The sequence below is a fragment of the Gossypium arboreum genome, chromosome 5 (genome assembly GCF_025698485.1).
Source record: "Gossypium arboreum isolate Shixiya-1 chromosome 5, ASM2569848v2, whole genome shotgun sequence".
NCBI classification, from domain to species: domain Eukaryota; kingdom Viridiplantae; phylum Streptophyta; class Magnoliopsida; order Malvales; family Malvaceae; genus Gossypium; species Gossypium arboreum.
In genome coordinates, this window is record NC_069074.1 from 57,651,023 (window position 1) to 57,723,111 (window position 72,089).

General features: G+C 39.4%; 1 long non-coding RNA gene across 1 annotated transcript; it reads right to left on the reverse strand.

Annotated features, from left to right (window-relative positions):
* Positions 1-15,709: 15,709 nt before the first annotated feature.
* Positions 15,710-28,515, reverse strand: LOC128292918 (uncharacterized). Its single transcript, XR_008282908.1, has 3 exons — positions 28,387-28,515; positions 27,429-27,470; positions 15,710-15,858 (listed from the first exon to the last, which is right to left on the reverse strand). It is a non-coding gene; the product is annotated as an uncharacterized LOC128292918 (long non-coding RNA).
* Positions 28,516-72,089: the final 43,574 nt, after the last annotated feature.

Consider the following 72,089-nt stretch of genomic DNA (forward strand, 5'->3'; position numbering starts at 1 on the left):
AGGAGAGTTTTTTCAAGAGTACATAAAGCATTTTCATGCAGCAACCTTGAATACAAAAAAAAACCTAGAAGATCAGTGGGCCATTGATGCTTTTATCATGGGAGTGATGAATTGTCACATTCTAAAAACTGAGTTAGTAGAATTGGGTATTAGATTGTGGGCTCGAGAGAAAATTTGGGTTTAATATCATAGAAATTAAAATAGGATAAAATGATTAATTAAATAATAATGGTAATAATAAAATATTAAAATAATAATTGGGTCTAAAATTGGGTGGTGAAAATTTAGATTAGGTGGTCGATTATTAAATAACTTAAAACAAATTTTAAGAATAAAATCAAGTTTGAAAATAATTGAGAAAAATGTATTTTAACTAAACTAAGGACTAATTTGAAAAAAAAGAAGAAGGGAAAATTGGGAGTTTTTAAAAGGCAATTTCCCTTTATTTAAAAAAAAATTGTTCATCTTCTTCCTTTTTAAAAACCCCAACGTCTCATTCCCTCCCATTTAGTTTCACATTCAAAAAAATTTCCAAATTCAAATATGATATTTTCTCTTTAAATTAACTTATCCTTGGTGATTTCCTAACTATCCAAACACCTCAACACCTTCAATTTAAAAGAAAAATCATTAAATTCTCATCAAATTCATCATTATTCTTCGCATGTTCAACTTCGAATTAGATCAATAACATGTTTGCTTTAAATTGAGGTAATTTCTTGACTTATTATGATTAGATTAAGTTTGATGTTTTTCTAATTTGGAATTTAACCGAGTGTGTTGAGAGTTTTTAAGATTTAAAGCTTTTTAATCAAATTTCGGTTTAGCAATTGTGAAATAAAAAATAACAAGTATACTTACTATTTTTGATTGGTTTTTAATCTTATTTTAACTAAATAGAAGGTATTTGAACTCAATTTGATAGATTGGTATCCAATTTTAATCAATTTTGAATTTCCCCTTTTTGTGTGTTCATACAAGCTCGATTTTTTTTGGAAATTTTAAATTTGTGAGATTAGGTAGAATTAAAGGTTTAAAAGTGAAGTTAGTTGATAATTAGAACTATTAGAATCAAATTTCAAGCTTAGAAATGAGATTTGAGTGGTTAAACACCTATTTCGACAAAACGAGTTAAATTTTCAATATGAGAAAAGTGAGCCAAATGTGCATGTAGTTATAAGAATAAAATAGGTAGGCCATAGCTATAAACCATGTAGTTGATGTGATAAGTATGTGTGAATTGTGCATCTAATTATTGCGCTTGTGTGTGAGCTAAATATTAAAGGTGAGTTGAAGTATTAAAGATATGTGTATATATATAATTATATATATACACGCATAGAGTTTTGTTATTTATATATATAATATATATGGGTTTTGGTGTTATATATAATATATATGAGTGAGATTTTAATATATATGTGTGCATGGGTGTTATCTCATATAATATATATGTGTGCGTTTTGTGATATATAATATATATGCTTATAGGTTTTGTATTATCTAATATATAAATGTATATGGGACTTTCAATGTATGCTAAAATTTGATGAGACAAAGGCCACTAAATAGGTATGTATATATATGTAATATATATTCAGTATATGGTTTTGTAATGCTTACGAACAAATATAAAAATAATAAAAAATAATATAATGTGGACTTCTATAATAATGCGAATTTTATTGATAATGTACATTTATGCATGCATGAACCCGTAAGTGAATTATGAGTTTTACGATATTGCGAGTTTTGATTAGTGCAAAATTATATAGTCGTGCAATGCTAAGTGTGAGATCAACTATAGTGCGAGCCAATTATATTTGTGTATTGTGTAATATTAAGAACCATGTTAACTTGGTGAATTATATTATTATGGTGAACTGTGTTAACTTGGAGATCGGTATTAATATGGCGAACTGTATTAATTTTTCAAACTATGTATTGTGAGATTTTGAATTGTATTGTATGTAAGCTAAGCTATTATGTGCCCTGTGCTAAATAAAATATGCGAACAATGATTTATGTGAGCTATGTCATGAATTATATGTGAACTATGTTATGTGTGCAATATATGTTGCATGAAAGTTATATTATTTGCGAACCATGTTCTATTGTGAATTTTGAATTGCGAACTGTGTTATAATGTGTGAGCTTTGCTTAATTACGAGACCTATTATACTGAATATTGTGAACGTGTTAAAAAGATATGTTGGCATTGTGACCTTATGGAACTATTGGATATAGTTGGCATACCATAAGATTGTGAGTACTCACCCTCATTATTGCGATGGGCATTGTGCCTGGAGATAGTGTTAGAGAGATAAGAGAATGTTAAGCATAGATAGTACAGGGCTATATGATTTGAGAGTGTTGGAAAGTGTGAGAATTTGTGCTACACTTATATTAGAGACAGTATAGGGCTCTTTGAGTCCAAAAGTGAGGCATTATAAGGAGATCCATTTATCCAATGTGTGGTGATAGAGTCCACTTATAAGTGGTGATAGAGTCCCCTAAATGTTTCATGATAGAGTCCCCTAAATGTGTCATAATCACAAAAATATCAATTTATCATTATTTGAGATATATGAGTTAAGATGTGGTATGAATGGATTATTATATTGAATGAACTCTTATTATGCATGAACTGTTATTTACGCGAATTGTCTATTCTATGCGAATTGTCTATTCTATGTGAACCGTTTAATTTGTGTGAAATGTTATCTTATGTGAGTTGCGATAAAAAGTGAATCACTTATGTATGTCTATTTCACCTAACTTGATTGATGTGTTTATTTATAGTATGTTTGAGCAATCACTGAGCTTTCTAAGCTCACCCACTCTTTTATAATATCACAGTGACTTAGCTTGTGAAGAGGTGTGAGAGTGAGTCATCCAATTGATCCAAATCTAGGTTATACCTGGGTATGTCATTGTGTTCCTTGTAACACCCCAAACCTGGCCTAGATGTTATGGCCATATCCGGCAATGTCACATGAGAGTGTTTTGGCAAACCTTTCAACACATAAAAATCATTCCAAATATTATCTGCTACTCAGTTCGAAAGAAACCGTAGGTTTATTAATTGGCTTGAAAACATTTCTTAAGTCGCAAAAGCTTTAAAATCCAAATACTACTTGTTACCATATTGCTTACGAAAACCTTAGTTAAGTTTAAAAACATGATTTGGCGTAGCAATTCATATTCCAAAATCACAGTTCAAAAGCCCAGATCAAAACCAAAAGTCTAAGTCCAAAATTACATCAAAATTTCCAAAAATAATGAATGAGTAATAGTAGAAAGTTCATAAACCAAAACATATGCTGTCGTGGTCACCGTCGAGTCTTCCGCTACATCGATCCACCTACTGCTGGGGATTACCTGAATAGATGACAAATAAAGGGTGAGTTTTGGCAAACTCAGTGTGTACATCCCCACAAATCAGCATGCATAATCAAACAGCAGAATACAATCATAATTCGGTCTTGTGCCCTTTACAGAATCGGTGGGGCCCTTGGCCCACTCAGATACAGTCTTAGGGCTTCAGCCCATCTCAGATGCAACATGCATATCGGATCAGAATATCAAAACATGCCCACCAACTCCGTCCAACCTAACACACCATGTGGGGATAAAATCGACCGACCCATCCCTACACACCAAATATGGGGATAAAATCAAACCATCCAACCCTACACACCATAGAGTACTGTAATACGACACATATCATAAATACACAGCTTAGCTGCCAAATAACGGGCTTATGAAGCCCTTTAGTTCTTCCTTCACTTCATCAATCCCACCCCAATGCTATGCATCATACGAGAATGACATGCTATAATACAGATTAACAGAAATGTACTCATAATAAGATCAGAACATGAATATATACATACATCACTATATCATAACACAGAACATGGGTCTAAGTATTTCTTACCGACCCTATAACAGGTCACAGTCATCTTGGGTGACCTGTGCAACCTTTCATAATATTTTAGAAAAAATGGGCTCACACGCCTCTGTGGCCTGCCCGTGTGGGCTCACACACGTGTATGGCCCACACGGCCCAAATTTTCCTTGGCCGTGTGGATCACACAGCCTAGCCCAAATCCCCACTCGCCCGTCTAGCTCACACGACCCAACTGACCGAGCTCGTGTCTCACGCCTATGTCGTGTGCGCACGGCCTGGTTTGTCGACCACATGCCCATGTTCCACCACACGGCTTACCACATGGGTGACCACACGCCCGTGTGGCGTCGACAGAATGCTTTTCGGTTCTTCGTTGAATCTCGTTTTCACTGTGTTCAGAGTACACACTGGTTTTCGATTGCTGCAAAAACACTTTCGAGCCTCTTAAGACCTAAAATCAGAATACCTCATTCCTTTAAAACTAAAACAAGTCTAAATTGATTAATTCCCAAAACATAGAATCGACTTACCGCTACCTAAAATGAATGCAACACCGAATTAAATCCACAACGAGTGATTCCCAACCTTTCAACTTCCTCCTGAACGCCATTAGATACAGAAAAAAACAAGTTACCAATCGTTTGCTAGAATACCATGACAAAAAGAAGAGAGGCACTTACCATCCCGTACACGTGCACATAATGTTGTGAAACAATAGGAAAACTAAATCAAAAATGAAACAATGGGGGAAATATCAATGGATTTTCGGCAGAAGAGTAAAAGAAAAGAAAGGGGAAAACAATGGAGGGAAGATGAACAGATTTCTCTGTAGAGGGAGTTTGGGAAACTGATCACCCAAATCCCACTACCCACTCTATCTCAACCACCCACCACCCAGATTTCCAGTGAAACTTAAAATCTTAGCCACCTCACTGAGCAAAAATTATATTCCTACGCTCATGCAGATATTTGAACCCATGGCCTTTAGCAATCCAACACTCAACTTAACCACTGACCAGCAGGCTCATTCTGATAAGCTTTTACAAATTAATTCTTATAAGCCTATCAACCAAAGGTAAGGTTTTACTCACCAAAATTTTTCACAAGCAAAGGCTTGAACTTAGGACCTCTCACACTCGCCCAGACCACTTAACCCCTCAAGAAGACAGATATTTGTGTCAAATAATTATGGAAACAAATTTATAAAATTCGGGGCGTTATATTCCCAAACCCAATGAGAAAGACAATGTGAGACCAAATTATGGGATTTAGAATTAGACTTAGTTATAATTATCGGGTTGTAATTAGACATTTTGGACTCTTTAATTGGTTTAATTTGGAATTTTTACTAATGCTTTAGATAGATGATTTAATGGTAGATTATGATTGCTTGATGAATGCTTTGATTAATTGACCGGCTAACTTGTAAGTGCAGGTGGAAGAGTCATTGGACATTAAGGTAAGACTTATATGTTAAAGGTGTGTTTTAGAAAACAATTGAATGTTTAGTATGCATGAATGTAAAATTGGACTAATTACGTAAATTGTTGGTGAAAATTTTATGAAATTGTGTGTAATGTTTTAACTAATCTTCTGAAATAATACTTATATGTATAAATCTACAATATCATTTTCAAGCCTTATGAAATTGAGTTTTTTCGATATTTTATTTTATTACGATTTAAATCTAATTATATGTTTTTAAACAAAATGGTTTTTCAAGTCCCTACAATATAGCCCTTTTAAAAATACCCTATGGCATGCATGTATGTTTAACTAAAGTTTTTAAGGTAATTGTCTAGGGAAGCTTACCGACCCTACAGTAGGTCCACAGTCGACTCGGGTGACCCGAGCAACCTTAGCAATCTAACAGTGAAAATGGGCCCACAAGCCCATATTTTTAGCCCGCGTGGGCCTACATGCCTATGTGGCTCACATGGCCCAAAATGGCCTTGGTCGTGTGGATCACACGGTCTAGCCCTAATACTCCACACACCCATGTGGGCCCACATGCCTGTAGGGCCCACACGACCCAAATTGGTCGGTCCATGAATCACATATGACCAGCCTTGTCGATCACAAGCCCGTGTCCGGTCACACGGCCTACCACACGGGTAGACGTACTCCAGTGTGGCATCGAAAATCATGATTTTCGACTTTTTTCCGATTCTCAATTTCAGAGTCATGTTTACACACCTGGTTTCTATTTGCTGAGAAAACTGCCCCAAGTCTTTGAAACCTACACTTGATCGAACAATCACCAATTATTCACTTAAACATTTACTTAATCGAATACACACAAGTTGATCAAGCGTTAAACTCACAACATTACCTTCGATTGAGTAAAGAGGGAGGTTTCGCCTACTTAAGACGTCAATCAGAGACCTCCAGCCCTTTGGTCAACTCCTAATCAACCAAAAAAAAATCCCTTTAAACCACTTAACCAAACAAAAGTTAATCAAGAAGTAGAAACATAACTTATCATACCACGAAAACGTACGCATACTCATGGAACAAATGAACACAATGAAGCAAATAGGAAAAGAAAATAGGTGAGAGGGGAAAGAACTTTGGGTAGCAATTTTGGCAGCAATTTGGCAGCAAAAAGAATAAATTCAAAACGTCAAAAGATTAGGAGCAACCACGATTTGGGAAAAGAAATAGTTATCATTTGGGTTGGAAAGAAAAAGAAAAAGAAGAGCACGAAAATCAAAAAATTTCAGCAGTAGGTGGAGGTTGGGAAGAATCAAACGGCAGTAAATGTAAAAGAAATAAGAAAAAGAACAAAAGATGAAAGCATAGAGAAAAACCAAAAGCAATAATAGCTAAAACTATCAGAAAATTGGGGAACGAGAGAGGGTAGCCGAAATTGCCACTACTAGTTTCGGTTCTATCCAAACTCTTCCATCCAAATCTCCCCAAAACACTCCCCTCAATCCCCAAATCCCTTAACAACTGAAATTCCCTCAACATCCTCCTAAAAAATGGGCAAACATCCCCATACTTCTCAAATACTCAGAATTTTACCATATATCAAACTCCTTTATGGCACAAGTACAAAAAAAAATCCCTCTTGCACGTATAGGGATTCAAACTCAAGACCCCTAGCAGTCCAACACACCACTTAACCATCAAACTAGCAAGCCCATTTTGACATATTTTTCCAATATTTAATTTTAAGCCTATTGGCTAGAGATAGGGGTTTATTCAATTAAAAACAAAAATTTTGCTCAAGTCAAGGCTTGAACCCAAGACCTCTCAAACACTCCTAGAACACTTAACTACTGAAACAGATACACATTTATGTCACAAACATACAAAAATAATATATAAAGGATTTTTAGGGCGCTACAAGCGCAATGGAAGCATGATATTATGTTTTTATTAAATATTTCATGATTAGTTGTATGGTGTGATTGGTAGGTTGGTGTGCTTTATGGTGGTTTAAACGGAGAGTCACTTCAGTAGCTAATGTGACGTTCAAATTTTAGGTCAGACTGTCCCGGTCGAGTTTGGGATGCCACATTTATCATGGGCCATTGATGCTTTTATCGTAGGAGTGTTGAATAAGCATGTTCAGTATTCATTCACAAATAACAAGCCACAAAACCTGGCAGGTCTCTATGAAAAGGCTCAAGAGTTCACAAAAGTGGAAGAAGTAAAAAGGTCAACTTGTAGTTCTTTTCACCAGGGGGATAGGCAAGTTAGGTAAGCAACAAGAATATAATATAAAACAGGAATAAATGTGGATGAACCTAATCGTTAGAACTCTACAGGGAGGGAGTAGAGAAATGAGAAAAAAGGAGTTAGCCAAAGCACATCACAAAATAGCCAGGTATTTTGCAAATTCATTATGTGATATTCAGTCTATCTTTATCTTATTTTCAATTAGTGAAGTTTCCTAAATTCATTTCCTTTAGATACATCCTCGCACTTGGAATGCTCATCATCTAAAGAAATAATATGTGTAAGCACAATAAATTAATTGAATGAAACAGACTTGTTTTCATCATTTATTATAGTTTCAAGTTAGCTAATAAGCACTAGCATCCTGTGGTTGTTTATTTACCATCACAACCTCCCACTTAAAAGATTTTCAGAGTCTTACAGTTCGTCGATTTAGAATCGCGACCTCTTACTAACAAATTTTCAGAATATTTTGGTTCATCGATTTAAGATTGTGACCTCTTACAAGATTTTTAGAATCTTGCGATTTGTCGATTTACGATCGCAACCCATACTTACAAGGTTTTCAGAATCTTATGGCTCACCAATTTAAGATCGCAACTGTAACACCCCAAACCCAGCCCAGACGTTATGACCGGATCTGACATGCCACATCGAAGCGTTCAAAACATTTTATATTGTTGATCCAGAAAAACTTACTTAGTGTTTTAAAAGATAATTTCATTATAGGTTAAAGTGAATGGAAGTCATGCACCGGTAGGTTCTAGGAAAAGAGGTGGTGCGTCCATCGATTTGCTTAAGTACCAAGCTCCTTCGGATCCAATCCTAGACATGCATACCGCCATTGCCACACCTTAACGTCATGGATATTTCTAGGAAACCGATTTGATTATGTCATTTTTAGGAAAAGTGATTAATTTTGGAAAATACTTTCATTGCGGAAGCTTTGCTTGTTGTCGTGTTATTTTGAAATCAATTATTGTTTTTGAAAACGCAACCTAAAGCTATCCAATTTCAACAGTTAAAATAAGTAATACCTATCTTAGTAATACATATTAAAACTATCAAAAATAATTAAGCGGCCTTATTACATTTAAAAACCCAAAACTTCAAACGTAAGTAAAAGGATGTCCAGTTCACCAGAAGAAAGTCAAACTTTCAGAACGGGTGGCCACTTCGAATTCCCTCACAGCTCCAAGCCTACTATGGTTGGGGATTACCTGCATGGATGAAAATAAAAGGGGTGAGTTTGGGGAAACTCAGTGTGTAAAATAACCCAACCATAGTCTAAATCAGCTCAACCTACAGAAACAGAATAAGTTGGCCTTAGCCCAGAACAAAAATTCAGAATAAAGCCCATAAGCCCATAACAGAACAGAACAGATATTACATGTTTATGCAGAAACCCAACCCAGATTCATCCATAACACCCCCGTACCAGCCTTACACCATGTGGGGAGACTACTCGACCCACCCAACCACTACACACCACAGAATTCGCAGCGAGGCTACCTGATATTGTGACGAAGTCTCCAGATACAGATATTGTGGTAGAGCCACCAGAACAGATATATGTGGCAGAGCCACTAGATCAGATATTTGTGGCATAGCCACCAGGACGCTTCCTCCATTATATAACCCATGTCCCCATGCAACAGAAATAATATGTCATGGCACACGTATACAGAAACAGAACATTATGCTTTTCAAAAAAAATAACCCTAGGGGTATAATGGTAATTTTGCATACATAGGGGTGTTCAAGTAATTTCACTATTCTTAAGGTTTTCATACATAACATAGCCATTTACGTACGATCAGAAACACTTACCGCGTTTTCTTACTAACTTGGGCCCGTTGGCCCATTATCCTGTTTTTGGCCCATTAAGCCCAAAAACATCGAAATGCACGGAATCGCGCACTCTGCAGTCTTATCACTTTAATTTACCATATACATCAAACTATTAATCTCATGAGCATTAGCACACTCGTAAAATCTCAAAATACTGGCTTTTCGGCTTTTGCCGATCTAGTCTATAAGAGGGTGTTAGTTACACACCTGTTTGCGACGATATGCTGACGAGATCCACACACGAACCACCTACAATTGGATTACTAACACGTTAATCTAACTATTCAAATACAAAATACGTATTAACCCCTTACAATATTCAACCAACCACACCTACAGATCATAGTAAGCTTATAAGAAAACAATAAGCAACTCATAAACAAATTTTTGTCAATGTTTACCACATAATCATAATTTCACTGCAAGGTGTCTTCCTGAGCAACAATCACTAAATCATTTATAACTGGAGCTACGAAACTCCAAATCAAGTGCCGTTAATTTTCATTGAAAATAAACTCATATATCTTCTATCCATAAAATTTTCAGAATTTTTGGTTCAGCCAATCAATACCAGATATTTCTCAAAGTTTCCCATGTTTCACTGTTTGACTAATCTGACCACTCTTCATTACGAATCAAATTTCTCATTGTACAGAATTAAAAATGTGTTCTCGTTTATTCCATTTGAAACTAGACTCATTAAGATTTAATTACATAACTTATGCAGCTTCTAACTCATCTCCCACAATTTATGGTGATTTTCCAAAGTCACGTTACTGCTGCTGTCCCAAGCAGATTTATTACCAAATCACTCTTTCACACCTAATTTGCATGCTTGTTATTTAAACATGTATATCACCAATCAATCATCACATATCTATGATTTTACTTAAGTATAATCTCCATTTCATCTTTTTAAAGCACAACATGTTAGCTGATTTTTCCCCTTAGCATCTAAGGCACATGCATGCTCATTTGTTTGGCTCAACTTCACCTATCTTCCATTTTTCATCAAAAGAACATGAAACAACAACCATTTCCTTCATTTTAATTCATGACTAAATGCTCACAACACAACTAAAAACCAAAATATGCTTCAAGAGTTAAGGTAGAATCAAGAAGAACTCATGAACCTCAAAATAGAAGCAAGGTACCAAGGACTTACCTTCAATTTTCCTCCTCCTAGTGACTGAATACTCAAGAGCTTTCTCCTCTCCTTTCTCTTCTCTAACTTTCGGCTATGATGAACAAAGATGGACAAAACTTTGTTCTTTTCACCCCTTTTTCTTTTAATAAAATTTCATATTTCATCTATTTAATTCTTTAATACAAAAGACATGAAATGCCCATCATAGAACTTTACCTAAACCATTATCATGGAACATTTACCTAACCCATTATCATGGAATATTTACCTAATCCATTATCATGGAACATTTACCTAACCCATTATCAATTTGTACCATGAATTATGGATATTAAGTGCTCATATTGTCTACAACAACATGGTGGCTGGCCACTTCATGTAAAATGGGAGGTTTGTCATGCAAATCCTCCTATTTTGCACTCCTATTTATTTGGCCACTTCAATTTAGCCTATAGCATTTTCAAATATTTTCACATAGATTTTATTTCATAATTTCACCCCCTTTTTCTTATGGAACAAAAATTAACTAAAATTGCTGGGTTCTATCTTAAGCTTGGGCCTTCTAGAGGCCCACTAACATAATTAAACCTATGCCAACATTCACAGAATTCTGAAAAATTGGGGCGTTACAACTCTACCCTCCTTAAAGAAATTTTGCCCTCAAAATTTACCTAATCCAACTAGTTGAGGGTATTGTTGAGGCATAGTCTCTTCTGATTCCCAAGTAGATTCTTCCCTTCCATGATTACGCCAAAGTACTTTCACTAACGGGACAAATTTCCTTCTGAGAACCTTAACATATCGAGCCAATATTTGTACAGGCTCCTCCTCAAAGGTCAAATCAGTTAGAACTTCAATTTCTGCAACTGGCAGGACATGAGCAGGGTCAGAACGATAACGCCTTTACATGGAGACGTGAAAAACATCGTGAATCCTGTCTAACTCTAGAGGCAATTCCAATTGATAAGCCACTGGGCCTACTTGCTTCAAAACCCGATAAGGCCCAATAAACCACGGACTCAACTTGCCCTTCTTACCGAACCTTAATATCTTCTTCCAAGGAGAAACCTTTAAGAAGACCATATCACCTACTGAGTGCTCAATCTCCTTACGCTTCAAATCTGCATACGACTTTTGCCTATCAGATGCTTCTTTTAACCGGTCCCTAATTATTCTGACCTTATCCTTAGTATCAGCTACCAACTCTGGTCCAAGAACTTGTCGCTCTCTTAGTTCGGTCCAACAACTAGGTGTACGACACCTTCGTCCATACAGTGCTTCACACGCTGCCATTCGAATACTTGCCTGGTAATTGTTATTGTACGTAAATTCTGCCAATGGCAAGTAATCCTCCCAACTACCTCGAAAGTCAATCACGCATCCCCTCAACATGTCCTCCAGAATCTGAATAACCTTTTCTGATTGACCATCAATCTGGGGATGGAAAGCCGTACTAAAATTCAATCGCGTCCCCAACGCCTCATGCAACCTTTGCCAAAACCGAGATGTAAATCGGGATCCCGATCGAAATAATTGGCGGGACTCCATGAAGTCGCACAATCTACGCCACATACAACTTGGCTAACTTTAGAAGTGAAAAGTCAGTACGAACAGGTATGAAATGGGCCGATTTGGTCAACCTATCCATAATCACCCACACCGAGTCTTTCTTTGATGGTGTCAAAGATAGCCCGCTCACAAAGTCCATGGTTACCCTCTCCCACTTCCAAAGTGGTATCTTCACTGATTGTAACAGTCCAGAGGGTAATTGATGCTCAGCTTTCACTTGCTAGCATGTCAGACATTTCCCTACAAACTCCGTTACTTCTCATTTAAGTCCAGGCCACCAGTACAATTCTCGTAAGTCGTGATACAACTTGTTCCCTCCAGGGTGCATGGCACAAAGTCCTCCATGAGCTTCCTTCAATATTGTCTGCCTTAAATCAGAGTCCTTCGGAACACAAATTCTTCCTCGGAAACACAGAACTCCTTCGCCATTTAACCCAAACTCAGAAGTTTCTCCTTCCTTAACTTGTTGAAAACGAGCGACCAAAGACTCATCGTTCAACTGCTTTTCCTTAATCTGATCCACCCAGGTTGGCCTCACTTGCAACTTAGGAAACAGACTTCTATCATCATACAGACTCAGACGAGCAAACATTGTTCTCAGATCAGATACAGTTCTACGACTTAGAGCATCGGCTACCATATTAGCCTTGCCTAGTGATACTCGATCGAATAGTCATAATCCTTAAGCAACTTAATCCATCTCCTTTGCCTAAGGTTTAGCTCATTCTGAGTCAACAAATACTGAAGACCCTTGTGGTCTGTGTATATAATACACCTCTCCCCGTACAAGTAATGTCTCCAAATCTTAAGTGCAAATATCACTGCCGCCAACTCCAAATCATGAGTAAGATAGTTCCCTTCGTGAGGTTTAAGCTGTCGTGATGCATATGCAACCACCTTACCCTCCTACATTAACACGCAGCCCAAAACCACGTGTGATGCGTCACTGTACACAGTAAAATCCTTCCCAGACTCCGGTTGAATCAACACAGGTGCTTCAGTCAGAACTTTCTTCAACTTCTCAAAAGCTTCATGCTGCTTCTCAGTCCATACAAAGGGTTCTCCTTTCCTTATGAGTTTTGTCAGGGGTGCTACCATAACAGAAAAACCTTCCACAAACCTTCTGTAGTATCCTGCCAACCCTAGGAAACTTCGAATTTCTGACATCGTCCTAGGTGGCTTCCACTCCAAAATTGCTTCAATCTTTCGAGGGTCCACCTTAATCCCTTCGGTAGAGACCACATGTCCTAAGAAGGTTACCTCCCTCAACCAAAATTCACACTTGCTGAATTTCGCAAAGAGTTCTTTCTTCCTTAACACTTGCAGCATTATATGGAGATGTTCATCATGTTTCGCTTCATTTTCAGAATATACCAGGATATCGTCAATAAAGACGACTACGAATCGATCCAAGAATGGTTGGAACACCCGATTCATCAGATCCATAAATGCTACAGGAGCGTTTGTCAGTCCAAATGGCATAACCAAAAACTCGTAATGTCCATACCGAGTCCTGAATACCGTATTATGGATATCCGCCTCCTTGACCCTTAACTGATGATATCCAGATCGGAGGTCGATCTTAGAAAATACAGATGCCCCTCTAAGCTGGTCAAACAGATCGTCAATCCTTGGCAGTGGATACTTATTTTTAATCGTCAGTTTGTTCAACTGGCGATAATCAATGTACATCCGCATCGTACCATCCTTCTTTTTCACGAATAGCACTGGTGCTCCTCATGGAGACACGCTTGGCCTAATGAAGCCCCTATCCAACAACTCTTGAATTTGAGCCTTTAACTCCACTAACTCCTTCGGTGCCATCCTATACGGTGCGATGGACACAGGCACCGTTCCAGGCAACAAATCTATTCCAAACTCAACTTCTCGGTTCGGAGGCAATCCTGGAAGCTCCTCTAGAAAAACATCTTAGAACTCCTTTACGATCCTAACCTTATCCACTGTCAGTCCTTCCTCTTCCGACTGACTTACAAATGCCAAATAGGCCTCACAACCTTTCCAAATCCACTTCTCGGCTCTTAATGCCGACACCACATTGGACAAATAATCCCTTCGCTCACCTATCACCATAACCTCCTCATCCTTTGTGGTCCTTAACACCATTCGTTTAGCAGCACAATCTAGGGTCGCCTTATGCTTAACAAGCCAGTCCATTCCCAAAATGAGATCAAACTCTCCGAATGGTAACTCCATCAGATCTCCAGGGAAAATCCTACCTTGAGTTTCTAAGGGTACACCCCTATACAGTTTGTCTACCCTAACCGAGTGACCCAAAGGACTTAGTACAGATACCCCACTCACAATCACCTCAGAGCAGTCCAAGTTGTCCATAATCCGTTCTGTGGCCTCCAACCAATATTTCGCCACATTCGGGGCCTAAAGATCTCCGCTCCGTTAGCCCGAAGTCATTCAGAAATAGATCCTCGAACTCTATTGCCCGTACTTGCCCCGGCAACCCTTTGCAGAACACGAAGCATTGCCTGTGACAGGGCATCATCCTCGGCACCACAGTCATGAGACTCTACCTCTGTTGCTGGTGGTACCGGTGCATCCACCGCCGGCATATGTCCCAAAGACGAAGATCTCGCTCGAGCACGTCCTCGACCCCGTCCACGGCCTCTTCCACCAACGGCTCTTGTACTCATATCGTATTATCTTGATTATGAATTTTTATGCATTGATTCAATATTCCAGTGTTTATTATAGATGTTTTATGAATCAGATAGTAATTCAGAGTTTGTTTTCGCAGAATCAAAGTCTAGCTACAGTTTCAGTCTCCTATCAAATTTTTCTATGGTTTCAGTATCATCCTATCTAGAGTATCCTAGCAGGATTTTAGTACAGACAGATAATTCAGAAAAATATTCAAAGAAGTTCAGAGTAATACTTACAGACTTGAGCCGGAGATTCGGAATGCCACCTTCTAAAGATCAAATTTTTGAAAATCGAGTTTTTTGCATTCTTTATAAAATTTTCATTTTCGAAAATCTTTGTTTTTGTAAACCCATTCCACAGCCGAGTTGTTGCAACCTAGGCTCTGATACCATTAAATGTAACACCCCAAACCCGGCCCAGGTGTTATGACCGGATCCGACATGCCACATCGAAGCGTTCAAAACATTTTATATTGTTGATCCACAAAAACTTACTTAGTGTTTTAAAAGATAATTTCATTATAGGTTAAAGTGAATGGAAGCTGTGCACCAGGTAGGAAACCGGAAAAGAGGTGGTGAGTCCATCTGACTGCTTAAGTACCAAGCTCCCTTCGGATCCAATCCTAGACATGCATACCGCTATTGCCACACCTTAACGTCATGGATATTTCTAGGAAACCGATTTGATTATGTTATTTTTAGGAAAAGTGATTAATTTTGGAAAATACTTTCATTGCGGAAGCTTTGCTTGTTGTCGTCTTATTTTGAAATTAATTGTTGTTTTTAAAACGCGCCCTAAAGCTATCCAATTTCAAAGTTAAAATAAGTAATACCTATCTTAGGAATACATATTAAAAACATCAAAAATAATTAAGCGGCCTTATTACATTTAAAAACCCAAAACTTCAAACGTAAATAAAAGGATGTCCAATTCACCAGAAGAAAATCAAACTTTCAGAACAGGTGGCCACTCCGAATTCCCTCACAGCTCCAAGCCCACTATGGTTGGGGATTACCTGCGTGGATGAAAATAAAAGGGGTAAGTTTGGGGAAACTCAGTGTGTAAAAAAACCCAACCATAGTCTAAATCAGCTCAACCTACAGAAACAGAATAAGTTGGCCTTAGCCCATAACAGAAATTCAGAATAAAGCCCATAGGCCCATAGGCCCATAACAGAACAGAACAGATATTACATGTTTATGCAGAAACCCAACCCAGATTCATCCATAACACCCCTGTACCAGCCTTACACCATGTGGGGAGACTACTCGACCCACCCAACCGCTACACACCACGAATTGCAATGAGGTCGCCGGATATTGTGACGAAGTCACCAGATACAGATATTGTGGTAGAGCCACCAGAACAGATATATGTGGCAGAGCCACTAGATCAGATATTTGTGGCATAGCCACCAGGACGCTTCCTCCATTATATAACCCATGTCCCCATGCAACAGAAATAATATGTCATGGCACACGTATACAGAAACAGAACATCATGCTTTTAAAAAAAAAATAACCCTAGGGGTATAATGGTAATTTTGCATGCATAGGGGTGTTCAAGTAATTTCACTATTCTTAAGGTTTTCATACATAACATAGCCATTTACGTACGATCAGAAACACTTACCGCGTTTTCTTACCAACTTGGGCCCGTTGGCCCATTATCCCGTTTTTGGCCCATTAAGCCCAAAAACATCGAAATGCACGGAATCACGCACTCTGCAGTCTTATTGTGACATCCCTAAAGTGACCCTAGTCAAAAAGTGGTTTCGGGACCGCTAAACCGAGTCACTAAATTATTTGAGTATGATAGTTACTGTCTAAATATGGGAAAATGCATGTGTGAATTTTTTTAATTCTTTGATTTAGTTAATTTGAAGGTGAATTGAAAGAAAAAGGACTCATGTGAAAGGATTTAATTATATGTGGCTAATTTTAAGAGGTTAATAAAGGAATGAAGTAAAATAAATGGAGTTGCATGTCAAATAACCCATTTGACAAGGTTAGTGGCCGACCATGACAAAATTATGGGCAAGGAACATGTTTCCAACATGTTATACTAGTGGTGTATGTAGGAAGCCATAAAATAATAGCTAGCATTAAAGAAATGAACAAAAAATGAGCATGGATGCCCCCCATTGTGCCAGTAACTAGAGAGAAAAAAAAAAAAAAAAAGAAGGAAAATGCTCATTCTATTCTCCATTGTCGTGGCTTGAAGGAGGAAGAAGAAGGAATTCTTTTGTGCATGATTTGGCTTGGTTGATGCTTAGGAAGAGGTAAGCACTTTGAAACCCTTGGAAATTTAGATGTAAATGAGGTGATTAGTTCAAGTTCTATTCATTCCATGGATTAAATTTGGTTGTTTGGAGGTTTGGTATTTGGCCAAGTAGTTGAAGCTCTTGGTACATATATTTTTCATGAAAGTTGAAATTGGTTTGTTCATAAGGGAGGGTGCTGAATGTGGCCAATGAAAGGCCTTGATGAACTATATATGTGGCTTGGGTTTATGATATTCGGTTAAGGGATATTGTGCTAGCAAGGTTGGTTTTATATATACATGTAAGTTACTTTGTATATGATGTTTAGAAAAAAAATAGTGAAGGGCAAAGTTAATGATGTTGGATAAATTTTTAGTAGAGTTGTGCTTAGGCATTCGGTCATTGATGAGCATTGTGGTAACCTAGTTGTAGTTGCAACTCCTAATTTTGAGATGGAATTTGTACACATCGTTAAGTAAATGGTTAGGGCGAATGGGGACTATGTGTTTGAAAGAATAAAATCGATACTATAATTGATAGTATAAGTATTGACCATTCAATCAAGGGTATAGGTGATGTTAGATCAATTTTAGCACATTCACTATTTAGGTATACCCAATCATGATATTGCCTTTGATTGTATAAAATCAACTAAAATGGGTGGTTAGTGAGGGTGGCTATTTAATATACGAATATGTATATGTGTATGTGTGATTGGATTATTGATAGAATAGTAAATTGCATAAGGCTATTGGTAGAATAGCCAAGAACATAAGGTAGCAAGATAAAAATTTTACCATGTCGTTCGTATGTTATATGATCATTAGAATGTGGATACCAACATATGTACCAAAGCGATTGAATGAGTTAATTTGTTTGTTTAAGCTCAAGATCCTAAAGGAGAGGCGTCCAACAAGGGGAAATCGAAGGTCAACGAGTAGCCGACTTAGAATTATTTACCCAACACAAGGTAAGTCATTAAGCACGTATTTGATATTGCTTAAATGATTGTAAAATTTATGCAATTGTGTTTAATGGGATGATATATATATTTACAAATGAAAATGTATGTGTATGGAATGATGACATTTGTTGAATGTAAAAGAAATAGTGAAATGTGTAGAAAGTTGCTTTCGGCACTAAGTGTGCGGGCAATATCTGAGTGTACGGTGACGAGATTGGCACTAAGTGTGCATGCTGGAAAAATATGGCCTTGAGTGTGCATGCTGGAAATATATGGCACTAAGTGTGCATGCTGGAAATATATGGCACTAAGTGTGCGAGCTCGAAGGGTATGGCTTTGTGTGTGCGGGCTTAGATCGCATGGCACTAAGTGTGCGAAATCGAGTATTAAGCCTGTGTTTATGTACTCTACATATATATAAATATCTCCGATCGAACAATTATATGGAGGGTGTGTCTCCATCGAGTTGAGTATGGACAGCGGATCGGGTAAGTACCTTGAGCTCATGACGAATAGGTAATATGTTCATGCTCGGGGTTGAGCTTGGTAAGCTTTAAATCTATGTGATGATTGCAATTGTATGATTGTGGTGAAAATGAGTTGGTGTGTAAAATGCCTCAAATATCTTATTGTATAGAATATGAAATGTGGATGTATGACTTGGTATGAGATTGAACCGAAGGTCCAAGGAACTATGATATAGTTCGATATGGATGGAGTACTTAGCCTCGTTCATTATTTCATGTTGTAATAATTTTGTTAATGGATGGTTGTGGAATGCTTATGGCTTCTTGAGTTATAAACTCACTCGGTGTTTTCTTGTCACCCATTTTAGGTCTCTTGGACTCGTCTCTTGTGTACTCGGAACCGTCGTCAAGTAATCACACCGCTAACAATCTTTTGGTATTGTCTCCTTAGTCGATCTAGGAGAACATTTGGCATGTATAGGCTATTTTGTTTTGTTGAATTTTGGGTTGTAAACTTTAAGCCATGCGAAAATGGCCTATGTGGTCGGTTGAGTGTGATTCTAAAACCTATAGTCACAAGTCTTAGAAACCTTAATTTTGTTAAGGTGGCCATAGCTTGTATTATGTATGATGAATTATAGTTGGCCATGGAAGAATTATGAAATAGTCATTGTTTGCTTTAGTAACAGATGCTGCCAGCAGCAGTGAGGTGAGATTGAAAAATCACTAAAAATAGTAGAAGTATAATTAAACAGTGAATAAATTATGAAATTGAACCTTGATGAATCTACTTTCATATGGAAGAAACGAAACAGTCATATGAATCAGATTTTAAGAGATATTCAGGTTTTCGTGAAACAGGGCCAGAACAGTTTCTGGATCCCCTGCTCCGACTTTGAAAATTTACCATAAATTATCCAGAAACAATTAGAAGTCATGCCTTATATGCATAGATTCCCCTTTGAGTATAGTTTCATTAGAAATAAACGGTATGAGCATTGGATCTCTGTACGAGATGATATCCAGGTCGTAATGTGCAAAGGTCAGTGTAGTCGAACCCTGAAAAAGGGGTGACTTTAACTAATAAACTGTACCAATTGGACCGACAAAAAAATTCTAGAAAAAAATATACAGATGGAATTATGAGTCTAGTTTCAGGGAAAATTTACGAAACTGGTTTTCGAGTTTGGGAACTCGAGATATGATTTTTAAGGTAACAGTGATGCAGTTAGCTAGCTTTGCTCGAATGTAAATTCATAATTTCAAGAGAGAAATAAGGAAGTAAGCCGGTATCACCTCGTGGTCAAATCCGGTGGCAGTCACGGGTTTGGGGTGTTACATTTTATTGGTATCGAGCCAGGTTTAGTCGGTTCTAGGACTACCATAGCGTGTAAGTTTAGCTATACATGCCAAATTGTTAGTGCTAAAAAATGTGATGACTTCGACGGTTGAAATTTTTGTTTTGATTAGCAAATGGAACCCGGTAGAGAGACCCTTCGGATGACGTTGAAAGTGTAGCGGCTGCTCTGCGCAAGGGACACCGCTGTTGAGCCTCGGTCATCCACGAATAATCAAAATGGAGGGGCGAAACAAGCCTTCTTCACCATGATGAATGAGTGGGTCGCATAATATGCCCGAACCAATCCGGCTGTCCAACCATTCCCGAATTTAAATACTCCGCCCAAGAGCCCCATAATGCCTCCGATTCTTGATCCTGTGAGGCTAAGCAAACCACCAGAGACTGATTAGGAAGCGGGCTGAGGAGTTCAAGGCCATAGTTCTTGATGATACCGAAAAGGCCGAGTTACGCTTGATAACACCATTAGAGTGTTTGATGAACTGTCATGCACACCGATGAATTTCTTAAGTGTGCTATATCCTTGTTAAGAGACTCACCTACTATTGGTGGAGGACCTTAATTTCCATAGTCCCAAAGGAACAAGTTACTTGGGATTTCTTCCAAACGAATTTCGGAAGAAATATATTAGTCAACGGTTCATCGATCAAAAGCGTAAGGAATTCTTGGAGCTCAAGCAAGGCCGTATGACAAGATCTCGAATCTGAACATGAGTTCGTAAGACTTAGTCGGTATGCTCGGGAGTGTGTGGCTGATGAGGTTGCTATGTGCAAAAGATTTGAAGAAGGATTGAATGAAGATTTAAAGCTACTAGTGGGTATTTTGGAGATAAGGGAGTTCGTAACACTAGTCGAACGAGGCCGCAAGGCGGAAGAACTTGGAAAGGAGAAGAAGAAGGCTGAATTTGAAGCAAGAGATTATCGTAAAAGATCGTGAGTAAAGCTCCGTTCTCGGCTGTAAAGAAGTTCAGGGAGGACACTAATAAGTCGAGGGCGACTGCGGGAATTTCCATCAGAGCCCGACCATTAACGGACTCCCAAGCTACTTCGGTAGCTAGTGTGGGCAATAATCGTCAAGAGAAACCTGAATACCTCCAATGTGGAAGGCGACACCTAGGTGAATGTTGGGGTAAGTCTCATTAATAGGGCTGTTATGAATGCGGTTGAAGGACCACTTCATTAGAGATTGCACGAGCTAGATGAGAAGAATAAGATGCAAGGTGCAAGACCTAGTGGAACGACGGCTAGAGGTAGGCCCCTGAGAATTTCTGGAGGTAGGGGTGGTAATTAGAGAGGAGCCTCTAATATGGCTGTTCGATCCGAGACCCGTGCTCCTGCTAGAGCATATGCCATCCGCGACGAGAGGAGGCATCCTCCCTGACGTTATCAACGGTACATTTACTCTCTTTGATACTAGTGTGATTGCATTGATTGACCGGTTCTACTCATTCAAATGTATGTGAAACCTTAGCATCCGAGAAGACTCTACTGTTGAGTCTCTGAGTTCGTAATTCAGTGTCAAACCCTTTGGGTCAATACGTGCATTCGTTGATAAAGTGTGCAAGAGATGCCCCTAATAATTCGAGAATCTTGTTTTCGGCCGATCGATGCTTCTACCATTTGATGAATTCAATGTTATTCTTGGTATGGATTGGTGACCGTACATGATGCAATGGTGGACGCAAAGGAAAACTATTGATTTGAGGAGTGCAAATAACGAGGTAGTCCGAGTCGAGTCTCTTGATTTAAAAGGAGTGCCGCGATAATATCTTCTATGACCGCTCGGAGATATGTGAAAAGGGTGTGAAACATACCTTGCGTGTGTGCTTGAAAGTAAAGAGACGGAAAGGAGTAGTTGAGGCTAGTGTTGCAAATCTTACGAGATAGCGGTTATACACAAAGTTCGATAAATGTGAATTTTGGTTGAGAGAGGTTAGCTTTTTGGGGCACGTGGTGTCGCGCCGGTGTCGTCGGTGGACCCGAACAAAATTTCGGCCATAGTCGATTGGAAACCTCCAAGGAATGTTACCGAAGTTAGGAGCTTTTTGGGGCTTGCCGGATACTATCGACAATTTGTGAAAGGTTTTTCGATGATAGCTGCACCGATGACGAAACTACTCCAAAAAGATGTTAAGTTCGAGTGGTCGAACATTTGTCAAGAAAGTTTCGATCAACAAAAAAACCTATTTAACCGAGGCCCCAGTGCTAGTACAGCCGGAGTCCAGCAAAGAGTTTGTCATTTATAGTGACGCATCCTTGCTTGGGTTAGGTTGTGTGTTGATGCAAGAAGGTCGAGTTGTGGCTTATGCGTCGAGACAACTAAAGCCGTATGAGAGAAACTATCCGACCCATGACCTTGAACTAGCAGCCATAGTGTTCGCCTTGAAGATATGGCGGCATTACTTGTTTGGAGAAAGGTGTCATATTTATTCGGACCACAAGAGTCTAAAATATTTCATGACTCGAGAGATTTAAACTGCGACAAAGACGTTGGCTTGAGTTGTTGAAAGACTATGAACTCATCATTGACTATCACCGGAAAGGCCAAGCGTGGTGGCCGATGCTTTAAGTCGTAAAGCACTTTGTTTGCTTTGAGAGTGATGGATGCTCACCTATCCGTTTCACCCGATGATGTGCTAGTAGTCGAATTAGAGGCCAAACCGTTATTGATTCATCAAGTACTTGAATCTCGAAGGTCGATGCGAATTGGTCGCTAAGCGACCGAATGTGTTCGAATGAGGAATCAAAATTTCAGATTGACGACCATGATTGCTTGACATTTAAGGGTCGATTATGTATTCCAAGGAATTCGGGACTTGTTTCAATGATTTTGAACGAGGCTCACAGTAGTCGAATGTCAATCCACCCGGGTAGTACTAAAATGTACAATGATCCAAACGCCAATTTTGGTGGCCCGGTATGAAACGAGACATTTCAGAATTTGTTTCAAAATGTTTAATATGTCAACAAGTGAAAGCGTAACATCAAGTGCCATCGGGATTACTTCAGCAAATCATGATACCCGAATGGAAATGGGATCGAGTGTGATGGACTTTGTGTCGGGTTACCATTGACTCGAATAAGAAAGACTCGATGCGGGTCATTGTTGATAGGTGACCAAGTCGCTCATTTTATCCCTATCCGCACGGATTTTCGCTGACAAATTGGCGAATTATCGTCTCCCAAATTGTTCGATTGCATGGGGTACCTATTTCTATCGTGTCAGATAGAGACCCAAGATTTACATCTCGATTTTGGAAGAAATTGCAAGAGGCTTTGGGTACCAAACTGCATTTTAGCACTACTTTTCATCCCCAAACCGATGGTCAATCCGAACGGATAATTCAAATACTCGAGGATATGTTGAGATGTTGCATCCTTGAGTTTAGTGGGTCATGGGAACGGTATTTACCCTTGATTGAATTCGCCTACAACAATAGTTTTCAATCAAGCATTAAGATGGCGCCTTACGAGGGTTTATACTGTCGTAAATACCGTACCCCATTATTTTGGACTGAACTTAGTGAAAGTAAAATCTTCGGGGTTGATTTGATTAAGGATGCCGAGCAGAAAGTTCGAGTAATCCGTGAAAGTTTGAAAGCTACTTCGGATCGCCAAAAGTCGTATGCGGATTTGAGAAGAAAAGACATTCAATATCAGGTGGGAGACAAGGTATTTCTCAAAGTCTCACCCTGGAAGAAGGTGTTTAGATTTGGTCGTAAGGGCAAATTGGGTCCAAGGTTCATCGGGCCGTATGAAGTATCCGAACGAGTCGGACCATCGCATACCGATTAATCACCTTTGAGCTCGAAAAGATTCACAACGTTTTCCATGTCTCGATGCTTGACGATATAGATCCGGCCGTCGCACGTAATCGCTCCATCCGAGATTGAGATTCACCTAATTTGAGCTATGAAGAGGAGCAGCCAGATTCGATGCATGAAGTAAAAGAGTTGTGAAATAAGAAAATCCCACTAGTGAAGGTGTTGTGGCATAAACACGAATTGAAGAAGCCACCGGGAACCCGAGAACTCTATGAAAGAGCGATACCCAAACCTATTTATCGGTAAGATTTTCGGGACGAAAATTTCTTAAGTGGGGAGAGTTGTGACATCCTAAAGTGACCCTAGCCGGAAAGCGGTTTCGGGACCGCTAAACCGAGTCACTAAATTATTTGAGTATGATAGTTCTTGTCTAAATATGTGAAAATGCATGTGTGAATTTTTTAATTCTTTGATTTAGTTAATTTGAAGGTGAATTGAAAGAAAAGGACTCATGTGAAAGGATTTAATTATATGTGGCTAATTTTAAGAGGTTAATAAAGGAATGAAGTAAAATAAATGGAGTTGCATGTCAAATAACCCATTTGACAAGGTTAGTGGCCGCCATGACAAAATTATGGGCAAGGGAACATGTTTCCAACATGTTATGCTAGTGGTGTATGTAGGAAGCCATAAAATAATAGCTAGCATTAAAGAAATGAACAAAAAATGAGCATGGATGCCCCCCATTGTGCCGTAACTAGAGAGAAAAAAAAAAAAAAAAGAAGGAAAATGCTCATTCTATTCTCCATTGCCGTGGCTTGAAGGAGGAAGAAGAAGGAATTCTTTTGTGCATGATTTGGCTTGGTTGATGCTTAGGAAGAGGTAAGCACTTTGAAACCCTTGGAAATTTAGATGTAAATGAGGTGATTAGTTCAAGTTCTATTCATTCCATGGATTAAATTTGGTTGTTTGGAGGTTTGGTATTTGGCCAAGTAGTTGAAGCTCTTGGTACATATATTTTTCATGAAAGTTGAAATTGGTTTGTTCATAAGGGAGGGGTGCGAATGTGGCCAATGAAAGGCCTTGATGAACTATATATGTGGCTTGGGTTTATGATATTCGGTTAAGGGATATTGTGCTAGCAAGGTTGGTTTTATATATACATGTAAGTTACTTTGTATATGATGTTTAGAAAAAAAAAATAGTGAAGGGCAAAGTTAATGATGTTGGATAAATTTTTAGTAGAGTTGTGCTTAGGCATTCGGTCATTGATGAGCATTGTGGTAACCTAGTTGTAGTTGCAACTCCTAATTTTGAGATGGAATTTGTACACATACGTTAAGTAAATGGTTAGGGCCGAATGGGGACTATGTGTTTGAAAGAATAAAATCGATACTATAATTGATAGTATAAGTATTCGGCCATTCAATCAAGGGTATAGGTGATGTTAGATCAATTTTAGCACATTCGGCTATTTAGGTATACCCAATCATGATATTGCCTTTGATTGTATAAAATCAACTAAAATGGGTGGTTAGTGAGGGTGGCTATTTAATATACGAATATGTATATGTGTATGTGTGATTGGATTATTGATAGAATAGTAAATTGCATAAGGCTATTGGCGAATAGCCAAGAACATAAGGTAGCAAGATAAAAATTTTACCATGTCGTTCGTATGTTATATGATCATTAGAATGTGGATACCAACATATGTACCAAAGCGATTGAATGAGTTAATTTGTTTGTTTAAGCTCAAGTTCCTAAAGGAGGCGTCCAACAAGGGAAATCGAAGGTCAACGAGTAGCCGACTTAGAATTATTTGCCGAACACAAGGTAAGTCATTAAGCACGTATTTGATATTGCTTAAATGATTGTAAAATTTATGCAATTGTGTTTAATGGGATGATATATTTATATTTACAAATGAAAATGTATGTGTATGGAATGATGACATTTGTTGAATGTAAAAGAAATAGTGAAATGTGTAGAAAGTTGCTTTCGGCACTAAGTGTCTTGAACAATCTGAGTGTACGGTGGTGAGATTGGCACTAAGTGTGCATGCTGGAAAAATATGGCACTGAGTGTGCATGCTGGAAATATATGGCACTAAGTGTGCATGCTGGAAATATATGGCACTAAGTGTGCGAGCTCGAAGGGTATGGCTTGTGTGTGCGGGCTTAGATCGCATGGCACTAAGTGTGCGAAATCGAGTATTAAGCACTGTGTTTGCGTACTCTCTATATATATAAATATCTCCGATCGAACAATTATATGGAGGGTGTATCTCCATCGAGTTGAGTATGGACAGCGGATCGGGTAAGTACCTTGAGCTCATGACGAATAGGTAATATGTTCATGCTCGGGTTGAGCTTGGTAAGCTTTAAATCTATGTGATGATTGCAATTGTATGATTGTGGTGAAAATGAGTTGGTGTGTAAAAATGCCTCAAATATCTTATTGTATAGAATATGAAATGTGGATGTATGACTTGGTATGAGATTGAACCGAAGGTCCAAGGAACTATGATATAGTTCGATATGGATGGAGTACTTAGCCTCGTTCATTATTTCATGTTGTAATAATTTTGTTAATGGATGGTTGTGGAATGCTTATGGCTTACTTGAGTTATAAACTCACTCGGTGTTTTCTTGTCACCCATTTTAGGTCTCTTGGACTCGTCTCTTATGTACTCGGAACCGTCGTCAAGTCATCACACGGCGAACAATCTTTTGGTATTGTCTCCTTAGTCGATCTAGGAGAACATTTGGCATGTATAGGCTATTTTGTTTTGTTGAATTTTGGGTTGTAAACTTTAAGCCATGCGAAAATGGCCTATGTGGTCGGTTGAGTGTGATTCTAAAACCTATAGTCACAAGTCTTAGAAACCTTAATTTTGATAAGGTGGCCATAGCTTGTATTATGTATGATGAATTATAGTTGGCCATGGAAGAATTATGAAATAGTCATTGTTTGCTTTAGTAACAGATGCTGCCAGCAGCAGTGAGGTGAGATTGAAAAATCACTAAAAATAGTAGAAGTAGAATTAAATAGTGAATAAATTATGAAATTGAACCTTGATGAATCTACTTTCATATGGAAGAAACGAAACAGTCATATGAGTCAGATTTTAAGAGATATTCAGGTTTTCGTGAAACAGGGCCAGAACAGTTTCTGGATCCCCTGCTCCGACTTTGAAAATTTACCATAAATTATCCAGAAACAATTAGAAGTCATGCCTTATATGCATAGATTCCCCTCTGAGTATAGTTTCATTAGAAACAAACGGTATGAGCATTGGATCTCTGTACGAGATGATATCCAGGTCGTAATGTGCAAAGGTCAGTGTAGTCGAACCCTGAAAAAGGGGTGACTTTAACTAATAAACTGTACCAATTGGACCGACAAAAAAATTCTAGAAAAAAATATATAGATGGAATTATGAGTCTAGTTTCAGGGAAAATTTACGGAACTGGTTTTCGAGTTCGGGAACTCGAGATATGATTTTTAAGGTAACAGTGACGCAGTTAGCTAGCCTGCCTGGAACAGAAATTCATAATTTCCAAGAGAGAAATAAGGGAAGTAAGCCCGGTAACACCTCGTGGTCAAATCCGGTGACGGTCACGGGTTTGGGGTGTTACACTTATCACTTTAATTTACCATATACATCAAACTATTAATCTCCTGAGCATTAGCACACTCGCAAGATCTCAAAATATCGGCTTTTCGGCTTTTGCCGATCTAGTCTATAAGAGGGTGTTAGTTACACACCTATTTGCGACGATATGCTGACGAGATCCACACACGAACCGCCTACAATTGGATTACTAACACGTTAATCTAACTATTCAAATACAAACTACGTATTAACCCCTTACAATATTCAACCAACCACACCTACAGATCATAGTAAGCTTATAAGAAAACAATAAGCAACTCATTAACAAATTTTTGTCAATGTTTACCACATAATCATAATTTCACTGCAAGCTGTCTTCCTGAGCAACAATCACTAAATCATTTATAACTGGAGCTACGAAACTCCAAATCAAGTACCGTTAATTTTCATTGAAAATAAACTTATAAATCTTCTATCCATAAAATTTTCAGAATTTTTGGTTCAGCCAATCAATACCAGATATTTCTCAAAGTTTCCCATGTTTCACTGTTTGACTAATCTGACCACTCTTCATTACGAATCAAATTTCTAATTGTAAAGAATTCAAAATATGTTCTCGTTTATTCCATTTGAAACTAGACTCATTAAGATTTAATTACATAACTTATGCAGCTTCTAACTCATCTCCCACAATTTATGGTGATTTTCCAAAGTCACGTTACTGCTGCTGTCCCAAGCAGATTTATTACCAAATCACTCTTTCACACCTAACTTGCATGCTTGTTATTTAAACATGTATATCACCAATCAATCATCACATATCTATGATTTTACTTAAGTATAATCTCCATTTCATCATTTTAAAGCACAACATGTTAGCCGATTTTTCCCCTTAGCATCTAAGGCACATGCATGCTCATTTGTTTGGCTCAACTTCACCTATCTTCCATTTTTCATCAAAAGAACATGAAACAACAACCATTTCCTTCATTTTAATTCATGACTAAATGCTCACAACACAACTAAAAACCAAAATATGCTTCAAGGGTTAAGGTAGAATCAAGAAGAACTCAAGGACCTCAAAATAGAAGCAAGGTACCAAGGACTTACCTTCAGTTTTCCTCCTCCTAGTGACCGAATACTCAAGAGCTTTCTCCTCTCCTTTCTCTTCTCTAACTTTCGGCTATGATGAACAAAGATGGACAAAACTTTGTTCTTTTCACCCCTTTTTCTTTTAATAAAATTTCATATTTCATCCATTTAATTCTTTAATACAAAAGACATGAAATGCCCATCATGGAACATTTACCCAAACCATTATCATGGAACATTTACCTAACCCATTATCATGGAATATTTACCTAATCCATTATCATGGAATATTTACCTAACCCATTATCAATTTGTACCATGAATTATGGATATTAAGTGCTCATATTGTCTACAACAACATGGTGGCTGGCCACTTCATGTAAAATGGGAGGTTTGTCATGCAAATCCTCCTATTTTGCACTCCTATTTATTTGGCCACTTCAATTTAGCCTATAGCATTTTCAAACATTTTGACATAGGTTCTATTTCATAATTTCACCCCCTTTTTCTTATGGAACAAAAATTAACTAAAATTGCTGGGTTCTATCTTAAGCTTGGGCCTTCTAGAGGCCCACTAACATAATTAAACCTATGCCAACATTCACAGAATTCCCGAAAATTGGGGCGTTGCAGCAACCTTTTCCTTACAAGATTTTCAGAATCTTGTAGTTAGCTAATCTAGGATTGCAATCTTTTACTTACAGGAGTTTTGCAATCTTGCTATCCACCGATTTAAGATTGGATCCTCCCCACCACTCGCCAATTCCATTGCCTACCACTCTAGATCACCAATTCTCCTAATGTTACTTGCTAAAATAAGTTGCGATTTTTAAGTTATGTGATATCAAATGCTTTGTCATACTTTGGCTATACGCCTCACCCATATAAACCACTAGTTCTCCTTCAAAAAGTTAAGTTTCATATAATTGTGTGATACTAAAAATGCTTTGCGAAGTTAATAATGATTCACCAATCACGTAATAAAGCTTACTCAGTAAGTTTGCAGTTAAAACTTGTAACACCCCTAGCCCGTATCCGTCGCTGGATTAGGGCTATGGAGTATTGTTGGAAAACAACATCATACAACAAACATTTTATTAACACAATAAAATCACAACATAATTCATAGCAATATCATCCAAAATCATAGATACGGTCCCTTTTATGAGCCCTCGATGCCCTAAAAAGACATTAGAAATAAATTGGAAGTAAATCAGAAACTTCTAGAATTTTTTGGAAAAAGATAAAAATTTTCAAATTGCAAGGGTCACACAACCATATGGCCAGGCCGTGGGACTTACACGACCAAGAGATACGTTCGTGTCTTAGGCCATGTGGACATTCGAAGTAAGGATACACGGCTGTCTCCCAACCCGTGTTTGTGCCTGTGTAACTCTCTGACTTGGGTCACACGGCCAGGTCATATGCCTACGTGCTAGTGTGCTAGGCTGTGTAATAACCTAACTTGCAACGCTTTTAAAGCTACAGGGGACACACGGCCGTGTTGCCTGGCCGTGTGTCACACACGGCTGAGACACACGCCTATGTCTCTACCTGTGTGGACCAAACATTGGCCATTTCCAAGTCATTTTCCTTACCCAAAATCCAATCACTTGCACAACCCCATTGCACCTATAATTATGCACTCAAAACACCTAATATATGCATATACAAGCTTAAACATTATAGAAACTAACCATTCAACCAATATGCCAATATGGTACCTCAATCTCAACAATCAAGCTTAACTAAACACTTACCAAATTCATTCATGATACAATCAACCTGTTAAACACTTTAATGCCACATTTGCCATAATGTTCATATAACAAATATATGCACAAAAAACACCATTATGACCATTTCTATATATACCATTAATCTTAATAACAATATCAAATGCAAATATACATTCAAGGCTACCAAAACTAACCATTAACACTTCAAGGCACAATCTATATCATACCAAAATAACATCTCATAACAACCTTAATGTTCATCCATTCAACTACCATCACTATGTACTTAGATGCCAAGATGACAACCACTTTAAATACCATATATATACATGATAACGTATCAACTATATCATTAATCAAAATAACATATATACAAGCCACACACAATGGCTAATTTCATCAAACAAAGACACCTATACATGCCATTATAACCATGACTTAAAATCATCAAAATATACCGATATAGCCGATGGATAGGGTGATGGATCTTCAACAAGCTTCCAAATTGAACGAGCTTCCGATTATCTAAAACATAAGAGAAATAACATGAAGTAAGCATATAATGCTTAGTAAGTTCGTAATTCAGAAACAAAGCTTACCATTTCAATATATATAATCTTAAAAGCAATTTATAAGATAATCTAACATAGCTTGGCACAAGCCTAAGCAACAACAACCTTTCAAGTTAGATAATCACGTAACTTAGCAACTCCTTACAAAATATAATAGCTTTTATGCACATAACTTATAAGCATTCATACTTTCATGAATATGGCTAATCATATTTAATGCATCATCATTTCATACCTGTTTCATACGTTCATAGCATTACTTATCAAAATATCTATCAATTCTTCCCTTTTGTATACCCGTTGAACCACTAGAATAATATCAGATACGTGGGAATCTCGCACACTATGTGCTAATGTATGGTCGAAACCATTACTTTCTCCTATCACATATAAATGCTCTCTCTCAATCCATAAGTGGGTCTGCTCACACAAGCTATTAATCAGGACGTAGCTACACGATGCTACTCATACAAGCTGTCAAGTAACTATAACACATGCCAAAAACTCAGCCACCGGTAGGACGTACAAGACTAGCACCCGAAACACGGTAACCCCTAATGACATGTCATTTATATACTATATATTCCTAAGGTTCAAAGCGGATTTGAAAGTTGTCGAAACTTCGTTGGACTTTTCCCCAGAGACATAATACCATAATATATCATAAAAGCATGTAAATCAAGCATAAGAAAACTTTAATTAAATGTATGAACTTACCTCAATCGCAAAACGAAGAAATACGATTGATTAATCCAACACTTTTTCCTTTCCTCGATCTAAATCCACACATTGCTTTTCTTGATCTAAATAATCAAATTTAACACATTCAAAGTTCATTATATTCAATTCAATCCAAAAATCATATTTTGGAAAAAGTACGCTTTTGCCTCTATATTTTTGAATTCATTACAATTTAGTCCTTAAGCTTATAAAATGAAATTCATGAAATTTGGTACCAACCCACTATAGAAAAATTTTACTTAGGCCCCTAGCAAGCCCTACATTCCATTTATTTCATAATTTCACCATGAATATTTTTTACTTTTCAATTTAATCCCGAATTGATAAATTTATCAAACATGAAAAGTTTTGTTCAACTATCATCAAACATTCATTTTCATCTATCACACATAAAAAAAAACTATATACATTCATGGCAAAACCCTAGATGTAACACCCCAAACCCGGCCCAGACGTTATGACCGGATCCGACATTCCACATTGAAGCGTTCAAAACATTTCAGGTTATTGTTCAAGAAAAACTTACTTGGTGTTTTAAAAGATAATTTCAATGCAGGTTAAAGTGAATGGAAGCTGTGCACCAGGTAGGAAACTGGAAAAGAGGAGGTGAGTCCCTCGGACTGCTTAAGTACTAAGCTCCCTTCGGATCCAATCCTAGACATGCACACCACCATTACCACACCTTAACGTCACGTATATTTCCAAAAAACCAATTTGATTAAGTTCTTTTTAGGAAAAGTGATTAATTTTGGCAAAATATTTTTCATTGCGAAAGCGTTTCTTGATGTCGTGTTGTTTTGAAATCAATTACTGTTTTTGAAAACACGCCCTAAAGCTATCCAATTCCAACAGTTAAATATAACTATTGCTTACCTTAATAAAACATATTAAGACCATTAAAAATAATTAAGTGGCCTTATTACAATTAAAAAAAACGAAACCTTAAACGTAAATAAAAGGATGTGCAGTTCACCGGAAGAGAGTCAAACTTGCAGAACGTGTGGCCACTCCGAATCCCTCACAGCTCCAAGCCCACTATGGTTGGGGATTACCTTCATGGATGAAAAATAAAGGGGTGAGTTTAGGGAAACTCAGTGTGTAAATTAACCCAACCATAGCCTATATCAGCTCAAACCATAGAAACAGAATAAGTTGGCCTTAGACCAGAACAGAATTTAGAATAAAGCCTATAGGCCCATAACAGAACAGAACAGATATCACAAGTTTATGTAGTACCCGACCCATATCCAACCACATGCACCCCCATACCAACCTTTCACCATGTGGGGAGACTACTCGACCTACCCAACCGCTACACGCTACAGAAATACGCAGCATGGCTGCCAGAACAGATAATGTGACAGAGTCACCAGATACAGATAATCGTGGCAGAGCCACCAGAACAGATATATGTGGCAGAGCCACCAGATCAGATAATTGTGGCATAGCCACCGGGACGCTTCCTCTATAATATAACCCATGTCCCCATGCAACAGATATACGATCATGGCATACATCATACAGAATTAAATCATCATGCTTTTCAGTTAAAAGTAACCTTAGGGGTATAATGGTAATTTTGCACCTAGGGGTATATCAGTAATTTCCATACATAGGGGTATTCAAGTAATTTAATTATTCTTAGGGTTTTCATGCATAGCATAGCCATTTACATACGACCAGAAACACTTACCGCGTTTTCTTACCGAATTGGGCCCGTTGGCCCACTATCCCGACTTTGGCCCATTAAGCCCAAAAACATCGAAATGCACAGAATCGTGCACTCTATAGTCTTATCACTTTAATCTACCATATACATCAACTATTAATCTCACGAGCATTCGCACACTTGCATGTTCTCAAAATACCGGCTTTTCGGCATTTTGGCTTTTCGGCTTTTGCCGATCCAGTCTATAAGAGGGCGTCAGTTACAGACCTATTTGCGATGATGCTGATGAGATCCACACACGTACTACCTACAATTGAATTACTAACACGTTAATCTAACTTATCGAAAACGAACTATGTAATAACCCCTTACCACATTCGGCCAAAAGCACCTTAGGCACTAGCGATCCTACCTTTGCCGAAGTTAGCGACTATGTCCAGATCCAGTCGTTCGACTTGGCCAAGCCTTCGATCAGCAGCCTTTAGATCATACTATTACCAAAATAAAACAATTATAACAACCCTTAGAGCTACAAGCCCAAATCGACAGCCCCCTAACCTTTAGGGGTTTTGGCTATTCTAAAACCCGAAATAAAGATTTAGTTCTGAAAACTTACCACCGGTTCCTTCAGTCAATGATTCCAATTAACTCCTACTCAATTCTGATGCAGATCTAACCCCTCAAATGATAACAAAAGTCGAGCCGTTAGTGATCTTAAAATTCGGCTATGACCCTATGGCTATGCGTTTTCGGCTTTTTTGTAACAGTGAAGAAAAGATGAGGTTTTGTAGTGGCTTTGTCGACAGAAACTTGGGGTTCAGAGGACAAGAGAATCGATCAAGAAAATGAGGGAGAATAAGAGGGTTTTTCCTAGAAGAAAATAGCACAAAAGAAATCAGGCCTTCGGGATTTCGGGTTTTTTTAGGCAATCGACTATAGGCTTAAAACAATAGTAAGAAAGTTGTGTTGGGTAAAGTGGTGGAAGGATTCGGCTATGGAGAAAAGAAGAGGAGAAAGTAGATGGAGAGAAAAAGAAAAAAAGAGAAGAGGAGGAAGGATGGTCAGAAAAATGGCACAACTTACCCCTAATGCCGAACTTATACTGGCACTTAACCTAGCCGAAATTGCCCACCTAAAGCACTCCTTGGCCTGCCAACTCTTGCTCCTCAAAAGTCCACCATTCGACCAACACTGTTCTCCCTAATCAGCTCCTAAATCCTCTCCCTTATCAGCTCCTAAATCCTCTCCTGACAGACTTTCACTTTAGTTCCACTGCTTACCTTTTCTGTACATAAAAATTAATATCACTAATTTGCTTACCTTGCGACTCGAACCTTAGCTCTCCTTGGTCATCCACACGCCACCTCTAAAGCCCCCCAAGTGGTGTCACATGCTAACTTACCACAGGCTTCCTTGTGTTTTATTTTACCCAGTTAATACTTAAAAGCCTAGTTAACCAGAACCCCTTTTCTTATGGAACTAGAATTATCTAAAATTATCGAGTTTTAACTTACGCTTGGGCCTTATAGAGGCCCACTAACATAATTAAACTTACACCCACGCAAACAGAACACAGAACTTTTAAATTCGCCAACATACACAGAATTCCAAAAAATTGGGGCGTTACACTAGACTTTTAAAAATATTGTAAATTAGTCCTCGGGCTAGCTAGATTAAGCTACAACAATTCCAAAAACATAGAAATCATTAAAAATGGAACAAAAATGCACTTACATGCACAAGAGAGATATGTCTGAATGTTGAAGCTAAAAAATGGTGGTGTTTCTTCTTTAGAATTTCGGGAAAAAGAAGTTGAACAAAAAGAATTTGGTTTTGTTTTACTTATTTTGATTTTTAATTATGAAATTACTTACATAAACCCCTTTACTAATTAATTTTTTAGCTATTTAATCCCTTTGACTTATATAACTCAACTTGTAACACCCCAAACCCGGCCCAAACGTTATGGCCAGACTGACGTGTCACATGGACTTACGACTCAGTATGCATTCGCTGGTTTAAGTGATTAGGGTGGTCTTTGTAAAAACAGCGGTTGAATGAAAAACCAGTTTATCAATCTTTAGGCTATCCATTTGTTGTGCTTGTTGAGTCTTGAAAACGTTCATTAATTTGAAAACTGCGCAGCCTAACACTAGCAGTTTCGTCATAGTATAAATATAATCAGAAAATAAAACCATAGCGGAAAAAGGAAATTTAAATAGTGGCCTGATTACAACTTAAAACCCAAAATTAAATCAGAATATAAAAATAATAAAAATAAACTAACTTAAAAAAACCAACTTTATAGATGATGCCACTCCGAATCCCTCACAGCTCCAAGCCCACTATGGTTGGGGATTTCCTGCAGAGATGACAATAAGAGGTTAGTTCGATAAACTCAGTGTGTAACATAACCCAACCATAGCCCAAACAGATCAAACCTCAGAGTCAGACTTATCTGGGCGTTGGCCTAGTACAGAAATCAGAATGAAACCCATAGGCCTATAGCAGATACAGAACAAATATATCATGAATGTAGAAATCCCAACCCAGAGCCATCCATAACACCCCCGTACCAGTCTTACACCATGTGGGGAGACCACTCGACCCACCCAACCGCTACACACCACAGAAATTACAGCGAGGCTGCTAGATATTGTGACGAAGTCACCAGATATAGATATTGTGGCTAGGCCACCAGAACAGATATATATATATGTGGCGAAGACACGGATGCAGCAAAGGTCGCGGATATTGTGACGAAGTCACGGTATCGTATATATGTGGCGAGGCCACCAGATTGCGGCGAGGCTACCGTAACGCTTCCTCCATCAATATAAACCCATGTCCCATGCAATGAAATAATATGTCATGGCATACGATCGTGAAATGTAACATCATGCTTTTCAGAAAAAAATAACCCTAAGGGCAAAATCGTAATTTTGCATGCATAATGGTATTTCAGTAATTATTACCTATTGCTAAGGTTTCATGCTTATTCTAACGTTTACCAAGTAATCAGAATTACTTACCTCGTCTTTTTACCAAAGTGGGCTTGTTGGCCCATTGGCCCATTTTTGGCCCATTAAGCCCAAAAATACCGTTGTGCACGAAAATGCACACTCTGCACTCTAATAATCCAAATGCAACATATTCATTAACAACTGTCTCACGGGCGCTCGGACGCTCGCGAGTTCACAAAATACCAATGTTTTGATATTTCAACTTTTACCGATTCAGTCTAAGGGAGGGTGTCGTTTACACACCTGGTTGATGACAATTGATGACGGTATCTCCCACGCGATAATCCTACAATCGATCACTAACACATTAGACTTACGAATTAACGATAACTAACATAAATCCACGTCAACTAACCCAATCATTACACAAGTTAGTCATTTACGCACGAGGGGCAAAATAGTCATTTTACCCTCCAAGGGTAAATCGGTAGTCCTACCTTACAGGGGTATTTTAGTATTTCTACCCTAAAAGGGTATTTCGGTAATTCTTCCCTACAGGGGTATTTCAGTAATTCTACCCTATAGGGGTATTTCGGTAATTTTACCTTATAGGGGTATTTCAGTAATTCTACTCTACAGGGGTATTTCAGTAATTCTACCCTATAGGGGTATTTCGGTAATTCTACCTTATAGGGAATTTTAGTAATTCTACCCTACAAGGGTATTTCGGTAATTCTACCTTATAGGGGTATTTTAGTAATGCTAGCCTACAGATATGAGATTCACATAGTCCAACCCAATATTTACTACACAATCAAACAACTTATCCAATTGGGCCCGTAGGTCTATTGGGCCCACATGGCCCCTTTCGGCCCATCGCGGCCCGAAGTAGCCATCCTACAACTAGAGTAGTGAGAAATACACACCTGTTAGGAGACTGCAGTTAATCCGCACTCCAAACACTATTAGCTGACGCCCAACCCAAACGAGCACGTCACAAAGCGAAAGGGATCAGCCAAGAAGGGTATGCCTACTCTCCTCATGGTTTGCTCTATTTAAAGCCAGCTCTCCATCTACTCTTATGTTAGCTTCCCGATGTGGGATCCCTCCATCACCAGAGTTTAAAAACAATACTAACTCTTTCCGTCCCAACATAGCAAAATAATCAACCTTTGCGTGCCAAGGGATTCGAACCAAAGTCCTCTCACATGCCAACTCACGCCATCACCACTAGGCCATCAACTCATTTGTGTCATAAATCCAACACATTAAACTTTAAAGCGCACCTACTTGCTTCCAGATTTATTGAAAAGAAAAACCAAACTATATTGCAAGAGCCAAGACTTGAACCTTGGATCCCTTACTTCCTCTATGGCATCACTTCCTTGTCCCCTAAGTGGCACCACCTTGCCACTACACCACAGTCCTTTTTGTGTCATCTTTTACCCATTTACTTTTAAAAGCCTAAATGCCAATTGCATCACCTGTTCATAAAATTAAAATTCTGAAGACTATCACGGATTTAACTTAAGTTTGGGCCTTCCAAAGGCCCACTAACCTACTAAAATATATATTTTAACCAACCAGAACACACACAAATTTTAAAAATCACAGAAACACAGAAAACCCAAAAATTGGGGCGTTACAACTCTACCGTCCTTGAAGAAATTTCGTCCTCGAATTTTTACCTAAATGAAATAGATTATGATATTGTTGACTCATCGCCACTTCTGTCTCCCAAGTAGCTTCATCTCTGCCATGATTACGCCACAGCATCTTTACTAGCGGAATTGATTTCCTCCTCAAAATCTTAACATCTCGATCCAAAATCTGCACAGGCTCTTCCTCAAAAGTCAAGTCTGTTTGGACCTCGATCTCTGCAACCGCCACAACATGAGTAGGGCCAGAACGATACCACCTTAACATGGAGACGTGGAAGACATCATGAATCCTATTCAACTCTGGAGGTAGCTCCAACTGATAAGCCACTAGACCCACTCGCTTAAGAATCCGATAAGGCCCAATGAATCGTGGACTTAACTTGCCTTTCCTCCCAAACCTTAATATTTTCTTCCAAGGCAAAACCTTCAAGAAGACCATATCACCCACAGAGTACTCAATTTCCTTGCACTTCAAATCTGCATATGACTTCTGTCTATCAGATGCTTCCTTCAACCGGTCTCTAATCAACTTGACCTTATCCTCAGTATCTGCCACCAACTCAGGTCCAAGAACCTATCGTTCACCCAACTCGGTCCAACAACTAGGTGTACGACATCTTCGCCCATACAGTGCCTCATAAGGAGCCATTCGAATACTTGCCTGATAACTGTTGTTGTATGCAAACTCTGCCAACGGTAAGTAATCCTTCACACTACCTCAAAAGTCGATAACGCATCCCCTCAACATGTCTTCCAGAATCTGAATAACCATTTTCGACTGACCATCAGTCTGAGGATGAAAGGCTGTACTAAAGTTCAACTGCGTACCCAACGCCTCATGTAACTTTTTCCAAAACCGAGATGTGAATCTAGGATCTCGATTAGAAATAATCGACACTGGTGTAACACCCCAAACCCGAGACCGTCGCCGGAGTCGAACACGAGGTGTCAACAGACTTCAAACCACTTATTGAGAAGTTCCAGACAAGCTGCCAATCTGTGTGCTAGTCGCTTCAAAAATCATAACTTGAGTTTTACAACTCGAAAATCAGCTTTGTAATTGTTTTCTGAAACTAGATTCATATTTCCATCTACATATTTTTTTCTAGAATTTTTGGTCAAGCCAATTAGTACAGTTTATTAGTTAAACTCTCCCATGTTACAGGGGCCGACTACACTGACCTTCATGCGTTACAACTCGAATAACTCCCTGTGCAGGACTTCAATGCTGGTGCCGTTTGTTTCTATAGAAACTAGACTCAAGGAGGAATTTATAAATATATGGTATGACTCCTAATTATTTCTGGTTAATTTATAATGAATTTTCAAAGTCGGAACAGGGAATCCAGAAACCGTTCTGGCCCTGTTTCACTAAAACCCAAATATCTCTTAACATACAACTCATATAACCGTTTCGTTTCCTCCATATGAAAATAGATTCATCAAGGTTCATTTACATAATTTATTCACTATTTAATTCCATTCCTACTATTTTTAGTGATTTTTCACATCCACGTCACTGTTGCTGCCAGCATCATTTTCTAGGGTAGACTTTCTCTAACACATAGTTTCTATGATTCAACCACCCCTTTTTCATATATGGTCCAAAATATAAGCATGATGACCCATTCTAATGGCTGGTCATTGCCAAACACTTCCATGCCTCTTAATGAGCATATACATACCAAAAGATTATAACATTATGCTCAAAACATTTATAAGCCATTTTCGCATGGCTATTCAAAATTTTACATACCAAGTTCAAACAAAACATAATAGCCTATACATGCGAAATGTTTTCTTAAACCATCTAAGAAGAAGATACCAAAAGTCGCTAGACGGTGTGATGACTTCGATGACAGTCCCGAGCACGCAAAATGGATCAAGAACCTAAATAAACAACAAATAAGCACACCAAATGAGTACATAACTCAGTAAGTCGTAAGCACTACTCTACCATCAACAATAACAATCATAAGTGAATAATCAAATAATACAAAATAGATGTTTCCAGCCATAACAAACTATACTGCAATTTCTAAAATTTTTGGTTCGATCTCATGCCAAATCCTTCAACCAAATCAAACGCCAAGTCAGCCCAATCGATTTGGATCCGTTTCCTCAAGTTGGAACAACAATGCACTAGATAATTTTATGCATACCGTACAATCCCAATTTCGATATTTAGTTAGTAACTCAATCACTTACCTCGCTCATGCACAATTTATTTCCACAACCGAATGTGGCACACATAGTGCTTATTATGTTCGCACACATAGAGCTATAGCAAATCGCACACATAGTGCTATAGCAAATCGCACACATAGTGCTATAGTAAATCGCACACATAGTGCCATAGTAAATCGCACACATAGTGCCATAGTAAATCGCACACATAGTGCCATAGTGAATCGCACACATAGTGCCATAGTAAATCGCACACATAGTGCCATAGTGAATCGCACACATAGTGCATTTGAGATAGCCTCATGCCTCAACCCTCCAATCGGCACACATAGTGCCACATAGTCTTTGCACACATTGTGCCTTATGTCAATTCATCATGGTAAAGCAATTTACTAAATTCAAATTGTACATATAATCATATTAATAAATAGGAGAATCACTCCAAAAATATCTATCCAAGGAGTTCTCACAACAAGTGCTTAAAGACTTACCTTGTGTTGAGTATAACGGTTCCGACCGGCTACTCGATGTCCTTGGCTTTGCCCTTGCTTGTTTCTCCTTCTTTAACTTCTCGGGCTTAATAGATAAATAAACTAGTTTAATCATCTTGCTATACATTTATAGTTCAATTACACATGCATATGTATATTTGTAGATTCGGCAACCCCTCTTACTAATCACTCATTTAGTCGATTATACACATGATTAAAGGTAACATCATGAATGGGCATACTTATATATATATATATATACATACCCGATTGTGCACAAAAAAATTTGACTCAACCTCACCTATGTACTCCCTTTGATGGCGAATATGTATATATGTATAGTGTCATCTATAACATCATCTAAACACCTAAATTCTTCTAATGCACACTTGACCAACCTTTTTTTTCCAATCTAGCATAGCTTCACCTCCAACAAAATGACTAACATCTTCACTTTCATGCTAACATAACAAGCAACTTAGTTCATCCACACAACTAACATGTCAATAGCATCAAGGTATCTACTAATTTTTTTTGTCAAATCCCAACTCTCCAACAACCCCAAATCCCACCATGGGTTAGATAGAATTCAAACTAACAACCAACAATACACATGAATTTAAAGGAATAACTCCAACATACCTCAACTTGGATACTAGTATGGCCGACTTCTCCAAAGCTTTTCTCTTTTCCTTTCACTTGGTTTTTCGCTAAGAGGTAGCAAGGATGAACACCTTTTTTTTTGTTCATTTTCCTATCATTAATCTTTATTTCCTCTATTTTAATATCTTACCAACATTAAATAATTATAACAACATGATCTTGGAAAGATGAAGCCATGCTTGGTCGGCCACTCAACTTAGTTTGGGGCATTTTGACATGCAAACCCAACTTTTCATAATTCCATACTATTTGGTCCTCACTTATTTACCTATCAAATTTTCTAAGTCTCTCAACTAAATCCTTTCGAGCAAGATTCACATTCCTAAGATAAAAATTGAATCACCAAATTTTTATACTAGTACTACCACACATATAAGGTATGCAAATAAAATTTTAACTAAATTTTATGACTCGGTTTTGTGGTCCCAAACCACATCCCGACTAGGGTCAAATTAGGGCTGTTACAATTCTCCCCACTTACTTAAATTTTCGTCCCGAAAATCTTACCGGTAAATAAGTTTGGGTAATGCTCTTTCATAGAGTTCTCGGGTTCCCAAGTAGCTTCTTCCATCCCGTGTCCGAGCCATAACACTTTTACTAATGGAACCCTTTTGTTTCGCAACTCCTTCATTTCACGAGCTAGGATACGAATCGGTTCTTCTTCATAACTCATATTGGCTTGAATCTCAACCTCGATGGACTAATTACGGGACGGATCAGATCTATAGCGTCAAAGCATCGAAACATGAAAGACGTCGTGAACCTTTTCAAGTTCGGGGGCAAAATCGACGACACGCGAATCGGACCGACTCGTTCGGATATCTCATATGGCCCGATGAACCTCGGACTCAATTTGCCCTTGCGCCCAAATCTGAGTATCTTTTTCCAAGGCGAAACTTTAAGAAACACTTTATCTCCCACCTGATACTCAATGTCTTTTCGTTTCAGATCCGCGCACGACTTTCGACGATCGGAGGCTATTTTGATTTTCACGGATTACTCTTACTTTCTGCTCAAAGATCTTTAATCAAATCCACTCAAAATTTTGCTCTCACCGAGCTCTATCCAAAACAATGGTGTACGGCATTTACGCTCGCATAAGGCCTCGTAAGGCGCCATCTTAATACTTGATTGGAAACTATTGTTGTAAGTTTAATTCAATCAAAGGTAAATACCGTTCCCATGAACCACCGAACTCGAGGATGCAACATCTCAACATATCCTCAAGTATCTGAATTATTCGCTCGGATTGACCATCGGTTTGGGGGTGAAAGGCGGTGCTGAAATGCAACTTGGTACCCAAAGCTTCTTGCAATTTCTTCCAAAATCGCGAGGTGAACCTCGGATCTCTATCCGACACAATATAAATCGGTACCCCGTGTAATCTCACAATCGAGAAACGTACAATTCAGCTAATTTATCCAATGAAAATCCAGACGCATTGTGGATAAAGTGAGCCGACTTAGTCAGTCTATCAACAACAACCCAAATCGCATCCTTCTTACTAGCTGACAACGGCAGCCCGGACACAAAGTCCATTGTGACTCGATCCCATTTCCACTCGGGTATCATGATCGGTTGAAGTAACCCTGAAGGCACTTGATGTTCCGCTTTCACTTGTTGACATATTAAACATCTCGAAACAAAGTCGGAGATGTCTCGTTTCATACCATGCCACCAAAACCGACGTTTCAAATCGTTGTACATCTTCGTACTCCCCGGGTGGATTGCCATTCGGCTACAATGGGCTTCATTCAGAATTATTGAAATAAGTTCCGAATTCTTTGGAACACACAGACGACTTCTGAACCTCAAACAATCGTCATCATCAATTTGAAACTCTGATTCCTTGTTCAGAACACACTCAGCCCGTTTTGCAAGCAACTCCTCATCAACTTTCTGAGCTTCCCAAATTTGATGAGCCAACAATGGTTTGGCCTTTAATTCGCTACTAACACATTGTCGGGTAGGATAGACAAGTGTACATTCATCGTCAGAAGCAACGGTGATTTCCGCTTAAGGCATCCGCAACCACATTAGCCTTTCCGGGTGATAATCAATGACGAGCTCATAATCTTTTAACAACTCGAGCCATCATCTTTGTCGCAGATTTAAGTCTCTTTGAGTCATCAAATATTTGAGACTTTTGTGATCCGAATACATGGCACTTCTCACCAAATAAGTAATGTCGCCATATTTTTAAGGCGTAATACGATGGCCGCCAATTCGAGATCATGGGTTGGATAATTTTTCTCATGTGGCTTTAATTGTCTCGACGAATAGGCCACAACTCGACCTTCTTGCATCAATACGCAACCTAACCCAAGTAGGGAGGCATCACTATAGATGACAAACTCTTTGCCGATTCGGTCAGTACTAGAACCGGAGCTTTAGTCAAATGAGTTTTCAATTGGTCGAAACTTTTCTCGACACTTTTCCGTCCATTCAAACTTGACATCTTTTCAAGCGCTTTTGTCATGGGTGTGGCTATCATCGAGAATCCTTTTACAAACCGTCGGTAGTAACCGCAAGTCCCAAAAGCTCGAACCTCGGTAATATTTCTTGGAGGCTTCCAGCTAAGTATGGCTGAAATTTTGCTCGGTCGACTCGAATACCCGGCGAGATACCACATGACCCAAGAAACTAACCTCTCTTAACCGTAATTCACACTTGTTGAACTTAGCATATAACCGCTTATCCCGTAAAATTTGCAACACTAATCTCGTGTGTTCGATGTGTTCGTTCTCATTTTGTGAATAGACCAAAATGTCATCAATGAAGACAACTACGAACCGATCCAGATATGGTGCGAAGATCCGATTCATCAAATCCATAAATACCGCAGGGCATTAGTAAGCCCAAACGGCATCACTAGGAACTCGAGTGACCATATCTCGCTCAAGGCGTCTTGGGTATGTCCGAATCTCGAATTCAAGAATCGATAATAGCCCGATCTCGGATCTATTTTCAAAACACCGAGGTTCTTCAGTTGATCGAACAAATCATCGATACGTGTAACGGATATTTGTTCTTTATCGTCGCTTTATTGTCGACGATAGTCGATGCACAAACCTCATGGTTCCATCCTTCTTTTCACAAACAACACCGGCGCGCCTTCTGTATGTAAAAACTCAAGCGAGCAAATCCTCTATCCACCAATTCTTGCAACCGAGCTTTCAACTCCTTTAATTCCGTTGGTGCCATACGATACGGAGCTATCAAAATTGAGTGGTACCAGTACCAATTCGATGCTAAACTCTATTTCCGAACAGTGGCAAACCCGCAATTCTTCGTGGAAAACATCCGGGTATTCACAAACCACCGCACAGATTCGGGTTTCTTTTTCGACTCCTTGTCATCGAAAGCACATACGCAAGGTACGCTTGCACTTTTCTTACATATTTCGGGCCAACATTGCGATATTACGGTGGCAACCCTTTAAGTCCGTAGACTCAACCCGAATTATCTCGTTATTCGCGCACCTCGGATCCATAGTCTTGCCTTTGCAATTTACAACCGATCGTGCATGGTCAACCAATCCAACCCAAGAATAACGTCGAATTCGCCGAACGGCAAAAGCATCAAGTCCGCCGGAAAACAAGAACCTCAAACACTAGGGACTTTTCTTACACACTTTGTTGACAAGCACGTAATGACCCAAGGGTTTGACACCAATTACAAACTCAAGAGACTCAATAGGCAAAGTCTTATGGATGCTAAGGTTTCAGATATATAAGAATGAGTAGAACCGGGTCAATCAAAGCAATCACATTAGTATCGAAAAGAGTGAAAGTACCGGTGATAACGTCGGGGAGGATGCCTCCTCTCGCGCTGGATGGCATATGCTCTAGCAGAGCGCTGGTCTCGGATCGAACAGCCAGACAAGAGCCCCTCTCGACTACCACCCCTACCTCCTGAAATTCTTGGTGGTCTACCTCTAGCTGTCATTCCACTAGGTCTCGTGACCTTGCATCCTATTCTTCTCATCAAGCTCGTGCAATCTCTAATGAGGTGGTCCTTCAACCGCATCCGTAATAAGCCTTATTGGTAGACTTACCCCAAAATTCACCTATGTGTCTTCTCCCACATTGGGAGCATTGTGTTTCTCTTGATGGTTATTGCCCACACTAGCTACCAAGTAGCTCGGAGTCAAATCAATGGTCGTGGTCTAATGGAAATCCCCGCATCGTCCTCGATCTATTGGTGTCCTCCCCGAATTTCTTTACTGCCGAGAACGGAGCTTTACCCGTCGATCTTTTGCGATAGTCTCTAGCTTCAAATTCAGCCTTCTTCTTCTCCTTTCCAAGTTCCTCCACCTTGCGTGGCTCGCTCAACTAGTGTTACTAATTCTTTTATCTCCAAAATACCCACTAGTAGTCTTAGATCTTCATTCAATCCTTCTTCAAACCTCTTGCACATAGCAACCTCATCAGCCACACACTCCGGGCATACCGATCGAGTCTTACTTAACTCATGTTCAGATTCAGATCTTGTCATGCGGCCTTGCTTGAGTTCCGTGAATTCCTTACGCTTTTGATCGATGAACTGTTGACTAATATATTTCTTTCAAACTCCGCTTGAAAGAAATCCCAAGTAACTCGCTCGTTTGGGACTATAGAAATCAAGGTCCTCCACCAATAGTAGGTGAGTCCGCAACAAGGATATAGCACACTTTAGACATTCATCGGTGTGCATGACAATTCATCAAACACCAATGGTGTTGTCAAGCGTAACTCGGCCTTTCGGCAAGATCATCGAATTACGGCCTCGAACTCTTCAGCCCGCGCTTCCTAATCAAATCTACGGTGGCTTACTCGGCCTCACGTGGTCGAGAATCGATGGCATTACGGGCTCTTGGGGTGGATTATTCAAATTCGGAATTGTTGGACAGCCGGATTGGTTCGGGCATATTGCGCGACCCACTCATTCATCATGGTAAAGAAGGCTTGTTTAGCCCCTCACCTTGATTATTCGCAGATGATCGAGGTTCAACAGCGGCGTCCCTTGTGCAGGAGCAGCCGCTACACTTTCAACGTCATCCGCCAAGGTTCTCTCTACATCGGATCCATTTACTAATCAAAACAACAAAAAACATTTTAACCGTCAAGTCATCACACATTTAAACATTAACATTAAGGCATGTATAGCTAGACTCATACGTGCCATGGTAGTCCTAGAACCGACTAAACCATGGCTCGATACCAATAAAATTGTAACACCCGAACCCGAGACCGTCGCCGAGTCGAACACGAGGTGTCAATGCAGACTTCAAACCACTTATTGAGAAGTTCCGACAAGCTGCCAATCTGTGTGCTAGTCGCTTCAAAAATCATAACTTGAGTTTTACAACTCGAAAATCAGCTTTGTAATTTTTTCTGAAACTAGACTCATATTTCCATCTACATATTTTTTCTAGAATTTTGGTCAAGCCAATTAGTACAGTTTATTAGTTAAACTCTCCCATGTTACAGGGGCCGACTACACTGACCTTCATGCGTTACAACTCGAATAACTCCCTGTGCAGGACTTCAATACTGGTGTCGTTTGTTTCTATAGAAACTAGACTCAAGGAGGAATTTATACATATATGGTATGACTCCTAATTATTTCTGGTTAATTTATAATGAATTTTCAAAGTCGGAACAGGGAATCCAGAAACCGTTCTGGCCCTGTTTCACTAAAACCCAAATATCTCTTAACATACAACTCATATAACCGTTTCGTTTCCTCCATATGAAAATAGATTCATCAAGGTTCATTTACATAATTTATTCACTATTTAATTCCATTCCTACTATTTTTAGTGATTTTTCACATCCACGTCACTGTTGCTGCCAGCATCATTTTCTAGGGTAGACTTTCTCTAACACATAGTTTCTATGATTCAACCACCCTTTTTCATATATGGTCCAAAATATAAGCATGATGACCCATTCTAATGGCTGGTCATTGCCAAACACTTCCATGCCTCTTAATGAGCATATACATACCAAAAGATTATAACATTATGCTCAAAACATTTATAAGCCATTTTCGCATGGCTATTCAAAATTTTACATACCAAGTTCAAACAAAACATAATAGCCTATACATGCCGAAATGTTTTCTTAAACCATCTAAGAAGAAGATACCAAAAAGTCGCTAGACGGTGTGATGACTTCGATGACAGTCCCGAGCACGCAAAATGGATCAAGAACCTAAATAAACAACAAATAAGCACACCAAATGAGTACATAACTCAGTAAGTCGTAAGCACTACTCTACCATCAACAATAACAATCATAAGTGAATAATCAAATAATACAAAATAGATGTTTCCAGCCATAACAAACTATACTGCAATTTCTAAAATTTTTGGTTCGATCTCATGCCAAATCCTTCAACCAAATCAAACGCCAAGTCAGCCCAATCGATTTGGATCCGCTTCTCAAGTTGGAACAACAATGCACTAGATAATTTTATGCATAACCGTACAATCCCAATTTCGATATTTAGTTAGTAACTCAATCACTTACCTCGCTCATGCACAATTTATTTCCACAACCGAATGTGGCACACATAGTGCTTATTATGTTCGCACACATAGAGCTATAGCAAATCGCACACATAGTGCTATAGCAAATCGCACACATAGTGCTATAGTAAATCGCACACATAGTGCCATAGTAAATCGCACACATAGTGCCATAGTAAATCGCACACATAGTGCCATAGTGAATCGCACACATAGTGCCATAGTAAATCGCACACATAGTGCCATAGTGAATCGCACACATAGTGCATTTGAGATAGCCTCATGCCTCAACCCTCCAATCGCACACATAGTGCCACATAGTCTTTGCACACATTGTGCCTTATGTCAATTCATCATGGTAAAGCAATTTACTAAATTCAAATTGTACATATAATCATATTAATAAATAGGAGAATCACTCCAAAAATATCTATCCAAGGAGTTCTCACAACAAGTGCTTAAAGACTTACCTTATGTTGAGTATAACGGTTCCGACCCTGCTACTCGATGTCCTTGGCTTTGCCCTTGCTTGTTTCTCCTTCTTTAACTTCTCGGCTTAATAGATAAATAAACTAGTTTAATCATCTTGCTATACATTTATAGTTCAATTACACATGCATATGTATATTTGTAGATTCGCAACCCTCTTACTAATTACTCATTTAGTCGATTATACACATGATTAAAGGTAACATCATGAATGGGCATACTTATATATATATATATACATACCCGATTGTGCACAAAAAAATTTGACTCAACCTCACCTATGTACTCCCTTTGATGGCCGAATATGTATATATGTATAGTGTCATCTATAACATCATCTAAACACCTAAATTCTTCTAATGCACACTTGACCAACCTTTTTTTTTTCCAATCTAGCATAGCTTCACCTCCAACAAAATGACTAACATCTTCACTTTCATGCTAACATAACAAGCAACTTAGTTCATCCACACAACTAACATGTCAATAGCATCAAGGTATCTACTAATTTTTTTTGTCAAATCCCAACTCTCCAACAACCCCAAATCCCACCATGGGTTAGATAGAATTCAAACTAACAACCAACAATACACATGAATTTAAAGGAATAACTCCAACATACCTCAACTTGGATACTAGTATGGCCGACTTCTCCAAAGCTTTTCTCTTTTCCTTTCACTTGGTTTTTCGGCTAAGAGGTAGCAAGGATGAACACCTATTTTTTTTTGTTCATTTTCCTATCATTAATCTTTATTTCCTCTATTTTAATATCTTACCAACATTAAATAATTATAACAACATGATCTTGGAAAGATGAAGCCATGCTTGGCCGGCCACTCAACTTAGTTTGGGGCATTTTGACATGCAAACCCAACTTTTCATAATTCCATACTATTTGGTCCTCACTTATTTACCTATCAAATTTTCTAAGTCTCTCAACTAAATCCTTTCGAGCAAGATTCACATTCCTAAGATAAAATTGAATCACCAAATTTTTATACTAGTACTACCACACATATAAGGTATGCAAATAAAATTTTAACTAAATTTTATGACTCGGTTTTGTGGTCCCAAACCACATCCCGACTAGGGTCAAATTAGGGTGTTACAATTCTCCCCACTTACGTAAATTTTCGTCCTCAAAATCTTACCGTAAATAAGTTTGGGTAACGCTCTTTCATAGAGTTCTCGGGTTCCCAAGTAGCTTCTTCCATCCCGTGTCCGAGCCATAACACTTTTACTAATGGAACCCTTTTGTTTCGCAACTCCTTCATTTCACGAGCTAGGATACGAATCGGTTCTTCTTCATAACTCATATTGGCTTGAATCTCAACCTCGATGGACTAATTACGGGACGGATCAGATCTATAGCGTCAAGCATCGAAACATGAAAGACGTCGTGAACCTTTTCAAGTTCGGGGCAAAATCGACGACACGAATCGGACCGACTCGTTCGGATATCTCATATGGCCCGATGAACCTCGGACTCAATTTGCCCTTGCGCCCAAATCGAGTATCTTTTTCCAAGGCGAAACTTTAAGAAACACTTTATCTCCCACCGATACTCAATGTCTTTTCGTTTCAGATCCGCGACGACGACTCGACGATCGGAGGCTATTTTCGATTTTCACGGATTACTCTTACTTTCTGCTCAAAGATCTTTAATCAAATCCACTCAAAATTTTGCTCTCACCGAGCTTTGTCCAAAACAATGGTGTACGGCATTTACGCTCGCACAAGGCCTCGAAGGCGCCATCTTAATACTTGATTGGAAACTATTGTTGTAAGCTTAATTCAATCAAAGGTAAATACCGCTCCCATGAACCATCGAACTCGAGGATGCAACATCTCAACATATCCTCAAGTATCCGAATTATTCGCCGGATTGACCATCGGTTTGGGGGTGAAAGGCGGCTTTGAAATGCAACTTGGTACCCAAAGCTTCTTGCAATTTCTTCCAAAATCGCGAGGTGAACCTCGGATCTCTATCCGACACAATGTAAATCGGTACCCGTGTAATCTCACAACTGAGAAACGTAACAATTCAGCTAATTTATCCAATGAAAAATCCGACGCATACAGGATAAAGTGAGCCGACTTAGTCACCTATCAACAACAACCCAAATCGCATCCTTCTTACTAGTCGACAACGGCGGCCGGACATAAAGTCCATTGTGACTCGATCCCATTTCCACTCGGGTATCATGATCGGTTGAAGTAACCTCAAGGCACTTGATGTTCCGCTTTCACTTGTTGACATATTAAACATCTCAAACAAAGTCGGAGATGTCTCGCTTCATACCATGCCACCAAAACCGACGCTTCAAATCGTTGTACATCTTCATACTCTCGGGTGGATTGCCATTCGGCTACAATGGGCTTCATTCGAATTATTGAAATAAGTTCAATTCTTTGGAACACACAGACGACTTCGAACCTCAAACAATCGTCATCATCAATTTGAAACTCGATTCCTTGTTCGTAACACACTCATTTCGCTTTTGCAAGCAACTCCTCATCAACTTTCTCGAGCTTCCCGAATTTGATGAGCCAACAATGGTTTGGCCTTTAATTCGCTACTAACACATTGTCGGGTAGGATAGACAAGTGTACATTCATCGTCAGAAGCAAATAAAGGATTTCGGCTTAAGGCATCCGCAACCACATTAGCCTTTCTCGGTGATAATCAATGACGAGCTCATAATCTTTTAACAACTCGAGCCATCATCTTTGTCGCAGATTTAAGTCTCTTTGAGTCATCAAATATTTGAGACTTTTGTGATCCGAATACACATGGCACTTCTCACCAAATAAGTAATGTCGCCATATCTTTAAGGCGAATACGATGGCCGCCAATTCGAGATCATGGGTTGGATAATTTTTCTCATGTGGCTTTAATTGTCTCGACGATAGGCCACAACTCGACCTTCTTGCATCAATACGCAACCTAACCCAAGTAGGGAGGCATCACTATAGATGACAAACTCTTTGCCGATTCGGCAGTACTAGAACCGAGCTTTCGTCAAATGAGTTTTCAATTGGTCGAAACTTTTTCGACACTTTTCCGTCCATTCAAACTTGACATCTTTACAAGCGGTTTTGTCATGGGTGTGGCTATCATCGAGAATCCTTTTACAAACCGTCGGTAGTAACCGCAAGTCCCAAAAGCTCCGAACCTCAAGAATATTTCTTGGAGGCTTCCAGTTAAGTATGGCTGAAATTTTGCTCGGTCGACTCGAATACCCGATGCAGATACCACATGACCCAAGAAACTAACCTCTCTTAACCGTAATTCACACTTGTTGAACTTAGCATATAACCGCTTATCCCGTAAAATTTGCAACACTAATCTCGTGTGTTCGTGTTCGTTCTCATTTTGTGAATAGACCAAAATGTCATCAATGAAGACAACTACGAACCGATCCAGATATGGTCCAAGATCCGATTCATCAAATCCATAAATACCGCAGGGCATTAGTAAGCCCAAACGGCATCACTAGGAACTCAGAGTGACCATATCTCGCTCAAGGCGTCTTGGGTATGTCCGAATCTCAATTCAAGAATCGATAATAGCCCGATCTCGGATCTATTTTCGAAAACACCGAGGTTCTTCATTGATCGAACAAATCATCGATACGCTGTAACGGATATTTGTTCTTTATCGTCGCTTATTAAGTCGACGATAGTCGATGTACGACCTCATGGTTCCATCCTTCTTTTCACAAACAACACCGGCGCGCCTCTGTATGTAAAAACTCAAGCGAGCAAATCCTCTATCCACCAATTCTTGCAACCGAAGCTTTCAACTCCTTTAATTCCGTTGGTGCCATACGATCACGGAGCTATCGAATTGGAGTGGTACCGGTACCAATTCGATGCTAAACTCTATTTCCGAACAGTGGCAAACCCGCAATTCTTCGTGGAAAACATCCGGTATTCACAAACCATCGCACAGATTCGGGTTTTTTTTCGACTCCTTGTCATCGAAAGCACATACGCAAGGTACGCTTGCACTTTTCTTACATATTTCGGGCCAACATTGCCGATATTATACCGGCAACCCTTTAAGTCCGTAGACTCAACCCGAATTATCTCGTTATTCGCAAGACCTCGATCGATAGTCTTGCCTTTGCAATTTACAACCGCGATCGTGCATGGTCAACCAATCCAACCCAAGAATAACGTCAATTCGCCGAACGGCAAAAGCATCAAGTCCGCCGGAAAACAAGAACCTCAAACACTAGGGGACTTTTCTTACACACTTTGTTGACAAGCACGTAATGACCCAAGGGTTTGACACCGAATTACAAACTCAAGAGACTCAATAGGCAAAGTCTTATGGATGCTAAGGTTTCATATATAAGAATGAGTAGAACTAGGTCAATCAAAGCAATCACATTAGTATCGAAAAGAGTGAAAGTACCGTGATAACGTCGGGGAGGATGCCTCCTCTCGTCGCGCGGATGGCATATGCTCTAGCAGAGCGCTGGTCTCAAATCGAACACCAGACAAGAGCCCCTCTCGACTACCACCCCTACCTCCCGAAATTCTTGGTGGTCTACCTCTAGTTGTCATTCCACTAGGTCTCGACCTTGCATCCTATTCTTCTCATCAAGCTCAGGCAATCTCTAATGAGGTGGTCCTTCAACCGCATCCGTAATAAGCCTTATTGGTAGACTTACCCCAACATTCACCTATGTGTCTTCTCCCACATTGGGAGCATTCAGTTTCTCTTGACGGTTATTGCCCACACTAGCTACCAAGTAGCTCGGAGTCCGTCAATGGTCGTGGTCTAATGGAAATCCCCGCATCGTCCTCGATCTATTGGTGTCCTCCCCGAATTTCTTTACAGCCGAGAACGGAGCTTTACCCACGATCTTTTGCGATAGTCTCTAGCTTCAAATTCAGCCTTCTTCTTCTCCTTTCCAAGTTCCTCCGCCTTGCGTGCTCGCTCAACTAGTGTTACTAATTCTTTTATCTCCAAAATACCCACTAGTAGTCTTAGATCTTCATTCAATCCTTCTTCAAACCTCTTGCACATAGCAACCTCATCAGCCACACACTCCGGGCATACCGATCGAGTCTTACGAACTCATGTTCAGATTCGACATCTTGTCATGCGGCCTTGCTTGAGTTCCGTGAATTCCTTACGCTTTTGATCGATGAACTGTTGACTAATATATTTCTTTCAAACTCCGCTTGAAAGAAATCCCAAGTAACTCGCTCGCTTGGGACTATAGAAATCAAGGTCCTCCACCAATAGTAGGTGAGTCCCGCAACAAGGATATAGCACACTTTAGACATTCATCGGTGTGCATGATAGTTCATCAAACACCAATGGTGTTGTCAAGCGTAACTCGGCCCTTTCAAGATCATCGAGAATTACGGCCCGAACTCTTCAGCCCCCGCTTCCTAATCAAATCTGGTGGCTTACTCAGCCTCACGTGGTCAAGAATCGATGGCATTACGGGCTCTTGGGGTGGATTATTCAAATTGGAATTGTTGGACAGCCGGATTGGTTCGCATATTATGCGACCCACTCATTCATCATGGTAAAGAAGGCTTGTTTAGCCCCTCACCTTGATTATTCGCAGATGACCGAGGTTCAACAGCGGCGCCCCTTGTGCAGAGCAGCCGCTACACTTTCAACGCCATCCGCCAAGGTTCTCTCTACATCGGATCCATTTACTAATCAAAACAACAAAAAAAAACATTTTAACCGTCAGAAGTCATCACACATTTAAACATTAACATTAAGGCATGTATAGCTAGACTCATACGTGCCATGGTAGTCCTAGAACCGACTAAACCATGGCTCTGATACCAATAAAATTGTAACACCCCGAACCCGAGACCGTCGCCGGAGTCGAACACGAGGTGTCAACAGACTTCAAACCACTTATTGAGAAGTTCCGGACAAGCTGCCAATCTGTGTGCTAGTCGCTTCAAAAATCATAACTTGAGTTTTACAACTCGAAAATCAGCTTTGTAATTTTTTTCTGAAACTAGACTCATATTTCCATCTACATATTTTTTTCTAGAATTTTTGGTCAAGCCAATTAGTACAGTTTATTAGTTAAACTCTCCCATGTTACAGGGGCCGACTACACTGACCTTCATGCGTTACAACTCGAATAACTCCCTGTGCAGGACTTCAATACTGGTGTCGTTTGTTTCTATAGAAACTAGACTCAAGGAGGAATTTATACATATATGGTATGACTCCTAATTATTTCTGGTTAATTTATAATGAATTTTCAAAGTCGGAACAGGGAATCCAGAAACCGTTCTGGCCCTGTTTCACTAAAACCCAAATATCTCTTAACATACAACTCATATAACCGTTTCGTTTCCTCCATATGAAAATAGATTCATCAAGGTTCATTTACATAATTTATTCACTATTTAATTCCATTCCTACTATTTTTAGTGATTTTTCACATCCACGTCACTGTTGCTGCCAGCATCATTTTCTAGGGTAGACTTTCTCTAACACATAGTTTCTATGATTCAACCACCCTTTTTCATATATGGTCCAAAATATAAGCATGATGACCCATTCTAATGGCTGGTCATTGCCAAACACTTCCATGCCTCTTAATGAGCATATACATACCAAAAGATTATAACATTATGCTCAAAACATTTATAAGCCATTTTCGCATGGCTATTCAAAATTTTACATACCAAGTTCAAACAAAACATAATAGCCTATACATGCCGAAATGTTTTCTTAAACCATCTAAGAAGAAGATACCAAAAAGTCGCTAGACGGTGTGATGACTTCGATGACAGTCCCGAGCACGCAAAATGGATCAAGAACCTAAATAAACAACAAATAAGCACACCAAATGAGTACATAACTCAGTAAGTCGTAAGCACTACTCTACCATCAACAATAACAATCATAAGTGAATAATCAAATAATACAAAATAGATGTTTCCAGCCATAACAAACTATACCGCAATTTCTAAAATTTTTGGTTCGATCTCATGCCAAATCCTTCAACCAAATCAAACGCCAAGTCAGCCCAATCGATTTGGATCCGCTTCTCAAGTTGGAACAACAATGCACTAGATAATTTTATGCGCATAACCGTACAATCCCAATTTCGATATTTAGTTAGTAACTCAATCACTTACCTCGCTCATGCACAATTTATTTCCACAACCGAATGTGGCACACATAGTGCTTATTATGTTCGCACACATAGAGCTATAGCAAATCGCACACATAGTGCTATAGCAAATCGCACACATAGTGCTATAGTAAATCGCACACATAGTGCCATAGTAAATCGCACACATAGTGCCATAGTAAATCGCACACATAGTGCCATAGTGAATCGCACACATAGTGCCATAGTAAATCGCACACATAGTGCCATAGTGAATCGCACACATAGTGCATTTGAGATAGCCTCATGCCTCAACCCTCCAATCGGCACACATAGTGCCACATAGTCTTTGCACACATTGTGCCTTATGTCAATTCATCATGGTAAAGCAATTTACTAAATTCAAATTGTACATATAATCATATTAATAAATAGGAGAATCACTCCAAAAATATCTATCCAAGGAGTTCTCACAACAAGTGCTTAAAGACTTACCTTACGTTGAGTATAACGGTTCCGACCCGGCTACTCGATGTCCTTGGCTTTGCCCTTGCTTGTTTCTCCTTCTTTAACTTCTCGGGCTTAATAGATAAATAAACTAGTTTAATCATCTTGCTATACATTTATAGTTCAATTACACATGCATATGTATATTTGTAGATTCGGCAACCCCTCTTACTAATTACTCATTTAGTCGATTATACACATGATTAAAGGTAACATCATGAATGGGCATACTTATATATATATATATATATACATACCCGATTGTGCACAAAAAAAATTTGACTCAACCTCACCTATGTACTCCCTTTGATGGCCGAATATGTATATATGTATAGTGTCATCTATAACATCATCTAAACACCTAAATTCTTCTAATGCACACTTGACCAACCTTTTTTTTTCCAATCTAGCATAGCTTCACCTCCAACAAAATGACTAACATCTTCACTTTCATGCTAACATAACAAGCAACTTAGTTCATCCACACAACTAACATGTCAATAGCATCAAGGTATCTACTAATTTTTTTTGTCAAATCCCAACTCTCCAACAACCCCAAATCCCACCATGGGTTAGATAGAATTCAAACTAACAACCAACAATACACATGAATTTAAAGGAATAACTCCAACATACCTCAACTTGGATACTAGTATGGCCGACTTCTCCAAAGCTTTTCTCTTTTCCTTTCACTTGGTTTTTCGCTAAGAGGTAGCAAGGATGAACACCTATTTTTTTTGTTCATTTTCCTATCATTAATCTTTATTTCCTCTATTTTAATATCTTACCAACATTAAATAATTATAACAACATGATCTTGGAAAGATGAAGCCATGCTTGGCCGGCCACTCAACTTAGTTTGGGGCATTTTGACATGCAAACCCAACTTTTCATAATTCCATACTATTTGGTCCTCACTTATTTACCTATCAAATTTTCTAAGTCTCTCAACTAAATCCTTTCGAGCAAGATTCACATTCCTAAGATAAAATTGAATCACCAAATTTTTATACTAGTACTACCACACATATAAGGTATGCAAATAAAATTTTAACTAAATTTTATGACTCGGTTTTGTGGTCCCGAAACCACATCCCGACTAGGGTCAAATTAGGGCTGTTACAATTCTCCCCACTTACGTAAATTTTCGCCCCGAAAATCTTACCGTAAATAAGTTTGGGTAACGCTCTTTCATAGAGTTCTCGGGTTCCCAAGTAGCTTCTTCCATCCCGTGTCCGAGCCATAACACTTTTACTAATGGAACCCTTTTGTTTCGCAACTCCTTCATTTCACGAGCTAGGATACGAATCGGTTCTTCTTCATAACTCATATTGGCTTGAATCTCAACCTCGATGGACTAATTACGTGGGACGGATCGATCTATAGCGTCAAAGCATCGAAACATGAAAGACGTCGTGAACCTTTTCAAGTTCGGGGCAAAATCGACGATACACGAATCGGACCGACTCGTTCGGATATCTCATATGGCCCGATGAACCTCGGACTCAATTTGCCCTTGCGCCCAAATCGAGTATCTTTTTCCAAGGCGAAACTTTAAGAAACACTTTATCTCCCACCGATACTCAATGTCTTTTCGTTTCAGATCGCGCGACGACTTCGACGATCGGAGGCTATTTTGATTTTCACGGATTACTCTTACTTTCTGCTCAAAGATCTTTAATCAAATCCACTCAAAATTTTGCTCTCACCGAGCTCTATCCAAAACAATGGTGTACGGCATTTACGCTCGCATAAGGCCTCGTAAGGCGCCATCTTAATACTTGATTGGAAACTATTGTTGTGTTTAATTCAATCAAAGGTAAATACCGCTCCCATGAACCATCGAACTCGAGGATGCAACATCTCAACATATCCTCAAGTATCCGAATTATTTGCTCGGATTGACCATCGGTTTGGGGGTGAAAGGCGGTCTTTGAAATGCAACTTGGTACCCAAAGCTTCTTGCAATTTCTTCCAAAATCGCGAGGTGAACCTCGGATCTCTATCGACACAATGTAAATCGGTACTCGTGTAATCTCACAACTGAGAAACGCATAATTCAGCTAATTTATCCAATGAAAAATCCGTGCGACAGGATAAAGTGAGCCGACTTAGTCATTCTATCAACAACAACCCAAATCGCATCCTTCTTACTAGTCGACAACGGCGGCCGGACCTAAAGTCCATTGTGACTCGATCCCATTTCCACTCGGGTATCATGATCGGTTGAAGTAACCTCAAGGCACTTGATGTTCCGCTTTCACTTGTTGACATATTAAACATCTCAAACAAAGTCGGAGATGTCTCGCTTCATACCATGCCACCAAAACCGACGTTTCAAATCGTTGTACATCTTCGTACTCCCTCGTGGATTGCCATTCGGCTACAATGGGCTTCATTCGAATTATTGAAATAAGTTCAATTCTTTGGAACACACAGACGACTTCGAACCTCAAACAATCGTCATCATCAATTTGAAACTCGATTCCTTGTTCGTAACACACTCGGCCGCTTTTGCAAGCAACTCCTCATCAACTTTCTCGAGCTTCCCGAATTTGATGAGCCAACAATGGTTTGGCCTTTAATTCGCTACTAACACATTGTCGGGTAGGATAGACAAGTGTACATTCATCGCTCATAAAGCAAACAGTGATTTCCGGCTTAAGGCATCCGCAACCACATTAGCCTTTCCCGGGTGATAATCAATGACGAGCTCATAATCTTTTAACAACTCGAGCCATGATCTTTGTCGCAGATTTAAGTCTCTTTGAGTCATCAAATATTTGAGACTTTTGTGATCCGAATACACATGGCACTTCTCACCAAATAAGCAATGTCGCCATATCTTTAAGGCGAATACGATGGCCGCCAATTCGAGATCATGGGTTGGATAATTTTTCTCATGTGGCTTTAATTGTCTCGACGAATAGGCCACAACTCGACCTTCTTGCATCAATACGCAACCTAACCCAAGTAGGGAGGCATCACTATAGATGACAAACTCTTTGCCAGATTCGGGCTGTACTAGAACTGGAGCTTCCGTCAAATGAGTTTTCAATTGGTCGAAACTTTTCTGACACTTTTCCGTCCATTCAAACTTGACATCTTTCTGAAGCAGTTTTGTCATGGGTGTGGCTATCATCGAGAATCCTTTTACAAACCGTCGGTAGTAACCGGTAAGTCCCAAAAAGCTCCGAACCTCAAGAATATTTCTTGGAGGCTTCCAGCTAAGTATGGCTGAAATTTTGCTCAGTCGACTCGAATACCCGGCGAGATACCACATGACCCAAGAAACTAACCTCTCTTAACCGTAATTCACACTTGTTGAACTTAGCATATAACCGCTTATCCCGTAAAATTTGCAACACTAATCTCGTGTGTTGGCGTGTTCGTTCTCATTTTGCGAATAGACCAAAATGTCATCAATGAAGACAACTACGAACCGATCCAGATATGGTCCAAGATCCGATTCATCAAATCCATAAATACCGCAGGGCATTAGTAAGCCCAAACGGCATCACTAGGAACTCGTAGTGACCATATCTCGCTCAAGGCGGTCTTGGGTATGTCCGAATCTCGAATTCAGAATCGATAATAGCCCGATCTCGGATCTATTTTCAAAACACCGAGGTTCTTCAGTTGATCGAACAAATCATCGATACGCTGTAACGGATATTTGTTCTTTATCGTCGCTTTATTGTCGACGATAGTCGATGTACTGACCTCATGGTTCCATCCTTCTTTTCACAAACAACACCGGCGCGCCTGTATGTAAAAAACTCGGCGAGCAAATCCTCTATCCACCAATTCTTGCAACCGAGCTTTCAACTCCTTTAATTCGTTGGTGCCATACGATACGGAGCTATCGAATTGGAGTGGTACCGGTACCAATTCGATGCTAAACTCTATTTCCCAAACAGTGGCAAACCCGCAATTCTTCGTGGAAAACATCCGGTATTCACAAACCATCGCACAGATTCGGGTTTCTTTTTCGACTCCTTGTCATCGAAAGCACATACGCAAGGTACGCTTGCACTTTTCTTACATATTTCGGGCCAACATTGCGATATTACGGTGGCAACCCTTTAAGTCCGTAGACTCAACCCGAATTATCTCGTTATTCGCGACCTCGATCGATAGTCTTGCCTTTGCAATTTACAACCGCATCGCATGGTCAACCAATCCAACCCAAGAATAACGTCAATTCGCCGAACGGCAAAAGCATCAAGTCCGCCGGAAAACAAGAACCTCAAACACTAGGGGACTTTTCTTACACACTTTGTTGACAAGCACGTAATGACCCAAGGGGTTTGACACCAATTACAAACTCAAGAGACTCAATAGGCAAAGTCTTCTTTGGATGCTAAGGTTTCATATATAAGAATGAGTAGAACCGTGGTCAATCAAAGCAATCACATTAGTATCGAAAAGAGTGAAAGTACCGGTGATAACGTTAGGGAGGATGCCTCCTCTCGCGCGCTGGATGGCATATGCTCTAGCAGAGCGCTGGTCTCAGATCGAACACCAGTGTCAAGAGCCCTCTCGACTACCACCCCTACCTCCTGAAATTCTTGGTGGTCTACCTCTAGTCGTCATTCCACTAGGTCTCGCACCTTGCATCCTATTCTTCTCATCAAGCTCAGGCAATCTCTAAAGAGGTGGTCCTTGAACCGCATCCGTAATAAGCCTTATTGGTAGACTTACCCCAAAATTCACCTATGTGTCTTCTCCCACATTGGGAGCATTCAGTTTCTCTTGACGGTTATTGCCCACACTAGCTACCAAGTAGCTCTGGAGTCCGTCAATGGTCGTGGTCTAATGGAAATCCCCGCATCGTCCTCGATCTATTGGTGTCCTCCCGAATTTCTTTACACCGAGAACGGAACTTTACCCGTCGATCTTTTGCGATAGTCTCTAGCTTCAAATTCAGCCTTCTTCTTCTCCTTTCCAAGTTCCTCCGCTTTTTGTGCTCGCTCAACTAGTGTTACTAATTCTTTTATCTCCAAAATACCCACTAGTAGTCTTAGATCTTCATTCAATCCTTCTTCAAACCTCTTGCACATAGCAACCTCATCAGCCACACACTCCGGGCATACCGATCGAGTCTTACGAACTCATGTTCAGATTCGAGACATTGTCATGCGGCCTTGCTTGAGTTCCAGAATTCCTTACGCTTTTGATCGATGAACTGTTGACTAATATATTTCTTTCAAACTCCGCTTGAAAGAAATCCCAAGTAACTCGCTCGTTTGGGACTATAGAAATCAAGGTCCTCCACCAATAGTAGGTGAGTCCCGCAACAAGGATATAGCACACTTTAGACATTCATCGGTGTGCATGATAGTTCATCAAACACCAATGGTGTTGTCAAGCGTAACTCTCGGCTTTTTCGGCATCATCGAATTACGGCCCTGAACTCTTCAGCCCCGCTTCCTAATCAAATCTACTGGTGGCTTACTCAGCCTCACTGTGGTCGAAGAATCGATGGCATTACGGGCTCTTGGGGTGGATTATTCAAATTCGGAATTGTTGGACAGCCGGATTGGTTCGGGCATATTATGCGACCCACTCATTCATCATGGTAAAGAAGGCTTGTTTAGCCCCTCACCTTGATTATTCGCAGATGACCGAGGTTCAACAGCGGCGTCCCTTGTGCAGAGCAGCCGCTACACTTTCAACGCCATCCGCCAAGGTTCTCTCTACATCGGGATCCATTTACTAATCAAAACAAAAAAAAAACATTTTAACCGTCAAGTCATCACACATTCAAACATTAACATTAATGCATGTATAGCTAGACTCATACGTGCCATGGTAGTCCTAGAACCGACTAAACCATGGCTCGATACCAATAAAATTGTAACACCCGAACCCGAGACCGTCACGAGTCGAACACGAGGTGTCAACAGACTACAAACCATTTATTGAGAAGTTCCAGACAAGCTGCCAATCTGTGTGCTAGTTGCTTCAAAAATCATAACTTGAGTTTTACAACTCGAAAATAGCTTTGTAATTTTTTTCTGAAACTAGACTCATATTTCCATCTACATATTTTTTCTAGAATTTTGGTCAAGCCAATTAGTACAGTTTATTAGTTAAACTCTCCCATGTTACAGGGGCCGACTACACTGACCTTCATGCGTTACAACTCGAATAACTCCCTGTGCAGGACTTCAATACTGATGCCGTTTGTTTCTATAGAAACTAGACTCAAGGAGGAATTTATACATATATGGTATGACTCCTAATTATTTCTGGTTAATTTATAATGAATTTTCAAAGTCGGAACAGGGAATCCAGAAACTGTTCTGGCCCTGTTTCACTAAAACCCAAATATCTCTTAACATACAACTCATATAACCGTTTCGTTTCCTCCATATGAAAATAGATTCATCAAGGTTCATTTACATAATTTATTCACTATTTAATTCCATTCCTACTATTTTAGTGATTTTTCACATCCACGTCACTGTTGCTGCCAGCATCATTTTCTAGGGTAGACTTTCTCTAACACATAGTTTCTATGATTCAACCACCCCTTTTTCATATATGGTCCAAAATATAAGCATGATGACCCATTCTAATGGCTGGTCATTGCCAAACACTTCCATGCCTCTTAATGAGCATATACATACCAAAAGATTATAACATTATGCTCAAAACATTTATAAGCCATTTTCGCATGGCTATTCAAAATTTTACATACCAAGTTCAAACAAAACATAATAGCCTATACATGCCGAAATGTTTTCTTAAACCATCTAAGAAGAAGATACCAAAAAGTCGCTAGATGGTGTGATGACTTCGATGACAGTCCCGAGCACGCAAAATGGATCAAGAACCTAAATAAACAACAAATAAGCACACCAAATGAGTACATAACTCAGTAAGTCGTAAGCACTACTCTACCATCAACAATAACAATCATAAGTGAATAATCAAATAATACAAAATAGATGTTTCCAGCCATAACAAACTATACTGCAATTTCTAAAATTTTGGTTCGATCTCATGCCAAATCCTTCAACCAAATCAAACGCCAAGTCAGCCCAATCGATTTGGATCCGTTTCCTCAAGTTGGAACAACAATGCACTAGATAATTTTATGCGCACACCGCACAATCCCAATTTCGATATTTAGTTAGTAACTCAATCACTTACCTCGCTCATGCACAATTTATTTCCACAACCAAATGTGGCACACATAGTGCTTATTATGTTCGCACACATAGAGCTATAGCAAATCGCACACATAGTGCTATAGCTATAGTAAAAATCGCACACATAGTGCTATAGTAAATCGCACACATAGTGCCATAGTAAATCGCACACATAGTGCCATAGTAAATCGCACACATAGTGCCATAGTGAATCGCACACATAGTGCCATAGTAAATCGCACACATAGTGCCATAGTGAATCGCACACATAGTGCATTTGAGATAGCCTCATGCCTCAACCTTCCAATCGCACACATAGTGCCACATAGTCTTTGCACACATTGTGCCTTATGTCAATTCATCATGGTAAAGCAATTTACTAAATTCAAATTGTACATATAATCATATTAATAAATAGGAGAATCACTCAAAAATATCTATCCAAGGAGTTCTCACAACAAGTGCTTAAAGACTTACCTTATGTTGAGTATAACTGTTCCAACCCGGCTACTCGATGTCCTTGGCTTTGCCCTTGCTTGTTTCTCCTTCTTTAACTTCTCGGCTTAATAGATAAATAAACTAGTTTAATCATCTTGCTATACATTTATAGTTCAATTACACATGCATATGTATATTTGTAGATTCGCAACCCTCTTACTAATTACTCATTTAGTCGATTATACACATGATTAAAGGTAACATCATGAATGGGCATACTTATATATATATATATATATATATATACATACCCGATTGTGCACAAAAAATTTGACTCAACCTCACCTATGTACTCCCTTTGATGGCGAATATGTATATATGTATAGTGTCATCTATAACATCATCTAAACACCTAAATTCTTCTAATGCACACTTGACCAACCTTTTTTTTTCCAATCTAGCATAGCTTCACCTCCAACAAAATGACTAACATCTTCACTTTCATGCTAACATAACAAGCAACTTAGTTCATCCACACAACTAACATGTCAATAGCATCAAGGTATCTACTAATTTTTTTGTCAAATCCCAACTCTCCAACAACCCCAAATCCCACCATGGGTTAGATAGAATTCAAACTAACAACCAACAATACACATGAATTTAAAGGAATAACTCCAACATACCTCAACTTGGATACTAGTATGGCCGACTTCTCCAAAGCTTTTCTCTTTTCCTTTCACTTGGTTTTTCGGCTAAGAGGTAGCAAGGATGAACACCTATTTTTTTTTGTTCATTTTCCTATCATTAATCTTTATTTCCTCTATTTTAATATCTTACCAACATTAAATAATTTTAACAACATGATCTTGGAAAGATGAAGCCATGCTTGGCCGGCCACTCAACTTAGTTTGGGGCATTTTGACATACAAACCCAACTTTTCATAATTCCATACTATTTGGTCCTCACTTATTTACCTATCAAATTTTCTAAGTCTCTCAACTAAATCCTTTCGAGCAAGATTCACATTCCTAAGATAAAAATTGAATCACCAAATTTTTATACTAGTACTACCACACATATAAGGTATGCAAATAAAATTTTAACTAAATTTTATGACTCGGTTTTGTGGTCCCGAAACCACATCCCGACTAGGGTCAAATTAGGGCTGTTACAACTGGCACTCCGTGAAGTCGCACTATTTCCGCCACATACAATTTGGCTAACTTCTGAAGTGAATAATCAATACGGACAGGTATGAAATGAGAGATTTGGCCAACCTATCCACAATTACCCAAATCGAGTCCTTCTTCGATGGTGTCAAGGGTAACCCACTCACAAAATCCATGGTTACCCTCTCCCACTTCCAAAGTGGTACTTTCGCTGGCTACAAAAGTCCGGAAGGTAATTGATGTTCAGCTTTCACTTGCTGACAAGTCAGACATTTTCCCACAACTTCCGTTACCTCTCGTTTCAATCCAGGCCACCGATACAACTCCTTTAAGTCACGATACATTTTACTCCCTCCAGGATGCATAGCACACAAACCTCCATGAGCTTCTTTCAGAATTGCTTGCCTCAAGTCAGAGTCCTTTGAAATACAAACTCTACCTCGGTAACACAGAACTCCCTCACTGTTCAGTCCGAACTCAGAAGTAACCCCATTCTTAACCTATCAGAATCGAGAAACCAGGGACTCATCCCTCGATTGTTTTTCCTTAATCTCATCCACCTAGGTCAGCCTAACTTGTAGTTCTGTTAACAGACTACCGTCGTCATACAGACTCAAAAGAGCAAACATGGCTCTCAGATCAGATACAGTTCTACGACTTAGGGCATCAGCCACCACATTAGCTTTGCCTGGGTGATACTCAATCGCGCAGTCATAATCCTTAAGCAACTCTATCCATCTCCGCTGCCTAAGGTTCAGCTCCTTCTGAGTCAGCAAGTACTTAAGACTCTTATGATCTGTGTATATAATACACCTTTCTCCATACAGGTAATGTCTTCAAACCTTAAGCACAAAGATTACCGCTGCCAACTCCAGATCATGAGTAGGATAGTTAACTTCATGTGGTTTAAGCTGTCAGGATGCATAAGCAACCACTTTACCCTCTTGCATCAGCACACAGCCCAACCCTACATGTGATGCATCACTGCATATGGTAAAATCTTTCCTGCACTCGGTGAATCAAGACAGTGCCTCGGTCAGAACTTTCTTTAGCTTCTCAAAAAATTCCTGTTGTTTCTCATTCCAAAAAAACGGTACTCCCTTCCTTATAAGCTTTGTCAAAGGCACTGGCATCACAGAAAATCCTTCCACAAACCTTCTATAGGACCCAGCGAAACCCATTAAACTTCAAATTTTCGACACTGACCTCGATGGCTTCCATTCCAGAATCGCTTCAATCTTTCGAGGGTCCACCTTGATCCCTTCAACAGAGACAACATGCCCCAAGAAAGTTACCTCTCTCAACCAGAACTCACACTTACTGAATTTCGTATAAAGCTCCTTCTCCCTCAGCACTTGCAGCACAATACAAAGATGCTCATCATGCTTCTCCTCAGTTTCAGAATAAACCAGAATATCGTTGATAAAGACGACCACGAATCGATCCAAGTATGGTTGGAACACTCGATTCATCAGATCCACAAATGCCACAGGTGCGTTCGTCAACCCAAATGGCATAACCAAGAACTCATAGTGACCATACCAAGTTCTGAATGCCGTCTTGTGAATATCCACCTCCTTAACCCTCAACTGATGATACCCAAATCTAAGGTCAATCTTGGAAAATACTGAAGCTCCTCTAAGTTGGTCGAATAAATCATCGATTCTCGACAGTGGGTACTTGTTCTTAATCATTAGTTTGTTCAACTGCTGATAATCGATGCACATCTGCATTGACCCATCTTTCTTCTTTACGAACAACACTGGTGCTCCCCACGGAGACACACTTGGTCTAATGAAGCCTCTATCCAATAACTCTTGAATTTGGGCTTTCAACTCTACCAACTCCTTCGGTGCCATCCTATAAGGTGCAATGGACACCGGTGCCATTCCAGGCAACAAGTTGATTCCAAACTCAACCTCTCGGTTCGGGGGCAAACCCGGAAGCTCCTCTAGAAAGCCATCTTGAAAATCCTTGACGGTTCTAACTTTATCCACTGTCAGATCCTCAGTTTCTGATTGGCTTACAAATGCCAAATAAGCCTCACATCCCTTTTGAATCCACTTCTCGGCTTTCAATGTCGACACCACATTAGACAGACAATCCCTACGCTCGCCTATCACCAAAACCTCCTCATCCTTTATGGTCTTTAACATTATTTGCTTAGCAGCACAATCTAGAGTAGCCCTATGCTTAACAAGCCAATCCATTCCCAAAATGAGATCGAATTCTCCGAAAGGTAGCTCTATCAGATCTCCAGAGAAAACTTTTCCTTGAGTTTCTATAGGCACATCTCTATACAGTTTATCTACCCTAACCGAGTGACCCAGAGGACTTAGTACAGATACCCCACTCACGGTCTCCTCAGAGCACACACCCAGTGACCCAGATATAGCACATGCAATATATGAATGGGTAGATCCAACATCTATCAACTCAGTGTATGGCATACTGGAAATCAGAAACGTACCAGTTATGACGTCAAATGTATCACCTCTCTCGGCGATGAGCTGCATACACCAACGCCGGCTAATGAGCCTCAGCAAATCCAGCACCCCTGCCAAGCACTCCTCTTCCTCAACTGTTTCCGTTACCACCTTTGCCTTGCTCACGTCCTCTCGAAAACTGTGGTCCACCCCTCACTGGTTGAGCGACCCTCTACTCTAAAACTTGAACCTGATCTGGTTCCTGGGGATAATCCTTAACCCTATGCTCCATAGATCCACATTGAAAACAAGCACCAGAACGTATCTGACACTCACCCATATGCATCTTCCCACAATTCCTACAACCGTGCGGTCTACAAAGATTCATCAGATCGCTCGAACTAGCTCCATTACCCTTGCTCTCTTAACATTCCTGTTCATACCACCTGAAAGTCCTGAATCTCTCCTAAAATAGTTTTGATCTTGCTCACGATTCTGCCTTTCTGTATGCTTCACTTCCTCAGCTATCTTAGCTTTCTCCACTAAAGCAATGGGTTACGCTCCCTTCATGAGCAATCAGCACCCTAAGTTCATCTCTCAGACCATCCTCAAAGCGTACGCTATGCTTATACTCTGTAGCGAAAATCCCAGAAGCATACCGGCTCAGTCTCAGAAACTCAGACTCATACTCAGCCACTGACTTACTCCCTTGGACCAGGTTTAGAAATTTTTTTCGGCGAGCATCCATGTAACTAGCCTCAACATACTTTCCTTTGAAGGCTGCCTTAAACAGCTCCCAAGTCACACTGTCAGCAGGAGTTCCATCTCTCACCGTGAGCCACCACTGATAAGCCTCATCCTTGAGTAATGATATGGCTCCCTTCAGCTTCTGCTCCACAGAGCAGTCCAGATCATCCATAATCCGCTCTGTGGCTTCTAACCAATACTCAGCCACATTCGGAGCTACACCAGATACGCCCCTAAATATCTCTGCTCCATTGGCCCGGAGTCGCTCAAAAATAGACCCCCGAATTTCGTTTCCCATTCTTGCCCCAACAACCCTTTCTAAAACTCGGAGGATTGCTTGGGACAGAACATCATCCCCGGCACCTTGATCATGAGACTCTACCTCCATTGCCAGTGGTACCGGTGCATCTGCTGCCGGTACATGTCCTGAAGACGAAGATTCAGCCTGAGGATTACCTCGGCCACATCCACGGCCTCTTCCACGAGCTGCTCGTGTACTCATTTCGTATTATCTGGTTAAGAATTTTATGAATTAGTTTAATATTTCAATGTTTATTACATATGTCTTATGAATAACAGTAATTCAGAGTTTGAGTTTGTTTCCTTTTGCGGTAGCCTAGCTACAGTCTCAGTCTACTTATTAGAGTTTCCATAGTTCCAGTGTTACCCTAACTAAAGTACCATGATAAGGTTTTGTACAAGCATATAACAGATATTTCAGAAACAATCAAAAAGGCTCAGAAAACTTACAGACTTGGGTCAGAGATTCGGTGTGCCACATTCTAAAAAACCTAATTTTAGAAAACTGATTTTAATCTTTAAAATCATCTATTTGTAAAGTGAAAATATTGGAAACATTCTCGAAACAATTTATAATCAAGTTTAAAAAAAATGATTTTTGAAAACCTTTATTTAGTGTTTCTTTACAAACTCCAGATTTTAGACCCGTTCCACAGCAGAGTTGTTGCAACTTGGCTCTGATACTACTAAATGTAACACCCCAAACCCGACCCAGACGTTATGGCCAGATCTGACATGTCACATGGACTTACGACTTAGTATGCATTCGCTGGTTTAAGTGATTGGGGTGGTCTTTGTAAAAACAGCGGTTGAATGAAAAGCTGGTTTATCAATCTTTAGGCTATCCATTTGTTGTGCTTGTTGAGTCTTGAAAACGTTCATTAATTTTGAAAACCCGCACAGCCTAACACTAGCAGTTTCGTCATAGTATAAATATAATCATAAAATAAAACCATAGCGGAAAAAGAAATTTAAATAGCGACCTTATTACAACTTAAAACCCAAAATTAAATCGAATATAAAAATAATAAAATAAACTAACTTAGAAAAACCAACTTTGCAGATGATGTCGCCATTCAATCCTCACGACTCCAAGCCCACTATGGTTCGAGATTTCCTCAGAGATGAAAATAAAGGGTGAGTTCGGTAAACTCAAGTGTGTAATATAACCTAACCATAGCCCAAAACAGATCAAACCTCGAGTTAGACTTATTTGGGCCTGCCCAAGACAAAAATCGAATGAAACCCATAGGCCCATAGCGATCTGTAACAAATATATCATGAATGCGTAAATCCCAACCCAGAGCCATCCATACCACCCCGCATCAGCCTTACACCATGTGGGAGACTACCCGACCCTTCCAACCGCTACACACCACGTAAATTTCAACGGTTACCAGATATTGTGTCAAGTCATCGATATGAGATATTGTGGCTAGGCCACGTAATGATATATATATATATATATATATATGTATGGTTACTCAGATAGCAAATGAGGTCGCCAGATATTGTGATGAAGTCACCGTATCAGATATATGTGGCGAGGCCACTCAGACACTGATGAGGTCGCTAGAACGCTTCCTCTATCAATATAACCTCATATCCCATGCAACAGAAATAATATGTCATGGCATACGCATACAGTAACAGAACATCATGCTTTTCAGAAAAAAATAACCCTAGGGGAAAAATCGTAATTTTGCATGCATAAGGGTATTTTAGTAATTATTACCTATTACTAAGGTTTCATGCCCATTCTAACATTTACCAAGTAATCAGAGGTACTTACCTCGTCTTTTACCAAAGTGGGCCCGTTGGCCCATTGGCCCATTTTTGGCCCATTAAGCCCAAAAATACCGTTATGCACGAAAATGCACACTTTGCACTCTAATCATCCAAATGCACCATATTCATTAACAATCTGTTTCACGAAGGCCAGACGTCATGAAGTTCACAAAATACCAATGTTTCAGTATTTTGGCTTTTACCGATTCAGTCTAATGGAGGGTGTTGTTTACACACCTGGTTGATGACGATTGATGACGATATCTCCCGCGCGATAATCCTACAATCGATCGCTAACACATTAGACTTACGAATTATCGATAACTAACATAAATCCAGGTCAACTAACCCAATCATCACACAAGTTAGTCATTTACGCAGGCGGGGCAAAATAGTTATTTTACCTTGCAGGGATAAATCGATAGTCCTACCCTACAGGGGTATTTTGGTATTTCTACCCTACAAGGGTATTTCGGTAATTCTACCCTAGAGGGGCATTTTAGTAATTCTACCCTATAGCGGTATTTCAGTAATTCTACCTTATAGGGGTATTTTAGTAATTCTACCATACAGGGGTATTTCGGTAATTCTACCTTACAGGGGGTATTTAGTAATTCTACCCTATAGGAGTATTTCGGTAATTCTACCTTATAAGGGTATTTCAGTAATTCTACCCTATAGGGGTATTTCGGTAATTCTACCTTACAGGGGTATTTTAGTAATTCTACCCTACAGAGGTATTTCGGTAATTCTACCTTATAGGGGTATTTTAGTAATGCTAGCCTACAGATATGAGATTCACATAGTCCAACCCAATATTTACTACACAATCAAACAACTTATCCAATTGGGCCCGTAGGCCCATTGGGCCCATATGGCCCCTTCCGGCCCATCGCGGCCCGAAGTAGCCATCCTACAGCTAGAGTAGTGAGAAATACACACCTATTAGGAGACCGTAGTTAATCCGCGCTCCAAACACTCTTAGCTGACGCCCAACCCAAACGAGCACGTCACAAAGCGAAAGGGATTAGCCAAGAAGGGTATGCCTACTCTCCTCATGGTTTGCTCTATTTAAAGCCAGCTCTCCATCTACTCTTATGTTAGCTTCCCAATATGGGATCCCTGCATCACCAGAGTTTAAAACCAACACCAACTCTTGTCGTCCCAACATAGCAAAATAATCAACCTTTGCATGCCAAGGGATTCGAACCGAAGTCCTCTCACATGCCAACTCACGCCACCACCACTAGGCCATCAACTCATTTGTGTCATAAATCCAACACATTAAACTTTAAAGCGCACCTACTTGCTTCCAGATTTATTGAAAAGAAAAACCAAAATATGTTGCAAGAGCCAAGACTTGAACCTTGGACCCCTTGCTTCCGCTATGGCATCACTTCCTTGTCCCCTAAGTGGCGCCACCTTGCCACTACACCACACTCCTTTTTGTGCCATCTTTTACCCCTTTACTCTTAAAAGCCCAAACGCCAATTGCATCACCTATTCATAAAATTAAAATTTCGAAGACTACCACGAATTTAACTTAAGTTTGGGCCTTCCAAAGGCCCACTAACCTACTAAAATATATATTTTAACCAACCAGAACACACACAAATTTTAAAAATCACAGAAACACAGAAAACCCAAAAATTGGGGCGTTACACAACTTATGCACTTTATGCGATTTAGTTCTTTTTATCAAATTAGGCATAAGCATGCAAACGATAAAATTTCTAAACAAAATTTCCATACGATACTACTAACATGTTGTAGGCCTTAAAATATTAATAAAATAAATATTTTGATGAGGGATTTGTGGTCTCAAAACTACTATTTCGATTTAACTGAAAACAGGCTATTACAACCCCCCAAAAGGAATTTTTGTCCCCAAAAATCTTACCAGAAAAGAGGTTCGGATATTGCTTTCTCATAGCTTCCTCAGGTTCCTAGGTGGCCTCCTTAATACCATGATGTTTTTAAAGAACCTTTACTAAATCTATGGTATTATTTCTTAGTTCTTTAACCTCTCAAGCTAAAATCCTATCAGTTCTTTGCTATATGACATATTTGGTTGAATCTTGACATCAGTTAGTGATATGACATGTGAAGGGTCTGATCGGTACCGTCGTAATAGAGATATGTGAAACACATTATGAATCTTTTCTAACTCTTACGGCCAACCTAATCGATCCGCTACTGGTCTGATTCTTTCGATAATCTCATATGGTCTGATAAATCGCGAACTAAGCTTCCCTTTGTGACCGAAATGAAGAAATTTCTTCCAGGGCAATACTTTTAGAAATACTCTGTTGCCAATTTGAAATTCAATGTCATTACATTTCAAATATGTATATGATTTCTGTCGATCTGAAGCT